Below are 71753 nucleotides of genomic sequence, written 5' to 3' on the forward strand. Positions count from 1 at the left end.
ATTCCTTGAGTTTAGTTTTTGTAATTTTACTAAACCATAAATATTAATAATTTTCTGGCATGTCTTCTTTGTGCATCAATTTTTGGGGGAAATTTCAGCAAAGCCAGTTCAGTTATTTCTAAAAGATGCATCAAGGAAGTATAATTTGGGTTTAGTAAAAAAAAAAAAAAGCCTTTCAGAAGGAAAAAGACACTCAAAGGTCAAAGGATGAAAAGGTTGGCAGGGACCTTAAAGAGCATCTAGTTCCAGCCCCCCTGCCATGGGCAGGGACACCTCCCACTAGACCAGGCTGCTCAAAGCCCCATCCAGCCTGGCCTCGAACACTTCCAGCTCAGTTTGGTAATTGATGTGCTTGAGTTATTGCAAAAAGATGATGTCTGAAAAACAAAGTTAAAAATTTATTAAGACGTTTTGGTTGCAACATTGTTGACACATCACAGAAGGTGCCTGACCTTGAATAGGATGTGTAACAAAACAACATGTTCTTTTGCAGTTGCTGACTTAGGTAGCAAAAAATATAACTTCCGGACCGAAGTTGAGCCGAAAGTGTATCCCAAACTAACCTTGGGCAATTATAATGCTAAAATACACACACCTTTGTGAATAATGAGCATGCTAATCAGGTAATCTCCCTAAATGTTTTAAACAACGAGCTTAGATGCATATGTATAGTTCGGCGGAGTGAATGAATCATGATTGACTAATCAGCTACATTTTACCATTATAAATATTGGGCGGTTTAAAACATGAGGGATGCTGGTTGTTGTTAAAAGCACCCCATTCTGCAGAACTGAAATAAAAGCAAGTCTCTCTCCCACTCTGGGCGAAGAACCCTCATTTGGGGACAACGCAGACACCCTGAAATACGAAAAAAAATAATTCCTTGGAGTAAAAATATCAACAATTTTTAAACTGTGAGGGCAGGGATGGGCAGAAGGGATCTGGGGCCCTCTCCTCCCGTCTGACGCACACGGGGCTGACGTGGTTGGCGTGGTTGTGGGGGGGGATTACAAGCCTTTTTCATAGAATCATAGGGTTGGAAGGGACCTCTGGAGATCATCTAGCCCAGCCCCCCTGCCAGAGCAGGGTCACCCAGAGCAGGTCGCACAGGAACGCGTCCAGGCGGGTTTTGAATGTCTCCAGAGTTGGAGACTCCACCACCTCTCTGGGCAGCCTGTGCCAGTGCTCTGCCACCCTCAGGGTAAAGGAAGATAACCCTTTATTTTTAAAACAAAGTCGTCGAAAGACGAGAGGCCGGGAAGGCCCCGCCTCAGTCCGCCCCGCCAGGGGGCAGCACGGCCAGTCCGGGCACGGGCGGGGCCGGCGGAGACCATAGAGTCGCCCCTCCCCTCCGCGCCGCGGGCGGTTGTCATTGAGGGAGCGGCGCGGCGCGAGCGCTTCCTGCTCCGCCCCGTCCCCTCTGGCCCCCCCGCCCCGCCCCGCCTCGGTGGTGGCGCATGCGCGCTGGCAGGGGCACCTGAGGGCGAAGGGGGCTCAGTCATGGCGGCCTCCATCATCTGCAGCCGGGTGTCGGCTGGGCTGAGGGGCAACGGCTTCCGCGCTGCGCTGGGCACCGCCACGGCGAAGGTAGCGTCCGCTTGGGACCGGGTTCGGGACGGAGCGGGTAGGGCCGGGCCAGGGCTGGGCCGGGCCGGGCCGGCTGGGGTCGGGGTCGCCTCTTGCGGAGCGACGGCGGGAGGAGCGGCCGCCTCATCCCACTCCCTCCGCCGTCCTGGCTTGCCCTGCCTTGTCGCGGCGGCGGGGCTGGCAGCTGTATGGTCGCCTTTGGCCTACGTCCCCGGGCAGCTCTCTTCTTGCTTGCGGCAGGTCTTCCCGGCGTGGTTCCCTTTTTCTTCTTTTGCAAGCCCCCCTTCCTATAACTTGCTTGCAAATCCCAGTGTTTTCATCTTTGCTGTCACCTTATTCATGCGGAGGGTCGGACTGTGCCAGTAAGCGCTTCTTCCAGCTCATATCTCCCCATTTTTTGCTCTTGTTTCCTGTGAATGCCTTTTTGGGGTATAGTCTTGTTTTTTGGCTGCAGACCCCCTGGAAAGCAGTGTAAACAGGAGAGCTGGGGAGTCTGAAGCGCGTCACTCTCCGTGCGACTTTCTTCTCCTTCCACATACGGAGGAAGGTCGCTTTGAGTTCCCCTCTCGGGTTACGCGGAGCCTCCCAGGGCCCGGCTGGTCAGTCAGCGCCAGAAGCAGCAGCCCCGGCGGTCGGCACCTCTCACTTGGGTCTCGCGCCAAGGAAGGGGCCTCCTGTTTGCAGAAGGAATCCTTTGGAGATTAAATAGGCTCTCTCGATTCGCTAGCTCGGAGTGCCTTAGTAAAGCTCTTGCGTTGTCTGCATGCTTACTTCATTTAAAATGAAACAAACCCTTAAAAATACAGTCAGTCAGAAACTGCCTAATATAGACTGGGTTTTGTGGTACTTGTGCCAATGGTATATACTGAAAAAATAAAAATAAATGCAAGATTTTGCTTGTATCTAAATTTGTTTTGTAGCCTTTTTACCCGGAATCTTTCAGTGCTAATCTATGTTCATGGATTAGCTGAATTCAGTAGGTTTGCTGTTTCATGCATGTGTAAAATTAAGGTCTTGTTCCTATACAGTGAAATATGATAAATGCAGCAAATGGTTTTTACTTTTGTTGTAAATAATTTTCTTGTTGTGAAATACAGTTACTTTACAAGGTACCCTTTGGAAACCTGTCGTCTTAAAGTCCATGAGTTGCTGTTCTTTTCAAAAAGGCAGGCATTGCTCATGTAGTACCACTTCTGATGTTTTATAATCAAAATCAGTTTCTCCCTGAATTCCTTTATACAAAATATCTATCAATACGTCACTTTTGCAGATGAAATTAAGACTCCTTCCATACTGGAACTTCCTGGATTGAATGTTAGGCATGTTATATTTTACTTGGCATTTGAAATGTTAAAGTTATTTTGCGCTTTTGGCAATCCTCTGATTCAGTGTAGATGTTTGAAATGGGTTGTAGCTAGTTTTTTCCATTCCATGATAGTCATATGAAGGCTGAATAGTCTGTTCCATAGCAAATTGAATTCACCACATCCAGCCACTGAGGGTGGTGTAACTTAGTTTCTGCTGCCTCTCCTTCCCAGGGCGTAGTTCTTAGTTTGGGAGACAGAGCAAATCTACCAGAACGTTTGAATGAATCTATTCTGTGTGCTTTTCTCTGTTCTGTTAAGCTTCCAAAATTCCTCAAGGTTGTTTTCCCTACAGATATAATCCTTAAAGTATTTGAATGCTAACTAAATACATAAGGGTGTTTTAACCCTGCTGGTCCTTGTCAGTGCTAGCAGCTTCACCAGCTCTTTCCTCTACCTCAGTAAAACCTCACAAAACCCAATACCAGACCTGATAGGAATGACTAAGGTGGAAGGGTAATGGACAACAAGTGTAGGATTAAATGTTCAGGTGTTTGCATTGGTACACTAAACTGCTTAACGTGTAGACTTTTTTTAACCTAAACAAAGAGGGCAGTTCTTCAAAACACAGTCATGTTCTTTGTTCTTTTTGTTTTCTTTTTCTTTTTTCTTTTTTTTTCTTTTCCTTCAGGTACTTGTTGGAAGTCCAGGAATATTCAATAATCATGGATTTCAGGTGCAACAACAGCAACAGAGGAGGCTGTCGCTACATGAATACTTGAGCATGGGACTGTTGCAGGAGGCTGGCATTTCTGTTCCACACGGACTAGTTGCCAGGACGCCAGACGAAGCTTACAAAATAGCAAAAGAAATAGGTATAATATTAAAGAGAACATTTACAATACAGGCATGTACACACAAGGTGTAACTACTTTTTCTGTGTTTCCTGGTAAGACATTTCTTGGAGTTCTGAATATACCTTCTCTTTAAGAGAGCCTTTCCTGTGAAGCAACTTTCTTGCAGATTTGAGTATTGACTTTGGAGCTGACATTTTCTTAATTTGAAGATTTCTAATGTGTAAGATTGCTCAGTGCACAGCACACAGTGAAATCAGTTAATTGACCTAGTTTGAACACACTCGTTTGTGTAATGAGACTTGTTTATGAAGCTGAACTGTGTCCCTGAAATTCCAATGGGGAAGGACTTGATCCTTCTTCCGTTAAAGGCTGTGAATATATATTTCAGGCACCATCATTCCCATATCCCAAATGCTGCAGATAACTTGCTCCTGTAACTTGTGAGTCTCATTTAGAAGGAGTGATTCTGGTATAAATTGTATTAGCCTAGGCTAATACAACTACCTAAACTTCTTTGAGATAAGTAGTAGACTCTGCTTTATGTAAATCCTGGATTTCTTTTTGCTCTCAAGCAAGGCTAGAGGAAATCTCGCATGAAGAGCTTTAGTGGTAGTGGCAGGTATGGTTTCTGTAGTCCAAGATCTCATATAGAACAGAAGATGCAAAGCATATTTACCTTTAGGCTGCAGAAGAGTAAAATCCTGTTCCTTTGTGAACGTGCTGTTCTGGCAGAATGCAACTACTTTATGCAGGAGGGGAGAACTTTGGCTTGTAGTTCTACGCTAAATTCTTGGCTTGTTGATGAAAAAGCATCCAATCTCCTTTGCCTGGTGCTTAAATACTTTATTTAGAGTTGAGCTTTCATTTTGGACTTGACTCTGCCTATTAATTTGCCACTTTACCTACTATGTGTCTTAGTAAAATTTTCTGGTTTAATTTGAATGTAATATAGAACTCAGCTTCTATCATTTGAGGCATTAATACTGACTTTTTTTTTTTTAGTTTAAAGATTTTTCTCCCATTGGAAAAAATGTAGTAGGTTTGTCACACAGTTTAAATGAAGGACATTGCTTGTCATATTCCACTCTTATATGCAAATGCCTAAATCTCTTTTCACCTCCAAATGGATATGTTTGTAGTAACTTCTGGGGCTATAGGTTTTGTTAGGTTTATTTCAGTTTCACGTCTAGATTTAATGCAAAAAATGAGATCTGAAAAAGAAGATTTTATTTTTTTCTAGAGCAAATTATGCTGCTTTATAATGTAGGAAGGAATTGAAAAGCTGCTTTTCCTTCAGATCTGATGTCTTAGAAATTCAGGTATTGTCTGCCTGCCGCCTTTGTCTTGTTCCCATTAGAGAGTAAATGATACAAAATTACAACTTCATTAGTACGAAAGAAAGGTGTTTAAATACTTCTGTTCTGAGGATGGTTTAAAATTCAGACCCTTGCCTTTTCTTAAGAGTGACCTTGTAGCACGATCTAAAACCTCACAAATTGGGCATACCCTTTTGCTTACATTAATATCTGTACAGACCTCTGGCTAGTGGCGAATGAGACAACCTTTGCCTATGGCTGTTTAATAGCTATCAGGGAAACTCGAAGGTCAAGATTCCTTTGTTTTGTTCCCTGTTCAGAGAGGAGTCCTGTAGCAAAGTAGGTGTGTCTGCTGGTTTATAGCTCTGCCTCATCCTTGTGACGTCACAGGTATGCCTTTTATCTGGAGTATGTGACCCTATGCAATATTTTGGGGGTCAGAAAAATGAAGTTGTGAAGTGTATGAGTTAGCATCCTTTAGTAAGCTAGAATAAAGGAATTCAGGGCTTCTGGTGGTCAGCCATATATACTTTGTTTAAGTTGGTGTATATTTGACGCTCTGGCTTTCTTTAGTACTTGAGAAGAGGAAGGGAAGGCTTTCCACTTCCCACACTGAAGGAGCTTGAGTTTTTGAGGTATTGCTCAAACGTTGTCCAGAACACATTCGGAATGGTGACAGATTCTTTTGCTCCAGTGTTTTGGATTTCTTTGTTATTGTAGCCATTTCCCCACTAGTTTTCATTTAGTATGTACTTAAAAAACAAACCAAATCTCTATCAAAATGAAAAAATCTCACTTTTTTTTTTTTGGCCACCTGCTCATTGTTTATTTTTGTTGTGTCAGAGTTGTCAGTAGATATGAGATTATCTTTTGCTTCTTTTTCTGTGTTAAATTGGTTTTTCAAATGTTTGTCTAAACCATTACAAAGATAGCTGGTAATACTGTGCTTGCTCTGTCTCCCTAGTGCTGATCCACATGCTCCTGATAACCTTTAGTCAGAAACTTGCTCTCTGTAAACTTGAGTTTGGCATGGGATTTCTTTTCTTTTGCAAATACCTTACTTCAGTTAGAAATGGCTTTTTATCCCAATGTGTAACAAACACAACTTTCTCGTTAACAGTGATTATCATAGTTTAGCTGTGGCTGTAGCTACATCAGTGTAACCCTGTAATATGAACAAAGCCAAAGCTTAACCATACTGAGGATTATTATCACTGCAGGTGACTAGTGTGTGGTAGAATCAAGCTGAGGTATACAGATGTTGCAGTTTAGTTTAGAGCCTAGTTAGAAGAGTGCACTAAATATTCTTTAAGTAACAAAAATAATGACATTTGTTAGAATTTAATTCAAAGTTATGCTTATCTTGAGGTCTGAAGTTAGATGAAATAGTCTGGAAGCCAGAAAGGTTACTTCCTTTCCATGCCTCCAGTCTTTCTTGTACTAAATACTTTTTCTGCTGAAGACCAAAGCGACCTAAAGATACCACATTGTTTACCTATATGTGAAGTAATTTTGAAAGGTATGTGAAGTAAAATGCAGTATTTGAGCTTCCATTGTTTTCTTCCCTATAACAGTTTTCTAATATTTTTAAAGGAAATTGAGATGAAATTAGGTGCTGTGAGCAACTTTTGAGAAATGATGACAGATAGCTTACGGTTTGTGTCTCAAGGAAAAAAACTTTTTTGTTTGTTTTTTTTTAAAATAATTTGATTTCTGATGCAGCTATCAGATTTCTTAAAGTGCTGTTTTCAACTCATTTCTGTTCTAGCTGGATTCTGCAAATGATTATTGTTTTGCTCCTATTTTTTTTAAAGCTTTTCTGTTGTGTCATGGGAAGATTGGCCATTGCAATTATTACAGCATTGGTTTACATATAGCTTTTTCTTTTCATATTTGAATGGCTGTTGAGAATCATCGTTTGTTACTTATCACATGCATCTTTTTCCCTATAAAGAGCTCTCCATCTCATTTCAAGTAAATTGTTATCACATCCTGGTCCGTGAAACTATTGTTCTTTTAAACTAACTACTACTGAGTAATTAAATCCCTGAGAGTAGATTTGGACCTCCTGTAAATGTCACTACTTACTTTTCCTCCAGTAGTTCACTGTCTCCATTCGAGACCTCCAGATCTCATTTGTGCCACTGAAAGAATGCATTTTACTTAGACCTGAGAGGGCTTGTGTCTCATGAGGTCTTTAAAGACTTTATTGATTTAAAAAAAAAAAAAAGTATTTTTGGCGTGGGCTTTGCAATATGTCGTTCTTCATATGTTACATGAGCGTCTCACTTAAATTTTGAAATAGCGAGCTGAGTAAATTCTGTTCCAGAGTGTTGATAAGGGGCTGCAGTACATCTTGATGATTGGCCTCTGAGTTTATGGTTTACTCTCGGCCTATGTGTAGATTCCAGCTACCACTGTGGCTGGTGCTGATTCAGAAGCTGATATGCATTTGTTATCAAGAACGTGACTAATGAACCTAAAGACTATTTCTTGAAGAACAGATGCTTTATCAGTGTGACAGCAAATAGCTGAACAGGACACGCTCTTTGAAATGTATAGTGCTGCTGTTTAAGACAGCATCTATGAAAGTGCTGTAAAAAGCTATGAATTGTTGTAACTGAAGTTTTGATGCTTCCTGACACTTTCCTCTGTTAACAGTTGTGTGGAAGGGAGTATCATATTGTATGCCTGTAGAAAAGCCTGCTTTTCTTTTATAGCATATATTTCTATTCATGATGATTTGAGAGGAAAGATTTCTGAAGTGATCAATATCTTGAAGCAGCTTTTGTATTCTGGTAGTTTTGTAGGATTCTAAGATATCGGAATCCCACAGCTTTACGCTCATGGCAGAGCGTCCAATTTTAGTAAAATAAAACCCTGTACGGAATAGGAGATGTTGAGAAAATTGAGTGCCTAACATTTCACCTTTCTATAGACACCAGAGTTCTTGAAAAGAGACTAAAAGCAATGGAATCTGCTGCTACATTTGCTGTTGCAGGTTGAGAGATCTAGTCCATCTCCTTATCAGTATCGTTTATAAGGAATGATCTTTTTTGGTATGCTTTCTACAGAATGGCTCAAGTAATTGGCTTGGCTGTATTCCTGCAGGCAGTTCCGTGATTAAGAGATGTTTCTTTTCAGACCTTTTAAGTTCTTTCCAATGTTATTATTTTATCTTTCTGTCTATTGCTTAAACATACAAGCTGTATCTGTTTAAAAAAAAAAAAAAAGTAATGCATAAACCTGGTTAGTCAGAAACCAAAGTTTAGTACAATGTGTGCAATGATTTTCTTAGGTAAAGTACTGGCTTTTTCTTTATTAGCTTTTCAAAAGAATAGGTATTCCAGGCACTGTGGCACGAAAGCTGGGATAGTTTTCTCTTTAGTGTATGCCACACCTTCCCTTGTAGTCTGTGATCAATTTCTCTCCCCCTTTGTTCTGTGTTACACTGAAAACCCACATGTGTTGTTTTTGTTCCTAATACTTTTTGGTTGTTTTGCCATATCAGGTTTCCCCGTTTTTGAATTATCTGTTTGACTATGTTAACTGATAATCTTTTAGGTTGTCTGTAGAGTCTGAAGCACCAGAGTGTTTATTCAGATGCTGTAGGACATGGATGATGATCTAAGGTGTGAAACTTGTGCAGAAATCCCCCAGGCGTTAAAAAAACCCTGCTATAATGGTCAGTGTTAAGTAGTTTTTTTCCAGTTATGTTCCTGCTTAGCTGATCAAAATCTCTAGATAACCAGCAGTGGTAGTCTAGAAACCAAACATTTACTTGAATTCTGGCAGACACTACTTTTTTGGCATCGGAAGCTTACATTTTGGTTCAACCTTTGCTTTATTCTATAACACTTCACTCCTTTGAAGTTCTAATATCAAAGCATGTTGTTGATAATAATTCACTAATTCAAATAACTCAAACCCCATCAGATTCAAATTTTGACTGCTGTATTTTAATTAACTTAAGCTATTGCTAAAAACAAACCTGTCTTGTGAGTTGATGAAAAACTTGTAGGTGATTAATGTCAGAAAGTATTTATGCAGAAAATAATATTTTGTATTAGCGAAACATCTTGTTTGCTTTCCTTACCGATATGGTCCTTTCAGTGAAAAGATGAAGATTCCTGGCACATAATTATTTCAGTAGTTGTATTTTTGATTTACATACAATAATTCTGCTAACACTCAAAAGTTTCAAATGCTGAAAAAATGTAATTTTGAAGTTAAATTCTAAATAACTATACTTATTAACAAAATGCAGACAATATAAGAGATTCTCTGTCTGCGTTGGCAGAATTAGGGTTGGCATACTCTTTATGTTGAGACTTCTGTTGATAATAATGGTTAGTTAAAAGTCCATCTTTTCCCTCACTAATTCCAGAAAATACAACTATAGTGTTTAAACTTAGAGTTTTTATTATATCCGTGCAAGAAGGAAAAATTTGTATTATAAACAGAGAGATACTCTTTCTGTACTTAAACGTTTTTAGTTCCAGAGTAACTGAAGCAAAAGTTATCGGTGTCTCTCTCTCTCCCTCCAAGGGTAAGTTTGCAGTTGAATGGTAGTTGAGAACTTGATTGGCACTTGTGTTATTAACCTGTCACTACCTTTTACTGTTGACTGTTTTGTGAGAACACATGAGGCTTGCATAATTATCATGAAGGTGTTTACAGTATGTGGAAAGCAGTACTGCTACCAGAGTCAATATTTGGCAGAAAAGTGGCAATTAAAGCGATTTGACAAAAGTAATAATGGAAACTTGTAGAGCAGAACATTTTAATAAAGTTTGTCTGCCCTAATCATCAGACTTTCTGCTTGCATAGAAAACTTCAGAGATACAATGGAACAACAAGCCTTGCCTCTTAATAAGCTTGTCAAAAGATTGCATTTTACATATATCCACATGTGATGCAAGGAAAAAAGAGACCTTTCTCCCAGTTAGAAAGATTAGATTATGGAATCAGAAGTAATTCCTTCCGATAAATAAATATCAGTAATGCTAGAAACTAAGATAGGGCAGTTTTACTTACATAGACTTTTAGTGCTAACTGCAATTAACATGGAAATGCAGCTCTTAGCAAATGTGAGTTTAGTGCCTTGGTCTGTAGCTTGCTTGCCTGAGACATTAGCTGTACTAAAGGCTTGTTTTGTTCTAGTGCCCTGTGTTAAGCTTTTACACTTTGTTACTGCTGCTGAAAGCATGTCCTGCTTTCTGTCCTGCTCACTTCAGTGTCCCTCTGCATGTGCTTCTCACACGGTGCACAGGCTTGCAAAAGTACTGTCAGTTGGATTAGCTTTTACCTTCAGCAAAAAGTCACTCTCTTTCAAGGCTTCCAGGCATGATTGTGCAAATCCTGATCTGGCACAAGAAAAGGAGACTGGAGTGAAAAGCTGAGCAGAGGAGGCAGGATAGGACTGTTGCTGTGGTGTAGCCTTGGCTGGCATAAATTGTCCTAACTTTGTATGCAGATACGTGCTGTACCCTGCTATTTTTTCATTGAAAAACTGCTATTTTTTTCATTGAAACAAAAGCCTAGCAGTATTTCAAAGCAGTGGAAGCAAAACGGAAGCTTTGAGTAGAAACCTATGTTAGCTGCCGGTTTCTGATTTTTTTTCTTGTGTTACTGTGTATCAGTAGTTCTCTGCTGTGTCAGGTTTTGTGATAGTGCTGCGGCTGTAAGGTGGCAGATGAGGTGTATGACCAAACGTTTCTGTCCTCTAGGGTCACTTTAAACAGGGGCTGTAGGTAAAAATGCTTGTTGAACAAGAAACTTTCTGCATGGGTTAAGTTAAGGTTTTCTTGGGACATGTTATCTTAAATTTTGTTTTAGGTACATCTGTGCAAGTTAATTGCTTGTAAACATAGCTTGTCCAATAACCCTTGAAGCGTTACGCATTTATGCAAACAGTTTGCTTGCAGTGCTATAGGAAAACAAATTACAAATCATTAATATCCTGCTCATTTAATGTCACAATTGTTGCATACTTTTGCATAAGTAATAGTCCAATGACAACTTTGTTATGGCCAAAACTGTTTGCGAGAAGTTTAGAGTTGTTTCTCACACACTTTTATCAGATGTCTTTATATGTTGCGAAAGTGTAATCATGCATAATAATTAAGGCCTTAAGAAATATCCTATGGGATCAGGGCAGTGGTGCATCTCGCTCGATACGCTGCCTTTCATGGTGGCAAAAAACCATGCTATTTTCTGCAATTTATATGCCTTATTTCCCCCCAGTGTTCATAATTGTTGCTTTAGGAATATCAGAGGGAACATCTCTGCCCAGTTTCCTTTGAATCTCTTACTCTTCCTTCATGTCTGCTAGCAGGCTTCACTATCTTCTGTGTAAAGAAGTGTTTTTTTTTTTTTCTTGCACCTTTTTAAAACTGACTTCCTCTGGTAGGTGGCTTTTATTTTTGGCTGGTGTAGAGCAGGAGAACTATTGTATCATGTATGTGTAGTTGTGTGTTCTTGCTCTGTCCCTCACCAGGTATGGCTAAAGACCGTAATCATGTTCTTGCTTTGTTCTTTGGTAGATTTAAATAAGCCGCAAGCTCTTCTAGCCTCTTCTTATAAGGGAAGCTCTTTATTTCAGTGATCGTCCTAGTAACCAGACTTTCCCATTGAAAATTACTTTTATGAACATGTCCAGAGCTAAACATAATGTTCCAGCTGAGATCTTACCAGAGCTCTAGTTGGCATGTGGTTCTGACTTGTTCAGATTCTGGTCTTTATTGTTAGGAGGAGTAATAGCTACAAAGAAGGTGTCTGTAGTTGAACTTCATGGCTTTCCTGAAAACTTTTCTGTAGAAGCAGCTTTTACCTTCTGGACTTAGTGTAGGAGATGAAAAGTAGGGTGGAGATACAGAACCCTCTCTTCTGAACTTCCTAGTGGACTGTGAGTTAAATCTCTTAGTCTTGATTACTAAGTATATCAGTTCTGAATCTTTGCCAGATATAAAACTTCCATAGAAAGCTCAAAACAGTAAAATAATGCTGTGAATACTTTAGCCTTGTGGAGGAGACCAGGTGGATCCTCTGTGAGCAAGGGAGCAAGTAGGTTTGTTGTGTGTGTGGTTTTTTTTTTTTCCCCCTAAATCTCTTCACAGAAAATAAAGTATCTTCCTGTTTTCCTCTCTTTTATACTAACCCTAAGAAGTCATGCTCCCCCAAATTTTGTGATTGTATGTAAAGGTAAATTACTTTCAGATGGATGGAACTTTATTTTTAAGCTCGCATGTTGGAGTATGTGGCTTCATTTATCCATGAAGCTACTATTTATAATCTTATTCATACATGAGGCTTATTGTTTCTTAAAGCAAGCTTTATACTTAAAGTAATTGCATAAAAGTTAAGTCTGTTTTGTGTGGCTTCTATAAAGCACGTTAACTTTACTTGATTGCCAGTACTTAGTAGCTACAAAAAATAGTTGTCTTCAGGAACTGGATTAAATATTAGATAATAGACTATAGTAAATCAACATATACTTGCATGTTTATAACCATTATGTTTCTTGTGCCAAAGAACTCTGTATAAGTTGTGAATTCAGAGATCTGTTGTTAGGTAGAAAGTCAAGAAATCTACAAGTAGCTAGTTGGGAATAGTAACTTGAGCATTCCCTTTGCTTATAGCCACCGTGGCTTGCGATACCATGCAAGTTTAATTTTATCTGGCTAGGCAAGATGCAGGTTAAAATAGGAATCAACACATCTTTTTTGTGCCTGCCATAATCTTCGGTATGCATAGCAGCTGGTTTTGCTGCTGTGATTTTTCTTAGGGTTTTCCATGGTTGCCTTTTCACATCCAAGAGAACAGCCAGTTCTTTCTTTGCTTGGAATGACCAGAGCGGCTTAGCTAATGGTGGCATGAGAAAAGATGGGATGTGCCGCACAAATGTGAATGGGGCAGCTGTAAACATCTTGAAGTCTAGCTGCTCTCTGCAGTGTATTCAGTGTAACTAAACATGAACAACATCTCAGGGCTTTGTTTTTCTTCCTTTATCCCCTTAAATGACTTGATGCACTTTTTTCTTTGCTTTTTGCCTGTCAATGATGCTTCAGAATATCAGTTGATTTTGATTATATTCTCATACTTCACATTTTAAACCCAAATGCATAGTCTCTCCTACCTAGAAGAATATTTTGTAAAGTTTTTTTTTTTAAACAGTTAAAGCCAACTAAAGGGTTTACTCTGTCTACCTTGGGAAAGATAGTGTATTTACTTAGGTCTCTGACTTCTGCAAAGCACTCAAACTTATGCATCAGTGCTCTGCTGAATGGAAGCCATAGTGGACCTGCAAGTTGACTTGGGTAAGTGCCATAGTTACATGTCATTGCTGAGAAGACAGTGGTTACAGATACAGAATATTTGTACTTGATTGAGGAAAATCTTGGATTATGGCATGTCAGATACTCAGTTTCATGTTGTTAATAGTCTGTGCGATACTAACGATTTCTTATGGGGTGCTTAATCATTTGCGATTCACACACATGTTAAAGATCAAACACTCAAAGTCTCAACACTTTTGGATACTAACTCACCAAGGTTTGTTCACAGAGCAGCCTAAAGCTGTAATTTGTGGATGGTTTGAGATTTTTGGAACCTGTGTGAGTTACAATACAGTCTTTGATTCACGTATTTGTGTTTTGAATCGGGGGGTGGGGGTGGAGAAGGGGGGATAAAATGAAAACAGCCTTTGTTATTCTACCTGGGACAATTTGCTTTAGTAGTCACAGATGACAAATTTTGGGTTTTCTTTCATTCTAGGTTCAAAGGATCTTGTGGTAAAAGCACAGGTTTTAGCTGGTGGTAGAGGAAAAGGAACATTTGAAGGTGGCCTCAAAGGAGGAGTGAAAATAGTTTTTTCGTAAGTTGTTTCTAAATTATCGAACCAAGTGGAAAACTTCAAAGTTTCACATTATGAATTGAACCTATTGGTTTTTTTTAAAATCAGTGTTTTTATTATTAACCCTAAAATAACAAAAATTAGATGAGATTTTTTTTAATGCTACTTCTGTTTTTCCAGCAGTTTCTTTGTCACATTCTGAGCTTCTTTTATTCTAGTCCAGAAGAAGCAAAAGATATCTCCTCCCAAATGATTGGAAAGAAGTTGTTTACCAAGCAGACAGGAGAAAAGGGCAGGATATGCAATCAAGTATTTATCTGTGAGCGCAGATATCCCAGGAGAGAATACTATTTTGCAATAACAATGGAAAGGTCTTTTCAAGTGAGTAATATTAGAAATAGAAGTAAACTAATTAACTTGTTATAGCTGAATTAAAAAAAAAAAAAATGACAACATTGTTTACTGCACTGGTCACTTGCTTTTGAAAATTAGAAATATACGTAAGCTAAATTTTGTTTCCTAGTATCTCTGACTATATGACTGCCTTAGTGTTTAAATGTTTTAAAAATGTAATGTTACAATTTAAATTTAAGGAATAATAAATGAGTATCGGTAGCGCCAACTGAAGTTCAGAGTCATTATGGCCGAAGGGGAGATGGGTGGAATGAGGGGGTTATACTCATTTTGGTTTTAGCTTGCATGTATCTACCAGAAGCCCATACTAGAGTTTAGTTTAAAAATACAGCTGTATGTGTGCATGTACATGTACACACTACTTAAGAGTGTCAGGGACAAGAGAAGTAAAAGTCTTTTGGAAGAGCCAATGGTCTTGGATAAATCAAACATCCTTTTTCTCCAGTGTGTGGAGGTTCTTGGAGGTGCACAGGTGTGTCCCTGAATTTTGAGTGTGCTGGTAGCTTTTTTTATGCCAATACTCTTTGGGAACTGGTAAGAAGATTTGGGCCTAGAGGTCTGTCTGCAGAACTTCCAGGAAGATGTAAGCCATAGTCTCTCCTGCTTGTATGTTCTGTATGTGTGGGTATGTAGTGGTTTAGGCTACAGTTCAAACCCAGTTACTGAAATGTGTCGGCGTATTTTCTGACGGGCTAGTGTTCCGTTATGCAGCATAGAGCATGCATTGCTAAATAACTTCAACAAAGTCAGGGTAAAGCAGATATTGGGACTTTATTTTCTGAAGCTCAACAAAAACTGAGTTCTGTCAATCCAGATGTTTAAGAGTTTGCAGAGGCACTGCTCTTGGTAATTAGAGGAGTATCTCTGGCATGAATATGAGCCAGCAGTGTGCCCAGGTGGCCAAGAAGGCCAACAGCATCCTAGCCTGTATCAGGAACAGTGTGGTGAGCCGGACTAGGGAAGTGATCATCCCCCTGTACTCGGCACTGGTGAGGCCCCACCTCGAGTACTGCGTTCAGTTTTGGGCCCCTCGCTACAAGAGGGACATTGAGGTGTTGGAGCGTGTCCAGAGAAGGGCTACAAAGCTGGTGAGGGGCCTGGAGGACAAACCTTATGGAGAACGACTGAGGGAGCTGGGGTTGTTTAGCCTGGAGAAGAGGAGGCTGAGGGGAGACCTTATCACCCTCTACTACTACCTGAAAGGAGGTTGTAGAGAGATGGGGGCTGACCTCTTCTCCCTGGTGACAAGTGATAGGACGAGAGGAAACAGGTTCAAGTTACGTCAGGGGAGGTTTAGATTGGATATTAGGAAACATTTTTTCACTGAAAGGGTTATTAAACATTGGAATAGGCTGCCCAGGGAGGTGGTGGATTCACCATCCCTGGAGGTGTTTAAAAAAAGGGTAGATGGGGCACTTAGGGACATGGTTTAGAAGTGGCTTTTGTCAGGGTAGGTTAAAGGTTGGACTTGATGATCTTAAAGGTCCCTTCCAACCTCAGCGATTCTGTGATTCTATGAGTGTGAAATAATTTTCTGTGAATGAGGAAACTAGTCTTACTGTTTTATATTTTTGTTGCAAAATTAGGAGTTAAATATTGTATTTGTTCCTTCCTCTGTAGTGATCTTTCTGATAAGAAAGTATCAGTTGTGTTGGGTTTTAGTACAATTATGTGACTTGGGCACCTACATTCTGTTGTACTGTATTATATAGAGCAGGGAAGATCCAAATGTTACAGCACACACCCCAAATTTGCCACAAGGTGGCATTAAAATACTGTAAATGGCTGGATTTTAGAATCTTAAAATTCTGTGAGCAATAAGCAAGCATCCTTATGGAAATAAAACTTACCGTAACTGATTTAAGTAAATTAGATAAAGAAGGGAAACATATTTTCCTGACTTGCTCTTGTATAAACAAATAAATCTTATTAGTGTACATTGAGCATAACTGTGTGGATGATTGTCTTTTGATAGGGATGTGTCTTGTTTTTACTGCTGACTTTGTAAGTCATGTTTTTAGATGTGCTTGTAATTGCTGTAACTTGTCCACGATGTTTATTATGAGGAAATGCCTTTCAAAAGAAGGAAGTGTGAGGATTGAATAGCACACAGTGTGTATTCCTGATGTTGTCACAAACCTCTTCCTTTAAAGGGGAAAAGAAGTCTGTAAAATAGTTGAAAGTGGACTTGGTGTCTCAGGTGTTATTTACCAGTAGTGGCAAGACTTCTTAGATTTTAAGTAAAACTGTTCACTTCGGTCAATTCTGTGGAACGATAAGTTATTTTTTTAATGTGTTCATAGCTTCCTGATTGCTCAGGGTATGAATATCTAGAAACGTTTGTTGTGTTGAACCTTGCTATTAGATGTAGGGTAATTCATCATCTATGTGTTTCCATTTGGAAGGATAGCGATGGGAGGGGGGTGGTGTGGTTATTAAGCATGTTCTCTGAACCAGTGTTACGCTTCCTGTATTTAATTGTCAACAGTTATAAGGCTGTTTAATGTTGAAGACCTGTGCTGATATGAAATGCTGCCTTAGTAACGCTAGCTGTCATAATCCATGCATGAGTGGTGATAAGGGAAGGTAGGTTGGGGTGATACAAGTGAATGTGTCTTTACTGTAAACTGGAGGACTGTTCCCTTGGGGAAAGATTTTTAGGTTCCATGGTAGTGAGTCCTTGATGCTTTTGTTGAGATTTAGATAGCTTCTTAAAAAAATCTGTGCTGTTATCAATTCTGGTTTCTTAATTTCTTTCATTACTGAATAATTGAGTTCTGATTTGTCAGAACTCTGTGACTTGCTTTCAGTGCTGACTATAGTTACTGAGCTTTGTGATGCTACTGAACAGGAACAGTTTGCAGTAATTTGTCACTATGTTCTGCAGACCTAGATTTGTCCTTGGAGTTGGAGTGTGGTGGAATGAATAAATGAGTGTCTGGCATTCGATGTGTGTTTGTGTAGGGTGAGTGGAGAAGGGGGAGATGAGAAGGCTGCCCTTTTTCTGGTGACAACCTAGAAGATAAAATGCATATGATTACTAAGTCGAATATTTCTATCAAAATTTAAAAGTAGTATGTCTGTGTTAATTGCTCTGTTGCTATAGTGTATGCAAAGGAAAGTTTTCCTTCTTAAAAGCAATTGGACCCAACATACACCTTAACATTTGGAAAGTATTATTAAAAGATTTTATTATAGATGTATTGAATAGATAGTAACATTCTCCTCAGAGCATATGAGTAAAATGTCCAAATAAAAAAAAGCTTCCAACTAAAACCAAGGTTTTATTGCTGTGACGTATCTTATGAGAAGAACTAAATTTCAGTTGTATGCTATAAAATTACTTATGCTTGTTTTTTTTTTTTCCCTTTTTGTTCTAGGGTCCTGTGCTGATAGGCAGTTCTCAGGGTGGTGTTAATATTGAAGATGTTGCTGCAGAGAATCCTGATGCGATAATTAAGGAACCCATTGATATAGTAGAAGGCATAAAAAAGGAGCAAGCTGTTAGGGTAATTGTTAATGTGGAAAAGTACACATTAGCGAGGATGGGAGGGTTGCTTCTAAATTTTGTAAAGCGTGCATGCATTCAACCTGCTGAGGTGTCTTAAACCCGTTTGACATTTTGAAACAGATTTGAATTAGATACGTAAGTAGTTTTAGGTGATAATGTAGATTCAACTCTGTATGGCGGTGCTTTATCTAGCTTTTATATCTTTGTAAAGACATATGATGATGACTTTTTGTTAGATCTTTTTTAGGATAAGTGCAGTGTTTTGTATTGCAAACAATATTTTCAGATTCAAGAGTTATTTCTTTTCCAGGAAGACAGGAAAGGTTCCACACCTACAAATTTCAATTGACACTGAAATAGTAGCTAAGCTGGGACGTTCCTAATTTGTAACTAAATCCTGAACATCAGTTAACAGATAACCAATCTTTTACTTTCAGCTTGCCCAAAAAATGGGATTTCCTCCTAATCTGGTGGATGAAGCAGCTGAAAATATGATCAAGTTATATAATCTCTTTCTGAAATATGATGCTACCATGATAGAAATAAATCCTATGGTGGAAGATGCGTCAGGAGTTGGTAATATTTTTTTTCATATTCTTCAACAGTCTAAGATAGTTGTTTTGCACTGCTAAAACTTCAGCTGGATACAGCAAGAGGACTTAACATTAACATGATGTGTTGAACACAAATTTAATAAAGCATATAAATTTGAGAATCTAAGCATAATAGATATCTGCTCTTAATTGTTAAAAAGGATCTTAAGTTTAAGCAGCTTCCTCTTTTAATAATTTTTTGTTTATTTAAAAAGAATATCTTCCACTCTTGAGTGTTTGGCTACCCAGCATAAGGCATTCCTGGAAAGTGGGTCTTTTCAGAATTCATGAGTTGAAACTTGAGTCATCTTGTGTATTCAAAGTTGGTACTGAAAAGGTAGCCCAAATGGTACCATGTTCTAGAAATCTCCTGCCTTTACTACTTGCACATCAGAATGACTGAGTTTAATCTTTGATGTATTGAAAGACTATAGGTGTTTAAATGGTATCCTGATATTTATCAGGTTTTTTTATATCCAGTTGCAGAATACTTGGTTAATAATCAATTACAGTCAGTTTCCCTCTCACCAAAAAAATAAATCTGTGGAGAATGTTTGTACTTGAACTCAGGTACAGAAGTTTTAAATTTAAGCTCCTTTGTCAAAGCTTACAATTACTGTACTGTTACTGGGTTTTTTTTGTTGTTGTTGTTTGTTGGTTTTTTTTCCAAACAATATTGCTTAAATGGACAGTATGGAGCAGTCTCTTCCATCTGTTTCTCTTGCCTTGTCATTTTTATATCATCTGTAGCGAGGGGTAGAAATTAAGTCTTACATTTGTGCAGACAGAAACTTAGTTCTGATGTAACGAATACTCTAGGTTTTCTACCTCACCTGCTATATCTAAGTGAAACTTACTTTTGTGTGTATTCTTCTGACACTTTTTCTTCTAACTCAGGTGTTTTTTCATTGTGATTCTGTGTGCTTACCATGCATGCACACACACTATATGTATAATCTAAAAGCAGAAAACCAAGAGGGATTATAAAAAATCCAACAGACACCTTCTGTAATGATTAATTTTATGCTAGTTACTGAAACATAATTTGCTCATATTTATCGAACAGCTGCTTGTAAGCTTCTTTGGTTTTAGGATGTCTCAAAAATACAGTTATCTTCCTTTTTTGTGCAGTTAAAGGTACTTAACTGATTGTGTGGGTAAACCAGAGAGAATCTTGTATTTGCATGCAGTGCTAAGTGTGTCTTTTCAGTAAGCTGTTTCAAGTTTGGACTGCATGAGCTAGCTGCCAAGTTTAACTTAACATACTTCAACATGTTCATGTAGCAGTTGAGCTATTATTCTAGTATTAAGTGATGGTTTGGGTTTGTTTTCCCTGCAGTGATGTGTATGGATGCAAAGATAAACTTTGACAGTAATTCAGCCTATCGTCAGAAGAAGATCTTTGATATGCAGGATTGGACACAGGAAGATCAGAGAGACAGGGATGCTGCAAAAGCAGATCTCAACTATATAGGATTGGATGGAAACATAGGCTGTTTAGGTATGTTGTATTTAATGAATTTCAAATGATCTAACGGATTTATAAACTCAATTCCTAAATGTTATCTTTATTCTCATGTAGTCAATGGTGCTGGTTTAGCTATGGCCACAATGGATATAATAAAACTTCACGGCGGAACTCCAGCAAACTTCCTTGATGTTGGTGGTGGTGCTACAGTGCAGCAAGTGACAGAAGCCTTTAAGCTTATTACCTCTGATAAAAAGGTGAGGGAAGAGTTGGCATATCAAGGTCTGCACAGTGGTAAAACAGGCTATGATTTGAAAGACAATGCTTAGTGCATGCTCTGCAGAAAACATGTGTTTATAAGCATAGAATTAAAAAAGGAAGAAAGTGGAGATGTTAGCTTAGTCTTGGTGCAAATGAAGAAGGCCTGAAAACCTGTTGATTTTTTTTTTTTCTTTTTTAAAAATAGGTTGTTTGGCTGTGTACTGAGTAGGCAGTTTTCTGTCCTCCAGTTGAAGTTACAGCTGTATTTGAATCTTTCCAGAAATCCTTTGAGTCAGAAACTCCCCCCCGCGCCTGCTGTTTAAACAGAAACCAGTGTTCAGATAGATTTCCTTCCCCTCCCACCCCCCCTCCCCACTTTTGGGCCTGTTTTGCATTTGGGTCTGTTTTGTGCGTAGAGTTGTAGGGATTCATATTCACTGTGCTGTGCACAAACAAGTTTCTCGGGTACTTATTATATGTAACGTAAGAGAAAATAACTTTGTAATGGGCTTGGAAGGGCATTAATGATTTATCCTATCGAAAATTTATCAGAAGTGTTTGAATATTATTAAATTAATAAATTGGTTGAAAGTAGAGGAAGAGCTTTACCATCCCAGAAGGATGATGCAAGGACTGGATTGATGGCCTGCATAGAGGTGCTTGTCCCAGTGGGAACTCATGACAGTTCGGGACTTCTTAAAAAGAAAGGAAAATATGAAAAAGAGGTAACTAAAAAAGGTAAAAAGGTGGGAGTGACTTGCAGGACCTGGTAATGGTATGCTACTTTTGCACCAGAATTTCATGCACCACTTGCTCATCTTTGGAAAGGGCCAGAAACAAATAGTGAATGATTTTATAGGGGAGCTTGGTCTCTTCCCTGTTGGAAAGATTTCTGTTAACAAATAGGGTCTGACATACTCTCCAAGAGTGTTGTAGAATCATAGAATCATTTAGGTTAGAAAAGACCTTTAAGATCATCAAGTCCAAATGTAAACCTAACGCTGCCAAGTCCACCACTAAACCATGTCCCTAAGTACCACGTCTACATGTCTTTTAAATACTTCTGGGGATGGTGACTCCACCACTTCCCTAGGCAACCTGTTCCAGTGCTTGATGACCCTTTAGGTGAAGAAATTTTCCCAATATCCAATCTACGCCTCCCCTGGCACAACCTGAGACCATTTCTTCTTGTCCTGTCACTTGTTACTTGGGAAAAGAGACTGACACCCACCTGGCTACAACCTCCTTTCAGGTAGTTGTAGAGAGCTATAAGGTCTCCCCTCAGCCTCCTTTTCTCCAGGCTAAACAGCCCCAGTTCCCTCAGCTGCTCCTCATAAGACTTGTTCATTCTTTCAGCAAATTGAAGGAAAAGTGAGGGATACAGGCACAAAACACCTAAATGACAGAGAGAAGAAACAAGGAAGAAGCTGGGGGTTGTTATCTGGGACAAGTTCTTTCAATGCCAGTTCTCTGCTGATGCATGGACAGAGGGTGTCCAAACAGACTCCTTAATATATCTTTCCCTTTGTGCCTTCCTTCAGCTGCTCACTATTTTATCAAAAAAGGATGACTGTACCTGGGATTCCTGGTGCTGAAAGTCAAACAGCAGTACATCTCATTGGTGTCACGGACTGCACTCGGGCTGACACTCTGGGTTCAGTTTGGGTATTGTTTAGAACAGCCTTCTGGGGTGCCAGTCTAACTTACTTCTGCCTGTTAGTAGCAGGAACGAGAACAGATGAGCTAGTCTGATTGCAAGATAATGAGAACTAAGCTACTGTTTATCAACCAGTTGCACATTAAGTTTTAAGTTTATTCTGTCCTTCAAGGCTGTCTACCAGTTTATCCTCCTACTTTATTCCATCTTTCACCACTGACTGCGATCTTTTTACCCCTCCTTTCCATCACTTGAGTAGGAAAAGACTTTCCCTTAACTTCAGGCTTAGTCCTCCTGAATAAAACATATTTCAGATAGCTTACTTCCAAGCATGCAAGCTTTTAAGTAAGCTGTACAAACAGTATGTTGTGTTTGAGTTTTGTAAATTTTCTGTGTTCTTTAGCATGCCTTCTTCAGTATGTGGAGTTACTAGTGTGGGAGGTACCTCTGCTGGAGTAATGTTAGAAATGGAAAGATAAACAGTTGACAAATGAAGTTGTTACATGACTTTACTGAAGTTTCATCTGTTTGATTTGCTTGAAGAAAATCAAACAGCTCTCTTTATTAATCATGCTCAGAATATTCCGATGTACAGTGTTGGGTTTATACAGAAAATGGGTGTGTGTCTTTTCAAGTAGTTGTACGGAATACACACTGAGTAAGAGAAATGGCTATTGCCTGCAACTCATGCTGGATTGAAGGACAATGTGGAATTTTCCCAGGACAGGCATTTTTGCAGTAGGGTTTTCCTGAAGTAACTGTTCTGTTGCATGTGACTTTAGAGAACATCAGCAACAAAAGTAGTTCTATAAAATGGAAATGTTCCCCGTCTTTCACAGAGTTCCTTATTACGCTTATGGAACTTGAATTTTCCTTAGGCTGAAAGGCTGAGTGGTACTTTTATCTGATGTGCTTCTGGCCATTTTTAACATGAATATTGTCTTGATTCTGCAGGTACTGGCTATTCTGGTAAATATTTTTGGTGGCATTATGCGATGTGATGTGATAGCCCAAGGCATTGTTATGGCAGTAAAGGATTTGGACCTAAAAATACCTATTGTGGTACGGTTGCAAGGTGAGTGAGCTTCAGTACATGTTAATTTGTCAATATTTTTCTTGAGTTTAACATATTATGTTACGAGTTGCCTGTAAGATGAAAACTGTGGGAAAATAAGGCAAACCTTGAGGTTAGATGGTGAGGATTGGCAAGTTAATAAAAAGAGATTGCCTGTTTTTATAACTACTAAAGCTGTTGTCTTCTAGATTTATTTGCTAACTTACTTTTGGAACAGGCTTCCTGGAAAATATGAGAATACTCTGGTCATAGTAATCTCCTGTTGAATAACAGTGGCATTTTACCTGTTTCTTAAGGTACACGAGTTGATGATGCCAAAGCTTTAATAACAGCTAGTGGCCTCAAAATCCTTGCATGTGATGACTTGGATGAAGCTGCAAAAATGGTAAGATAGCTGGTTACGAATATGCTTTTCAGAACATAGCATCTGTTGCAGAATACTGAAAAGTTGAAACTCCATTTAGTCAACTAAAGGTAGTTTAGGATAAATCACAGGGCCAGTTATTATCAGGATCTGAAGCAGATGTTTTACAAATTAGTAATTACATATTTTGTAAGTAGAAGAACTAATAAGCTATTATACCCCAGAAATTTCTGTTTGGGACTTTTTTCTTTTTCCCTCCCTGAAAAGCAGGTTAAAAATAGGTTTAAAAAAAAACCCCAAAGCTAACATGTAAATGGCCGTATTAGTCACGCCCCTTGGTAGGGGAATGGGTAAGAGCTTACCTTTATTAATTGAAAGAAAATACTTAAATTGAAGTAGCTGAAAAATGCAATGTAACGCTTCCTTTGATAGACCACTATATTTCAGTGTGTGTGTGATTAAAAAACAAACATAGTTGAACATCCTGTTGCCTCATAAGGTAATTAGATACTCAGACAATCAGACAGGTTGGTTGTGATTTTTTTTGTTGTGTGTGTTTTGTTTTGCTTTGTTTCCTGGGGTTGAAGCTCTGGATTGCTTGGAGGAAGAACTTGCTTAGCTTGACAGTATGGCCCTCTGTTTTAAGGAATAGTATGAAATCCTACTAGGCTGATCAAGCTTTGGTTAGGTCACTGGAAATCTTCCCTGGCAGTAAGTGTGGATCTTTAAGCTATACTGCATCTATGTAATGCATCTTCTAAAGCTGCTGCTGAATCTAAAGTTCTCAGCTGAATCATGGAGCCATGCAAATGGCATTAAAATTAGTTTTGTAATCTTAAAATATCTGTGTCTTTAGAAGCACTTTTTTAAAAGGTTATAGTTGGTTTTGTATATTGCCCATAGGTAATTCCTTAAACAGATTTATGTAAGATAATGCCATGAGTGGGATAAGCAAATGGGTGAAGATAGATCAGAGTAATAAGCTGAGCATTCAAAGCAGTGATTATAATCAGTGATGCTAAGAGTATTTTTTTTTCCTACCCATAAATTAACAGATGTCCGTAAATTGTTCTAGCTAACTAGCATTTTAGGTGCTTTTGAAGTTACATAATGTGGACAAGAAAAACAAATGTGTAGCAACAGTGAAGATGAAAATGTTTGGTCTGCAAAAAATTAGAGGGCATCTGGTAGATTTTTCTGTCATGGGCAATCTTAGAGTTCTGAAGCTTTTTTTTTTTTCATAAAGAACCACTTAGTTATAATGTTAACATTCTCCTCTCCCTCTCCCCCCCTTAAGATTTTGCTGATGATTCTCTGCCATTACTTTGTTTAAAAAGATTGGTCCAGCTCACTCAAGTTAAGATTGTTTTGATATTAAGTGTTTATTTTCTTTTTTTCAGGTGGTGAAACTCTCTGAAATAGTAAGCTTAGCCAAACAAGCTCAGGTGGATGTTAAATTTCAGTTGCCAATTTGATCTGAGAAATGTCATGCCAATGTCTAACATGTTCTCTGAAATACTGTGTTCTGTGGGATATTTTTCATTTTTTTTTTTTTTGTGTGGAGGTTTTGATTGTTTGACAGGCGCACAAACTGAAGTACCTGGTCTTTAATGTTAACATTCGGAATGGTCAGAGTTCTTGTAAAAGCGTGTATTGCTGATCTTTAGTCCTTCTTAGTTGTTCTCAAGCCTCCAGCTTCTGCTGCAGAATGTCACTTGCAATATACTTCTGCGTTGTCCAAAGCAAAGCTTCTGGTTGAAAAATAATTATTCTGAATAAATTCTGAAGTTACTTTACTTGTAAATTTGTATTAGCCTTGGTTAAAAGTAAATATGACTAGATTATCTAGTTGTCCATGTAGAGAAATGTATTGAAACGGTATTTTATATTGGAGGCAGTTGTACTTAGCAGTATAATGGACATGAGCAAACGAATCATTATTTATGAACAGGTGCATTTGAACTTGATCAGAAACATTTTTATAGAAGTGCTTCACTGAAGTGGCTGGTAACTCTTCTGGACAATGTGTTTAATCACTACAAAATATACTGTAGCACTTACATTTTCACGATTTCCAGTCCTTACAAAAAAAGCATTGTGTAGTTTTATATATGAACATGCATTTACCAAACTTCAAGGAGACAGAATACATAAAGAATTAAAATATCTATTGTACATCGCTAATAAAATTGTACATTAATAAAATGTCTCCCAAAAATTCTACTGTCTTTTTCTTTATATGTCACCATTTTGAAACATTGCGTGTACTCATGGATTAAACCATAATTTAAGATAGCAAACTAAAAGCTTTTTAGGAGTAAATTTACAATACACGTATGTTAATTTTTTTGCTCCTTGAATTGCATTGCGTGATTGAAAATATGTGAACTCATGCTGCGTTGAAAAGCTTGGACAGATATCATACATATAACGTCTTATTAAGGTGGCCATAACTGATCTCTGCACAAACAAATATGCAGGAAAATGTTGCTTTTTGGGGAACCGTTGCTTCTACTAACAAATCTAGTATTAACCATTAATTTGTGTCACCTTACAATACTGTTGATTTTGGCATAACATAGAACTTTGAACTTAGGTGGTGATCCATTTACCACTTAGTAATTGAACATAATTTGGAAACTATAACTCGGGTTTTGTTTGTATTTTGTAGTCTTTTTGTGTAAATGCTATTTTCTTGGCTAATGATAGTGTAGTTTTATGAGGACATAATGAAGGCTTGTCTACACTGGCATTTTAAAATGGGAAATCATATAATCATGAAGTAAGGACTTAAAAGGATTATATGAAATAACGGGGAAACTTAGTCAATCGTATGTGGTTTTAAGGTAGGTAGAGTGATACACGAAGAAATTTTAAAATAGCGTGGTGTGTTTTAAGTAGTTTTTTGGCAGCACTAAAGAAAATTGTCAGAAATTAAATTCACTCTGAATTTAAACTGGATTATTTTCAATCCTAGTTGGTCTCTCACAACTGACTACTACGAGCTGTTGGTGCAGTGTGCTAAATTGGGCTTGTGGGTATGCTTGGAATTGCTTTTGTTCAATGGCCTTGAATGGTTTTGCAGAGATAACTAGTTTGAATAGATTTGTTAAGCATTGAATAATTTAGAAAATATAACTAATTTCTAGAATGTGGATTTGCTTCTAGACTTGTTTTTTTACTTTTAAAATCTGTGTGGAATGATGATGTTCCAGGTTCATAAGGAGGTGGTTTGTTTTTTTTTTTTTTAAACATACTAGCCTAATTCTTTCTAAATCAGAGGGAGGAACAATAAGACAGAAGTGACCTGACGTTGCCGAAAATGACAAATGGAAATGGTCATTTGGTAAACATACAGGACTAGGATGGAGGCAAAACTAGGTCCTGCTGTTAGTCCAGTATTTCCTTATTCCCTATTTGAACTGTTAAATGTAGTTGAGTATGGGAAAGGCAGCCAAGGCAAAGTCATTTCCATCTTTGAGAAGAACATAAAATACTGACATTCTCAGTAATGCATTCACAAGTAACAGACCTGACACAAAGCAGTGTTTTGCCATTAGGGTAATTCTAAAGCCCATAGTATTCCTTTAACCAAGAATGAATAATAGGTGTGGGATAGGAAGGTGGCTGCACACAATTTCCTGACCAGAGTTTTCAGAATCACTCTGAATGCTAAAATAACCATCTGTTGTGCGGAAGATAGTTGCATTAAGTTATTTCAGCAATGCTCATGGCTTTGTAATCTGAATACTTCCTAACTGGGAAAAATTGAATTTCCCTTTGAAAACAGCAGTGTGTAAGGAGTTGAATATGGTGTCACAGATAGAGTGGGAGGCATCGGGGGAGTGTGAGGAATAGAAGGACTGTGACCAGGATGGCCTGTATAGGTGGGGTACGTAGGTGGCAGGCATGCCTTTTTCCAAAGTTAGGGGTCTGGAAATATTATTTCTTGTTATTTCACTTGATGGAGAAACAGAATTAATGATCGACTGATTTGTGTTAAGTATCTTGAAACTAAGTAGGCATATGGAGATTGCTTTAATTAATAGGGTACTAGAGTGCTGTGGGATCTTTTAATTATGTGTATGTTTTAATTGTTCTTCAGACTGTTTTGCCTAGATCAAAGTATGTTGCAACCAAGGAATGTTCACAGAATCATAGAACCTTCATGGTTGGAAAGGACCTTTGAGATCGAGTCCAACCATACACCATGTTAATCCATTTGGTGTGTAGTTGATAATTTAAAGGCCCAAAGCTGATGTAGCAACTATCTGAATCTACTTAAAGCCTTAAAAACAGCCTCCTTACCCATAGTGTATTGCAGTATTAATAATCAAAGATGTGTAAGAATGGAAACTTACTAAAATTAGTCTATACAACCAAAAGCAAAATTTCTAACAAAGTAAACAAAACATGAAAAATGTCTAAACATCTTCTTACAGATAAGAGCTTCAAAGGAGCCTGATTTTTAATGGCAGTAAAAGGAGTTTGTATTAGATGACTTGCTGCCTTTTGATGCAGCTGTTACCAATGCCGAGTTTTGTAATTGTTTTGAGATCTCATAAAAGCAAATGCCTTTTGTAAGAATAGTGTAACCACTGCCAACCTTCAAATTCAGAAATTAGCTGTTCTTGTGTTCCACAGCTACCTCAAGTGTTAGACTTCTGGCACGTTGTGGCCAATGTGCTTGAAGACAGCTCTGGTCGACATTGAGAGTGAATCTTATTCCAGAAGTACTCAGAAAGATTAAGTCTCATATTTTTTTATTTTTTTTAATGTGTTATCTACTGAACCACTTTAATGTAATAAACCACTTTCTACTGTGATACTTAAGTGAAATAATTGACCTTCATGGAAAAAAAAGACAATAGGATTCTGAGTAGTATTAATATAGATACTGTCGGTGGATGTATTCAGATATGGTTGGAACAATTCTTCTGCTGGAATGTTGAACAACTTGAAAGCAAAGTAAAAAATGAAGCTCTGAAGGAGCTGGGGATAAAACAATTTCAAATTACTAGTAGGTCTAATGCATTTAATGTGGGGAAGGCCTGTATAGTAACCACTTGAAGAATTCTCCGCAGCAAGGACAAAAACTCCGGTTTCATGAAGGTGAAGCTGCTAAACTTCAATTAGCTTCTTACTTTGTGCAGATGAAAGAGTAGCCCTGGTTTTGATGGAAGCTTAATTGCAAGTTAGTAGTACTATTTTAAAAGAAATATTTAACATCAAATATCAACCTGATGTGAACAAAAGAGAAGGTGTACGTAGGATATGCATGAAGCAATAGCTCCTCTTTGAGCGGTGCAGGGACTGTAGGCTGAAGGTAGTGAACTGCCACTGTTTTGTAGTGGGGAACCCGTGCCTTGGTGTACCAAGGCTTGCTTCTAAATCATCATGTCAGTCTGCCTGATTAACTTCTTGGCCTGACAGACACTATCACCGCAGGTGGTATCTTTAATATCTGCTATATCCCAATCATGGGAAGCTGGAACAGGCTGTGTGGTGGAGTCTCCTTCTCTGGAGACATTCAAAACCCACCTGGACGCGTTCCTGTGCAGCCTGCTCCGGGTGACCCTGCTCTGGCAGGGGGGTTGGGCTAGATGATCTCCAGAGGTCCCTTCCAGCCCCTACCATTCTGTGATTCTGTGAAGCTGCAGTGTAAGAAAATTTCTGTACTGACTGGTTTTTCATGAAAGATGTGTCGTAAGGTTTTCATCTTGTGAGAAGAGGTAGGGAAGAGAAAACAGCGCAGCTCGACCTCCCTAGTGAACAGAGACTGGGGCTAAGGGAAAGGAGGAGACATCAACTATCTGTTCTTCCCAGCAAGTTACCTGGCAATCAGTTGAAGAAGGAAGAAACAGGAGAAGAGTTTATTACTAGGTTTAATTTGAAGCTTTGCTGTTCTAGCCAGTCTGGATAGACATTGGCAGCCCTGGTGTGTATTTGCTGCAAAACTTTTGATATGAACTGTAAATGGCGCTGAAATTCAGTTACTGCTGTTCTGCATGACAGGGACTGACTGCGTGGGTCAGGTAAAACGCACCTAGTAGGGGATATCTGGGGAAGGTATTAGATCTGGATAAACAATAATGGTGCCTCACAAATATACTCTCCCGGTCAGCAGTGATTTGGGATTTGGAGTATTGTGAGTCAGAGGTAGACACAACTGAGGCAGAACTATTCAAAACTGGCAGTGGCTGCGCCCTGGAGTTCCTGTGCCGCAGGTGAGCTTTAGCACATCAAGTGCATTTAGTATCATTTGAAGTAAATAGCTGAAACACCCTGCAAACTAAACTACATTTTTTTTTTTTTAGTCAATTGAAATAATTAGTTTTATAAGATGGTATGTCATAATTAAGCAATCCTTGAAATTTAATGAAAGATTTTCCTCAAGTATGTGTTAAAGTGCAAGAAACCTGATGAAGGGCTTATGCACACAGGTGTTCGGCTGCTTGGTTTGTGGTCTTTTTTCCTCTCCCATTTACAACCAGTGACAATCTACTCCATAAGCAGGGAATGATGAGGCAGTCAGGTGTTTCCCCCCCCCCCCCCCGCCCGCCCCGAACAGGGAACAGAGGAATAAAGTCACTCAGGTGTTGTGAACAATATGAGACCAGTAAACATTTCTGCTCAGAAAAATAAAATCTAAAAGACAGCCCTTACTGAGAATTGATTTCTTGACAAAGAGGGTTTTTTTGGTTTTTGTCTTTGTTGTTTTTTTGTGTTTTTTTTTTTTTTTTTAACCTGACTCCAAATTTCATGTGTTAAAATACAAGAACCTCTAGAGATGCCTACAGAGAGAGAGGGAATGGTGTGTGATGGGGGTAGTTTATTCCTAACACAAAGTTGTGGTCGTTTGTGTCCGCAGGGCAGATAATTTCTGGAATGCTGTCTTTGGTTTCACAGGCAGTAATTAGCTCCCCGGTTCTAGGAAAGCAGAAGCCCAAAGTGCAGGAACAGAGCCTGAGGTGTTGTGTATTAGACTTCCCAGCATTTCTGGTAATTCAGTTTCCTTAAGGGAAATTCAGTAAGGTGGGGTTTTGTTTAGTTGGGTTTTTTTTTTTTCACCCCTCACTTTCTTCTGAACTTTTATCATGCTCTGGTCTCCATCTGCAGTGAAGTTCAAAAAACACTGTGAGGGGCCTTGTCTGTGTTCTTGTTTCCTGCAGTTTCTGTCTCCTGCTGTAGCTTCTGCTGCCGCCTGAACTCTTCAGCAGCCTGTCCTTTCCTTCGCAATGATGGCTGATTCCTGCCAGTGTCGAGGGGCAACACCTGGAGGGAAATGAGAAGGGATCTGAGTGGGTACGGCCTGAACAAAAGACTTCACTGCAAATAATGCGAAACTACTATTTATTGTTTTTATACTTCACCCAGATTCTGAGAGGCCGAGCATGCCGGTGGTCTTGTATGTATAGCTGTGTGTATATACGTGCATGTGTGTCTATGCAGGTGTATGTATAAACATATTGAGAGTGAGATTAATATATATGAGTTTGGGAACAGTGTTTATCAGTTTGCTGCGGTACAAAGTACACTGTATTAATGGTAAGCGTTCTCATTATTCATGGACCATTTAAGCAGAAAAGCTGTATTGGTTGGGGGAAGGGGCCAGTATTGCTGCTTGTTTTGAGCATCTCCTAAGGGAGGGGGAAGGTGATGTACTGTTGCACTAAGCATCTCTCTGCTACTGCTAATTTTGTTACCCGTTTAAGCGCTGCTCGCAGAAGGTCTGTGTCACCAGAGCTGTTGGTAGCTTTGGGCCTGAGCCACGCACTCAGCACCTGGGAAGTTCAGGCTGCGGAGAGAATGGAGTTGTGTTCATTGGAAAGTAGCACCATACCTGAGGGGACACGACCAGGACTTGGGGGTCCTCAGTTCTATGAGCTATCAGTGAGAAAGCTCTTTTCTCTTCTTTTTCCACGCTTTTTTCGTTTCTTCCACTAGGCAACTTCATATCTGCCCACTGAAAAGAGCCGTACGATGTATTGGATGTGAGCTGGTCTTGTGGCTTGTCTGGGTTTAATTGCTGCAGCTGAGCAGGTGAACAGCATTCGTGGTCCTCGCAAAGTTGGCTGATGGTAAAAAGCCCAAAGCTGCTTCCTAGCCAGCAATCTTCTGCAGCAGTTTTCAGTCTTTACTGGCTACTTTTGCCTTTTCTCTGAACTAATGATCTAGCTTGTTCAATAGCAAGTTGAATAGCATGAGAACAGCAAGTACGCTTCTAATGTTTTCCTTATATTCACTATATTTCCTTATATTCACTTTTAATTTACCATGATCCCAAAGGCAAGCAAGCTGCAGTGTTCCTATTTGTGATCCTAAACAGCTTGCGGTGTTGTCCTCACACTACAAAGGACAAAAAAAGAAGAGAAGAGGGCAAATGTAGTGAAAATTGCATCTGTGGGGTACTGGATGGTGTCCTCATTGCTGCCACAAGACTGATGTACCCTTCACGCTCCTGATCTCCCCAGCACGTCCTCAACCTGTCCTTGCCATGGCAGGTCTACTTGTGTCTGCAGTGATCAGACATGATTACCTCCGACACCTGCTGTTTCTTTTCCTCTGGGAGCAGTTGTGGCCATGGCCTCTTATCGGATCGGGTCCTTCGAATGCCAAATCACTTGGAGCAAATCCATTTCAAAGAAAATGGAAGTAAAGCAGCTCCTGTGCTTGGTGCTCTTGGAAAGAAACTAATGCCAGTACAGCACAGTTCTGTCAGACACTCTTCCTGACATCTTGATGCTACCCTTTAAAGAAAACTAAGGAAAGCCTCCCTATTCCCCCCTGTTCCATTAAAAAACCAGACTTTTTCACTACGTAGTACTGTTTTCTGGTGTTTGTTCCTTGCATCTAGAGCACCTTAGCTGCATGTTCTGTGTGTTTTAAGCCAACTTACTCCTTTTCTTGTCCTTTAACTTCCCTGCTGCTTCTTGTGAGCTTGCTTATACACATCCGCCGTGTTGCTTTGCTGGTTGATTGTTTCCCCCCCGACAACTGTCTGTCAAGCAATGTTTTCATACACCGAGTCTACTACAAGTAATGCTATAATCCCACTTCCCTAATCAACGTATCATTTGCCATTTAAGGAAGCCTCGTGTACATATTCTTAGGTAGTACCTAACTTACTGTTGTCTTGTGCAATGGGTTTTTTAATCTAAAATTCCCAGCTCTCAAGATATGCTGGTTCTGGCTGGGATGGAGTTAACTTTCTTCAAAGTAGCCCATATAATGCTGTGCTTTGGATTTGTGAATAATCCATTCTCCATGTTTGTGGCAGGTAGGATGAGGAGCGCTAGGCTTAAACAGTAACCTCTTTGGTTGTGCGTAGATGCTAGGAAGAGCTTTTAATGGTAAGGACCACAAAGCGCTGGGACGCTGCTGGGTCTTCCTTGCAGAGGCCTTTAGGAACAGGGTAGAGGGGAAGTGGGTTAGACCTCACCAAATTCCCTTCAGCCCTGTTTTTCTGTTTAACCACAGTAAGGAACTGCTTCTTTGCTGGTGGTGGTGACGCAATCCCATACCGTTCCTTAGCTCCCTTCTTTATAGGACGTCAGGAATGTTCTTAGCTGTTGGGGTAGATTTGTCCCCATCCTTAAGCTTCTAGCACAAGAGGGTGAGGGGGCACCTTACCGCTCTCTACAACTACCTAAAAGGAGGTTGTAGTAAGGTGGGTGTCAGTCTCTTTTCCCAAGGAACAAGCAATAGGATGAGAGGAAACAGCCTCAAGTTGCACCAGGGGATGTTTAAATTTGATATTAGGAAAAAATTCTTCACTGGAAGGGTTGTCAAGCACTGGAACTGGCTCCTCAGGGAAGTGGTTGAGCCGACATCCCTGAATGTATTTAAGAGACATGTAGATGTGGTGCTTAGGGACATGGTTTAGTGGTGGATTTGGCAGTGTTAGCTTTACGTTTGGACTCGATGATCTTAAGGGTCTTTTCCAACCTAAATGATTCTATGATTCGTGCTCCTGGGACTGAGAGGCTACTGAGAAGCCTCCTGATGAAACTGCATTTGTTGCCTCCTGGACTAGCTTTGTTTTCCTGGACTGGCATCTCTGAAGACAGCTTGATCTCCATGGTTATGTCTATGCTCGTAATTAAAAGCTAGGGATAGGTTTGCATTGACCCTTCCTTGGGCTACCGTCCTCCAGGGCAGATATGTCTTGGAGAAAGTTGGTTGGAGCAGTCCAAAACAGAAAGGCAGTGATCTAAAAAGTAATTATGGTGGGCAGTGAGGGGTCCTCAGCCTGACTTGGTTTAGCAGAGCAGATGTACGTTAGATCTCACTTCTCTCCTGAAGCACATCCCTCCTTGTTCGAGAATGCTTCCTTGCTCCTTCCCCTACCTGGCAGGGAAGCCCATTGCCTCCCTCAAATTTTCAGACACTTTGACAGCCGAAATTAAATTCCTTCAAGTCCCCTGAGACTGCTGGTCTCAAAAACACAGTCTGCAGTCTAATTACAGAGGATTTAAAGGGAGAGAGAACCATTTTGATGTAAAAAGAAAATAATGCAGAAAGAATGGAGGAGATCGAGCTTGAACTAGAGCTGCATAACCCTTGGGTTTCGCTGCATCATATTTGGGTTGCGTTATCCAAATGTTTCACTGTAGTCTTTCCTGCTTTCCCAGCTCACGTTGCTCTGCTGTCCTTCACTGTGGGAAGCTGTGACCTTGGCCAGAGGGTTGGTGGCTCTGCCTGAGCCCTCTGCCCCTCCTGCCAGCTCCCTCTGCCCAGATAACCCCAGCCAGCATGGCTGCTGGGCTCAGGTTTCCCTCGTTCAAGTAGTGTGTCTGGCAGCAGAGCGTGGGCATGTTGCATGTGAGCAAGAGCAGGGAGAACACAACGTCGTTTTCTATCAGCTAACAGTCCACACGCCGAGAGGTTTGCCTCCCCTTTTATGCGGTCTGCATTGCATTGCCCTGTGTTATGCATTTGCTGTCTCATTGATTTGCGTACTTCACACAGACAACATGTCTACCCCTTTACATTGCTCCGAAAAGTGCAAGTCTGTTGGAAGTATTCTGGTTTTGCTAGCCCCTGCTTGTAATTACACAACTTCGTCACTGTTAGCACACCTTTTCATACCAGATCTCTAGTTTTCTACATTTAAGGATTCTCACTGGTTGACATCCACACTGAAGGAGTTAAATCAGCCCAAATTTGCTGGATCGCTGTGACTGTGTGCTTAACGTTCAGAAGTACCTCATCATTACCTCGCCCATTAGATTAATACGCAGACATAACTTTATTTGAGGCTCTTGTCTATTTTCATAGTTCATTTTCTTCTGCCTTCAACACGTTTTCGTGTCCTGTTTTAATTTGGACAAGTCCAAAAAAAGTAAAGGAGGAACTTCTTTACTTTGAGGGTGGCAGAGCACTGGAACAGGCTGCCCAGAGAGGTGGTGGAGTCTCCAACTCTGGAGACATTCAAAACCCGCCTGGACGCGTTCCTGTGCAACCTGCTGTAGGTGACCCTGCTCTGGCAGGGGGGTTGGGCTAGATGATCTCCAGAGGTCCCTTCCAGCCCTATGATTCTATGAAGTCTGTATGTCACCATTCAGAGGAATTTTACCCATTTCAAGAGTGGGCAGGGGATGCAGGGCTTGGTGGTGGCTGGTTGGGAGGGAGTCAACCAAGTCTGGAGCTTTCTAGTGGCTTCAGGTGATACCTCCTGCCTCAAGCATGAGCTGACACCAAGTGTATGACAATGATTCCTCGGAGTAAGTGGAGCCGCCTTGTTTTTCATCTGGATACAGCCTGGAAAGTTAACTGAGTTGACAGATGGAGAAGAGTTTTGACAGTCTCACTCTGCACCATGTAGGAGGTCTGTGCTGTTGACCCACATCTTTTTCCAGCACCGGCCTTCCAGAAAGGTGGCCATCCTGCAGGTCCTGTGTGCCAGGGTCCCACACCTCCTGCACATGAAGGTCCCGCATGCCCTACACGCTAGGGTGAAGCTGCCAAGCAGCATTGTGGCTGTGTGCTGCTCTCCTGGGCACCTGCAGGAACTGGGAGTTCATCCTGAAGGAATGGAGTAGGTTGCGAAGGGGGAGTCTCTGGCCCCAGGACTAGAGTTGAGATGAGATGATGCCCAGTGACTCAAACCAGAGCACAGCCCAGATGAATTTTTAATCTGTTAGCAAATATAAGTGTTCAAACTGATAAAGGCCAGAAGCAGTAAAGTTTTGACACTTGCTGCCTTCTTTGCATCTTTTTGCCTTGTTCAAATATCTAAAACCCTGATGATTCAAGACAGCTTCTGGTCAAATTCCGAAGTCAGATTTTTGTCAGCAACTGCCTTTTCTTGTTATTATAAATTTGTCTTATGCATAGACGTATGCATATGCTGAGCAAATGGACCATCTTTGGGAGTGATAATGAAAATAAACCAAATGCCCGAAGTTCACGCCACTGCTAGGCAGCAATTGAACTAGTAGAGATGTATCTTGTTCCCTTGTTTGCGGTATCTGAACAGCACCCAAGGGCAGCACACAGCTATGCCCCCTCCAGGAAAACTCCCCTACAGCACACCTAAACCCCTGTGGCCGTGTACACACCAATGAAACGTGCATGCAACCTCTCTCCAGCTCTGAGGCTGACTGCCGTGGGGTGGCCTGTGCCCATGCTCTTTGACCCTCTTCCCCTCCACAATGGAGGGGACATGGTCAAGATCGTGCCTTCTGCAATGACGTGATGAAATTACTAGCTCAGAGTGGAGAGCAGTGTGCGTTGTTTATCTCAACTTTAGCAAGGCTTTCAACGTTGTCTCCCATAACATACTCATAGAGAAAGGGTTGAAGTGCTGGCTAGGTAAATGAGCAGTGAGATGGATCCAAAACTGGCTGAACAGCTGAGCATAAGGGATTGTGATCAGTGGCACAAAGTCCAGCTGGAGGACAGTCACTAGCAGTGTACCCCAGGGGTCCACATGGGGGCCAACACTGTTTAACACCCTTGTTAATGACCTGGATGACAGAGTGCACCCTTAGCGAGTTTGCTGAAGACAAAGCTGGGAGGAGCAGTTGATAGGCCAGATGGTTGTGCTGTCAACCAGAGGAACCTCAACAGGCTGAAGAAATGGGCGGACAGGAACCTCGTGAAGTTGAGTGGTGGGGAATGTGAGGAACACCCCCATTCACCAGTACACACTGGGGGATGACTGACTGGAAAGCAGCTCTGCAGAAAAGGCTCTGGGTCTCCTGTCGGACAACAAACTGGCCATGAGCCAGCACCGTGCCCATGTGGCAAAGACCAACAGCCTTTTGGGCTGCATTAGGCAGAGGCTCACCAGCAGGTCAAGGGAACTGATCCTTCCCCTCCATTCAGCCCTGGTGAGGCACATCTGGAGTGCTGGGTCCAGTGCTGGGCTCCCCAGTACAAGAGAGACATGGGCTCATTGTAGTGAGTCCAGTGCAGACCCACAAAGATGATGAAGGGACTGGAGCATCCCTCATTTAAGGAGAGGCTTAGAGAGCTGGGACTGTTCGTCCTGGAGTGAGAGAAGGCTCAGGGGATCTTACCCATGTGGATGAACGGGAGGAGTAAAGAAGATGGAGCCAGGCTCTTCTCCTTGGTGCCTAGGGACAGGACAAGAGGCAACGGGAACAAACTAAACCACAGCAAATTCCACTTAAACATAGGACTTTTTTAATGTGGGAGTGGTCAAAGACTGGCAGAGGTTGCCCAGAGAAGTTGTGGAGTCTCCAGTCTTGGAGGTATTCAAAACCTCCAAGCAACCTCTAGGGTTGTTGGGTGAAAGAAGTCTTTGTTAGGAAGGAAGAAAGAGAGTTATTGACATGCTGGTAAATTCAGCTTGAAATTAAGAATGGCTTTTTTTTTTTTTTAAGTGTTATTTATTGTTTGTCATATCTCTCTTACCGGTATTTCCTACGGGACCAAGAAAGGTTAGCTTGAAGTGTGGGATTCTCACACCACTGATGTCTTTAATGTCACTTTTCACAGAATGAAAACTTTTAAAATGAGACGCAGAAAAATCACTTGCAATGAAACAATTATTTTAAACATATTCTTAGGGAGGTTTTGCCTACCTAGAGGCCTACTCTCCTTGTCCAAACTTCCAGATTTTTGGATGAGCATTTTCCCCATTTTTATTGCACTTAAGCAGGAGGGAGGGAAAGGCTGCAGCGTGGATGGTAATTGCTCTCCTGGGCTATGTTTTTGATTCATGTTCCAGCTGCTGGGTCATAAGGAGCAGTTTGAATTGCAGAAGAGACAGAGGGATTCCCAAGGGAGGTGCCAGCTCTACTTTTCCCTCAGATGAGGGACTGAATGGGGCACTTGAGGGAGCTATTCACCTTCCCATGGAAGCGGTGAGGAGAGGGAATATCCATCAGCCTCTAGAAAAAGGAATTAAATGAAATGAATAAAGATTAAAAGAAGTGGGAATCATTTGTTTTAAGGAAAACCAGTGCTATTATAACTCTGCAAATAGAATCATTTGAAATACATAGAGCAAAGCTGTGCAATGGGGTAGATCTTCTCTTGCTTATGCTGGAATTAATACAGTGAGCCTAAATGTTATTGTGTTAAAATACATTCATTATAGATTTTGAAAGTCTCCTTCCAAGATGTGAGGGCTTTTTGCACACAACTGTAGTACATATGTTGTTGACTGCCAGCTGAATATGAGCCAGCAGTGTGCCCAGGTGGCCAAGAAGGCCAACAACATCCTGGCCTGTATCAGGAATAGCGTGGCCAGACCAGGGAAGTGATTGTCCCCCTGGACTCGGCACTGGTGAGGCCTCACCTCGAGTCCTGTGTCCAGTTTTTGCCCCTCACCACAAAAAAGACATTGAGGTGCTGGAGCGGGTTCAGAGAAGGGCAACGAAGCTGGTGAGGGGTCTGGAGAACAAGTCTTATGAGGAGCGGCTGAGGGAACTGGGGCTGTTTAGCCTGGAGAAAAGGAGGCTGAGGGGAGACCTTATCGCTCTCTACAGCTACCTGAAAGGAGGTTGTAGCCAGGTGGGGGTCGGTCTCTTCTCCCAAGTAACAAGTGATAGGACAAGAGGAAACAGTCTCAAGTTGTGCCAGGGGAGGTTTAGACTGGATAATAGGAAAAATTTCTTCACTGAAAGGGTCATCAAACATTGGCACAGGCTGCCCAGGGAAGTGGTTGAATCACCATCCCTGGAGATATTTAAAAGATGGGTAGATGTGGTGCTTAGAGATACGGTTTAGTGATGGTTTTGTTAGTGTTAGGTTGATGGTTGGACTAGATGATCTGAAAGGTCCCTTCCAACCCAGGCAATTCTGGGATTCTATATAGCTGCATATACCTAAAAGTAGATGCTGCACTGGGAGGAGGAAGAGATAAAAGCTAATTTCAGTGGCAGAAGGCCAGTATCTGGTTCTCTTGATAATCAGAGGGGAAAATTGAACTTGATCGAGGGGAGCAGCAGCCTCACGCCAGGTTTTCCAAAGATGCCTGAAATCTCCCAAGTCAGGCCACCATCCTAAGTCAGCGCTTAAGAGAATCCTGTCTCTATTGATGATAGGAGAGACTGTCAGCATTAGGCTTCGCGGACGCCTTTCTTTGGTTTCAGAACTTACCAGTGCCTGGCAGCTTATTTGGGTAGCCAAGTATCTTTAACAGGCAGGCCATTTGCTCTTTCTTAGTTTTGCTGTGAATGCCACCCAGTAACTGAAGAAATATCTGGTACTTACTGGCAGTGGGGAACACCAAATACCGGGAGCAGAAGTAAGCCCCGCAGATCGTCTAGCCAGGTGGAGATGTAACGTGGTGCCCTTGGATGCTTGGGAGAGACCCCAGGATCTTTGCATGAACACCCTTAAAATGCCAGTCCCTCCACTGGTGGAAACTGAATGAAATCCCCCCAAAGTCAAGCCAGGTTCTAGTTAAAGCAAATAAAAGGAGCTAGTTAATGGACCTAAACGAGAGAAGTCTGTCATACAGGTTTATAAAGATAAGTTAGGAAAGCAAAAGAAAACTACGTTTTGCTGATTTATTCTAAGATCATGTCTCCTTCTTACTCTGCACTTGGCCATGCTTATTTGCCCGGCTCACACTTTGCATTCTGAGACTGATGAAAGATGATAGTATTTAAACCCTTCTTTGAGCTCTTCATGGCATGCCCTTTGGATTTAAATCTTACCCAGGTCTCTCTCTCACCTCCACTTCTGATGGATCTTTAACCCATGGTGAAGGTCATGCCTTCTCCGCATAGGAAGCACCCATACTCCTGTGGCAGATCAGGTGTCCTCTCAGGTTCTCAATCAGATCATGAATAAATCATTAATCCAGCAAGAGCTGAAAGGTTCTTCTGTGCCCGAGAAGGCAAGGTGGAAATAGCAAAGTGAAATGTCTCTATGCTCTCACCTAGAGACCAAGTCATCTGAGGAGAGGCTGAGGGAGCTGGGCATGTTTAGCTTGGAGAAGAGGAGGCTGAGGGGAGACCTCATTGCCCTCTACAACTACCTGAAAGGGGGTTGGAGAGAGGTGGGTGTTGGCCTCTTCTCCCAGGTGAATAATGACAGGACCAGAGGAAATGGTCTGAAGTTGTGGCAGGGGAGGTTTAGATTAGATATTAGGAAGAATTACTTTACTGAAAGAGTGGTCAGGCACTGGAACAGCCTGCCCGGGGCGGTGGTTGAGTCACCATCCCTAGAGGTGTTTAAGAAACGTCTAGATTTGGCACTTCAGGGCATGCTCTAGTGGCAGAGATTGTAGGGATTTTTTTTGGTGTGTGTATGGTGGGACTCGATGATCTCAAAGATCCCTTCCAACCATGAAGATTCTATGATTCTATGAACTTTATGTTTCCTATTACTATACAAGGTGACAGTCATACCTGATACAAGAAATTAAAGCAAGTGGCTTATTACTAGTTTCTGGCTGAGACCAGGCATGTTGGTACCCTCTTGCTTTATGGAAGTAGCAACCAGCTGGAGGTAAGTGACTTCTTGCCAGGCCATCTCTGTCTCAGAGGGATATATACCGCGCCAGAGGGGAACAGAGAGAGGATTGTGACGGCTCTTCTCCTTCACAGTGCAGCCCTAGTCTCGGGAGCATTCAGGAGACAGGGACCCACCATCTGACTGCAGATGGGGACCAAGCATCTTTGTTGTGGTACTGGCAGGATGAAGGCTGGGAATCAAAACACACTGAGGCAGATGTGCAGGAGGATGCTGGAATGCTCCACTGGCCTGGAAAACCAGGGCAAAAAGGTTGGATCCTAAAAGAGTCAAATATGCTGTTTTCTAGACAAAAGTAATTTCTTGGCTGTCAGTGACAGCTCCTATTTAGGAGGATCCTATTTTGTAGCTGCAAATGAAAAGAGCCGCTTGGCAGCTGGCCAGCAGCACAGCTACTTAATTTACCAATGAAAACTTGGAGGAAATGGGGAAAGTTTGCTAGAAAGCAGGTCTGCAGTACAGCACAGACCGTGTTTCTCCTTCATGCAACAGAAAATCCAAGAAAAAAATGGAGGGATCACAGAAATACATTTTCTGTACCCAGATTTGCTGAACCGTATGGGATCTAGCTGCTAGAGACACTACAGCACGCAGAGTAACTCTGCATTTACTTTGGTCCCCTCCTATCCTGAGTGCCTTTGCCCATGACTGACAGCCCTTGGACCACCTTGGACCTCCTTGGCTTTAAGGCAGTCAGGCTTTTGCGCTTTGCGTACGGGTAAACTGGTTCTAGCCCACTATACCTGGAGCCCTGCCAAATAAATATATAGATAAAAGGTAATTTCCTGAATGTCTCCTCCTGGGATGCATCTCGCTGCCTGGAGAGCAAGTGAAAAATCTTCCCTACAGCAGATCTTTAGTGGCTGGATGTAAGTACACAAAGACACCAGTGCCAGCTGCAGGATGGTGATTGCAGCCCTGTGGGCAAATTGTCTGGGAGATAAAACCTGTCAAATCATGGGGTTGCTGTCAGGTCAGAGGCCACATCAGCGGGACACTCACATCCAAGCAACGGGGAAGAGACCGTTTTATTAATGATGGCCCTTGCTGCTTTTGTTTTGGAGATTCTCCTCATAAAAAAACGCCCTTCATGCTGCCTGCTGACACCTGTCAGCCTTATGGACTTTGCGATGAGTCAGCCATTGAACTGGGCTCAGAAATGTAAATTTTAATTGGAACAATAATCATTACGTGCCTCTGATGACATACACCTCAGTCGGCAACCTTCCTTAAGCACAGGCTCATGGGGAGCTCCATATCCTCCCAATCTACCTCAGTTTACCCCAGCTGATGGAAGAAATAAATTATGCAGGGATCCCCCACCCCCACCCCCTTCCATCATTAGCCTTGCATGTTATAGAATCTTAGAATCATAGAAGGGTTTGGGTTGGAAGGAACTTTAAAGATCATCCAGTTCCAACCCCCCTGCCATGGGCAGGGACACCTCCCACTAGCCCAGGCTGCTCAAAGCCCCATCCAGCCTGGCCTTGAACACTTCCAGGGATGGGGCATCCACAGCTTCTCTGGGCAACCTGTTCCAGTGCCTCACCACCCTCACAGTAAAGAATTTCTTCCTAATAGCCAATCTAAATCTACCCTCTTCCAGTTTAAAACCATTACCCTGTGTCCTATCATTACACTCCCTGATAAAGAGTCCCTCCCCATTTCTGCTATAGGCCCCCGTCAGGTACTGGAAGGGCGCTATAAGGTCTCCTTGGAGCCTTCTCTTCTCCAGGCTGAACAACCCCAACTCTCTCAGCCTGTCCTCACAGGAGAGGTGCTCCAGCCCTCTGATCATCTTCGTGGCCCTCCTCTGGACCCGCTCCAACAGGTCCATGTCCTTCTTGTGCTGAGGGCTCCAGAGCTGGATGCAGTGCTCCAGGTGGGGTCTCACCAGAACAGAGTACTGCTGATTTTGAAGATCCAGACGACCAAAGGTTGCACGCCACTCTCCTGCACAGTCACCCATGCCTTACATCCCCAACAACTCCAGCAGTCGCACTTTCACCAGCTCCAATACCCAGTGATTTCTCTCAAACTTCTGTAATGCCCTTTGGCATTTCTCGCCCGTGATTCTGCAGCAGAAGGAAAATTAAAATTTAGGGCAGCATTAAGTTAATTAAACTTACCATCAAATTAATATCACAAGGAATACTGTGCAGACTGCATTATTCATTTTCATGTTTTATTCAGCAAAACCTCAATTTTTAATGCACTTAGTGTTACTGGAGGATTTCTACCCTGCTCTGCTAGAGTTTCATGGAAGCCTTTGGCACACAGGGTTTCTGAGGTCCTGTACATAAAGTCAATGTAATTTTTGCTCAAGTGGTGAAAGATTTACAATTAATAAAAGAAATTAGAAATCTGTCATTTGTGGGAAAGAAAAAAATAGTTGAACATGGGGGATCAAATTCCTATATGGCTAAACGGATTAATTTTAATCCATCACTTTTCCTGTTTTCTCATTTCCTAGAACTCCTACTATTCTCCCCACCAGCAGTTTTGTCCATCGACAAAGTGCCAGTTCATCTTTTAAAGGTTTTTCTAAAGATCTCAGCGCTGAAGCCTTGCTGCACCATTGTGGCACATTGTACGGCTCCGCTCCTGACCACACTGCAGGAGGCCGTTATTTATGAATAATGCAATTAAATATTACACGGTATGAAGACAGGACTTCAAGGCCGTGCGCTCCTTCAGGTTGATTTTTTCTTTCAGTGCAGCCAAGCAACAGCTGAATAACCAGGTTCAAAGAGCTACGGCTCTTCCATTCCGAGGGGACTGTGGATTATGGTCCGAAAGATCTAGCGCAAAATGAAATTATGGGCACAATAACCCAATGCAGGCTCTGGAAAGAAGCAGGGGGAATGTAACTTCCCTTGGAGAAAGGAAGGAAATTAATGAAAACTGAAACCGTGGCACAGAGACAGCATTAGTAAGGGGGAAGGCACAAGGAAGGAATCATCAGGAAATGTGCAGCCGTTGCAACAGAGCACAAGGGAGGAAGAGAGATCAAACGAGCATATTATGTGCTTCCTTGCTTAATCACTACATTTATTAAGGGTTATTGTTGATACAGGAATAGGCAGACCTTCAAGGAAAAGCTGCTGCTGGATGACAACGTTGAGGTTCAAACTTAGTGCCTTGCCTGGTGCGATGTGCAGATATGCAACCAAACCAGCGCAGCTGCCTTCTTTCTAAATCCCTCTGCTCAGAGGAAGAAGGGGTCCAGGTGGCTCAGTCTCTGTGGAGACGCACCCACCCAAACTCCGCAGGATTGCTGCGTCTGCCCATGAGCCTTGAGAATTTCTTGTATGCAAACCTTCCTCCACTCATCTGAGGTTTTCTAGGTTTGACAGCAGGAGGAAAAAAAAAAAAATCACTCATTTAATAGTGTTAGAAATATTCCGATGCCTTACTATTAAAAGAGAAGTATTACGAAAGACAGCATGTACATCCAGCATGCTGAGTCTCTGGATCAGTGCTGGACCTGCTGGGGAAGAGGTGGCTGTGGGGGGAGATCCCTGGCATCTGTGGTGGGTGAGGCTGGAAAAGGAGGAGGAACGCTGCAGTTGCTGTGGTCGGCTTCCTCCCACCCAGCTGCCTGGGCATCTGGGAAGCTGCGACTGGTGTCCGTGCAGCTGAGGAACTGTTATGACAGCCAAGGAGCCTCGGGCACAGTGGCTTCCCTGCACCCTGTTCAAGCTGCCAAATGAAGAGGGGCTCTTGCAACACTGTTCTGCCTTCGTTCTACTCATCCCACGGGGACTAGAGCTCCCAGATTATGGGCCATTTTGTTTGTGGAGAAGGCGAAGGTGCTGCGGACAGTCCAGCAGGGTTGGATGGTTTTAGGGGTGAGACTGCATCAGATGTTGGGTTTGCCAGAGCTGGAGAAGGTCTTTTTCCTGCAATACATGTCCATGTGAGCGTTTATGCATGGAGCCTTCTGGATCCAGGACAAGAAGACATCATGTTTACCTCTACTCTTCATCTTTTTCTCCCTTTCTTCTCTCCTCTACCTCTTTTTCCCACCTGCCCCCCATTCATGTTCACTAAAGTCTTTGCATTTACAAACATTATTGGAAATAATGTTTAAAGTCTCACTTAAAAAAAAATGCAACATGAACTCACCCACACGGGATTGTTAAGGGATTGCTTCTAGACCGGATTTTTTATTTCCTTCTAAAGCAGAGTCTTTTCTAGTTCTCAGCCACTTCATGAATTTTTATCTTCTCTACTGGCATCCCTGTAGCATGAAGGTTGATAGACCTTGCCAACATGCCTCAAGCCAGAAGCCCGGGGAGCATCTTTAGCATCAAAAATAAAACTCTGTTCCTGTGGCTGTTTGAAGAAAGGTGCAAAAAGCGGACTTTCGTAGTGTGATATTCAAGTCCTGCAGTGCCCAGAACAGAGCTGCTCTCTCCGGGAAGGGAATTCACAAGGCTGAGTGACACCTAACCAGCGAAGGAGGGAGAGATGGGTGCCTCAAAGCAGGATTAGCATCCTTTATCAGTCTGAGTGGAGAAATGAGAAAGAACAAAGGGTATTCCTGAAATAACTGTCTATTTGCTACCCTGGTATTTATACCTGCTCCTTGATATGCATCAGTTGGGGCCTTCTCCTCTTCTATTTAGAAAAGAGGGTGTGAGAAAAGATTGAATTCTTTTTAGTATCTTATTAGGAAATAAAACACTTGATTTCTAAGTCGTCTTTAATGTGAAAAGGCTTGTACTTATGTTTTCCTTTCTCATTTTTGCTAAAACTTGCAGACAACAATAATTATAATAATAAAAAAATCCACTTGAGGCTAGCCATTTACCCCACAGAAAAGGCTGGTTCCAAAGGCTGCATTATGATAATGTCGCAACTATAAAGAGGTTTCAGGAGACGGAAACCGTGATAGCAGAAGACAGACCCAGCAAGGGAGGAGGTGCCTTCAAGAGATCTCCCTCCTTCTGTGTTCTCAGACAAGTTCAGACTTTCCTCAACATCTACCTCCATCAGGATGTTTAATCCAAAACCTGAGGGTTCTCAGTCCTCAGCGTGCAGGACAGGATGACTAAGCCACAGAATATGGTACAAGGTACAGTGCTGGAATGAGGGTTTCGCTCAGGAGCTGCTGGGGGTCTGAGCAGGAGCTGTTGCCTTGCATGATTGCAAGCTGGACCCTTGCACAGAAGGAAGATACTGCTGGCAGCTGCTTGGAGGCATTGACCCTGACGCAGGTACCTGCTGGGGTCAGGAAGGAGCAGGAACTGGGAGGTTCTACATTTGCAGCTCCTGTGCCCTTTGCTGGTTGCTCAGGCTGCCATGTATGGTCCAATTCTCGTCTTCCCCAAGTACTGAGATCCCTCTGAGCGGGGAGCACCAGCCAACATCCTGTGGTGAGAATATTTGCCCGAAAAGCAACACCCTGGCTGTGGGTAATGCGAGGAAGTGGTGGCACAGCATGTGGCTATACGCCGGCCTGCTTTAAGCACTTACACAGACAGAAAATTTGCCATTGAAAGGTAAGATGAATGTAGCTAATGACATACTGATGCAGTGCCCAGGGCTTCTCAGCCTCTTGTGCTGAGAATTTTCATGACCATGCCTTCAAAACAGAGACATATTACACAATGACAGCTCAAAAGGGTTATAAAACCATGTTTAGTTTACAGCCCGCTGTGTGGGTTCACTGACGAGTTCCTCAGAGTGATATTTTTCATTTACTGCCCATGTGGCATGGCTGGATTTACAACGTGCAGCTTCCGATAGCAACCCTGCCAAAGAACGCAATCAGTGTGGAGTGGTCAGAAAAGTCACATTGTAAGGCTAGGAGGCAGGTCTTTTTCTTTGGACAGAGGGCCCAGGGGTGCAGGTGGCTCATTGAAGGGCCTGAGCACTCTCAGCTTCTGCATGTTGGTTCCTCAGCATGATTTTCTTGGGGGGTGAGGGAGACCTGCACCTTCTGCATCCAGCCTGGAGATGAGGCTCTCGCAACAGCAACTGCTTTGCCTTTTGCACTGTTGTCCGAGTAGTGTCCTCGGGAGAAAATTCCAAATGGAGACAGCTCGTGGTCGTGAATTATACCATTCCCTGCTTTCACATTAGGACTCTGCACCGGCCATGGAAATCCAAGGCTGACGGTTCCAAGCAACTCTCTTGTGTCTCTTCTGTTGCAAACGTGGGAAGAGAGGCAATGTTATGTACTCCAGCAGGCTGTCGAACTGAATAAATAGATGCTTTTAGATGCAAAGTTCATACAATGGCATTTGAGGATGTTATTTAGTAACTAATTCTGTGAATAATAAGGCATCGCTGAAAGCATTCAGAAGGCTGCATAGCAGCTCTGGATGAGGGCTTTGAGGGAGACTTGCAGCAATAATCATAAATGTCAGCACTGTTTTGGGGAGGCGGGTAGTGGATGATTGCCCATTTATAAGCTCTGGTTTAGTTTTTGTAATGTTTACCTTGTTCGTTTGGGTTGCCAGGCTGAAATTCAAGAATCAATCAGCAGGCTATAATGGCGATATTTTCATTATGGCACAAGGAGCCTCAAGTGTCTTTCACTCATGTATTATTCACACAAATGGAGTGATCTACTACAGCATGCAAATCCCAGGATATCTGCACAACTTAAAAATACACCGAGGTCCAGGCAAAGCCTCCCCTGGCCACTAGGCAAAGCTAAAATTTTGGATTATTGGAGAAGTGTAACCACTTGCCATGTTCCTTTTAACTCAAGTGCTGGGAGACTGCTAGACACAGAGGTGCCAAACATCTGTGTGCTGAGAGCCCTTTGAAGTGTCTTCAGGAGGGACATTAAGATCCTTTCGATCTCTAAACAGCCCAGGGAACGTGGTGTCACTCTAAGGACTGAGCAAGTCACCACTGAAAGAGAGAAGATGTTTATATTTGTGTGCCCAAGAGAAGAAACACAGGTGCTATGCCAAAACTGTCTGTTTGTATAACAGTGGTCTTGAGGCTAATGATATATGAGGAAGAATAACCCAGGAGGAATTATTCCCAATTATTCACACGTTTTCCTAATATTATGAGAGGTGTTTCCCAATTTATGTTTTTAAATGTTTCATCTGCCAGGGAGCTATATATTCCCACTCACGGAAAGTCAGTTGGGAATGATTTTTAAATATTTTCTAGGATTTAATGTGTAAGGGCTTGAAGGTGAGTTCTCTGCAGTACTTTCTGGAAAGCCGGCAAAGACAGGACTGTAAACTGCGTTTTGTGGGAGAAGTTAGCTGGTGTGCAATGGGCAAATCAGGGAGCTGCAGGAAGAGCCCCAGGGCCTCCTTGGAGAGCTGGATCCTCGCCCTGCCTCTGCCATAGATGTGACGCATGAATGTTTCTCAGTCGAGCATTTCCCTGCTCGCATGCTCCTTATTTTCGGGATGGCTGAACTGTGACTCAGAGCCTGCATGCTGGAACTCTGGTTGGTGGCAGATGTCTTTTTTTGGACCGTGCATGTAAAGTGCTATTTAATACCAACTATTCAAAGATCCGACTCTGGGTCTCCCAGCCTGAGGGCTTGGGATTTGCGGATTGTCCCTCGGCATCTTGTCTTGTCACTTCTCCTCCCACCTGTGAAATGGGAAAATGCTGCCTTGACACAAAGGGGCTTCGTGTGAAGAAATCAATGTGATAACGGTGGGTCCATACAAACATTTTGGTGGCCAGAGCAAGGCTTAAATACCACACTACGCGTCAACGGGTGAACTAGAGCAATGAGAAGAGAACAGCATGTTGACTTGCTGCTCATGAGCTGAGTGCTGTCTAGGGTGTGCAGTGAATCAGGCGAGTGTCCTAAGGCAAAAAAAAAAAAAAAAATCATCCATAAAATTATGTGATTAAATACTAGCACGATCCAGGTAAACAGAAGGGGTAAAATGGAGCCCGCACAGGACTGCCTTTCATGTGTTATTTGCCACAACTTTCCCAGGACGCTGCTGCATGTTCCCAGGCTGTTCTGCTTCAGGGCAGCAACAGGCACTTGAGGAAATGAAGTGTATCCTGAAAATTACTTTCTGGGTTTATTTACTTTGTGTTGACTTCTTCTGTGTTCTTATGGCAACAAGCAGACTGGCATCTGACTGTACACGTGTCCTTGGTTTTTTTGGACCCATCCACATCTGTAAGTTTCTTTCCCTTAACACTGTTTAGAGGTTTGTGTGGTGTTTTTGTTTTGTTTTGGTTTTTTTTTTTTGTTTTTAAACACTGGATTTCTTCATGTTGGTGACTTTTGTTACTCTTGCCTTTTCCCAGTGACCATGATAGCACAAGACTAAATCTTACTGAATTATTGTTTTCTTTGTTTTACAGCAAGATTCTTGACTCTCCAAATAAGGAGATGAAAAGGGAAAAGAGCTGATGGTTTCCGTCTGTGGTAAAACAACTTCTCACTAAAATTGCTGCCTTATAAAGCTGCACCGTGCTACAACTTGCTCTGAAACGCTGCTTAAGAGAGGTGGAGGAAACGGGCTACTTTTACATAATGTCTTTAAAGAAAAAGGAAATAAAAGAGACATATATGACTGCAGCCAGATGTAAAGATTTCACCCTGATTAAGGCTGGGGCGGAAGAGTCCACAAGGTCCTATGCCCCAGCCCTTGAAGACTGCTGTCATTTTGAAATTGTTGCTCTGCAGTAGGTGCTGACGTAGTTTGACTACTTTAGAAATTACAAGTTGTCTTTCTATTTTTAAGGCTTTTTTAAGGTTACCAGAGTAGCATGGTGAATACTAATAAAAAAAAGGGAACATTTTAAGAATATGTTTCATTTTGTTCCGGGAAAGAAACAACGTGGCTTTTAGCCATCATGCTTCGCGGACAAGTGGAGGGCTGAGAACTGGAGTTGTCCCTCGACATCACCAGCAAATCGGGACACGTCACTACTGCTGCCTGACAAGGCAGACCCACACTGGAATCCCAGGTGGTGTTCTGGAATCAGCATCTTTTCAAAAAGGTGCTGGAAAAAGATATCAGAAAAGAGTCTTCTCATGGGTGTCCACTTCACCAGCAGCCAGTGAACTCTGATTGCCACCAGACAAATTCAAGGGCATATTGGACAGTCTAGGCAACCCACACCTGAAATGGACTTTTTCTAACATAAATCTAACAATAATCCAGAAAAACAACAAGCAAGGTAGCTAAGAAAATATAAGGCCTACGTTCATTTCCAGCTTTCTGTCTGTTGCTTGTGGTGAGTAAGCATAGTGGTTGATGCATCCATTGCTACTTCTAAGTATGCATCCAAAGGAGTTTGATAGTCTAAACTAGTATTCCTCAAACTTTTTGCAAGCCTAACATCCTTTTCACTGCAGCTGTCTTCTTGAGCTAACCCTTTACACTTTGGGTTGTTGGCAGCAGCTCAGTTCCTCAAGGTGGGGTAGGGGAGACAGCTGCAGAGGTGCACACTTGTGCCCTGCTCTGGAGCAATACAGCCACTACTGGTAATCGGTCATCATAGTTTGCTTTCCCTGACTTTCTCCTCAAGGTTTTAATGACATAAGGAAAAATAATACTTTAATAACCGATATGCATAAATTTTGATAGACATCTCAGAAATTTTTCTTAAGATTTTTCTACTCTTTCATGATTCCCTTTGAACTTCTTTTGTGGAAGCCTTCAGGATTGCAAATGGGTGCTTTGCTTTGCACACACAATGCACCTGCATTGCTTGGTGGGCACCTGCCTCAGATGTTTGTTTCCATCTTTCCTGAAACCTGCTCATGTGTCCTTCCTGCATTCTCTGGCATAGCAGAGCAGGGGGCATCCATCTCTTATAGCTAAAGCACGGACAGATTTAGTAAAATAAGAGAAATCATTCAAGGTTTGATTTTTTTTTAAAACTATTCTGGCTGCTCCAAAAGACCTCTGTAGAAATATTTCCAAGAAAAGACTACTGCAGTTTTCCTCAGGCCACCTGTGACATACATGAGCCAGACCAGCTAGTTTATTTTCAGTTATTTAATTTTGAAAGGTTCCTCACCAGCAGTATTCACAGAGGTGTTCATCCTTCTCAGATTGCCTGAAACCAATTCAGAAGCTACTTTGTTGTTTAAGAATAATTATTTAATTTCCATCTCACTTAAAACACATATTTTCTCTCCAGTGGATCAAACTTAAACAAGTATAATGCAGCTCGAAGTAAAAAAGCAGCATGAAGCCCCCAGTAAAGCCATACCAATTTTGTGGAATCATCTTTTTTTTTGGTTCAGGGAGGTGGTTTGTGTTCAAATAAGGGCATCTGTATTATTTTCTCTTTTAAAAGCTGGTTCTTATTGAAATGCAATTCACTCTTCTTTTCCAGAAGGTCAGTACTGCAGATCCCTAAGCAGTGCCATATTATGACAAAGCACTTGCCTTTCACAGGGAAACATAGAGGTGGGTGTCAACCAGTGTCAGAGTTTGAAGCACTGTCTAGGGCAGTCTCCCTCTTTCCCCTGACCCTTTCATCAGTCAGGGGACTCATGCTGCAAGTTGACCTAAACCTTGGAGATATGTTCCAACTGCTGAGAGCTCCAGGTCCTCTCCCTTAGCCTGGCTTAATTAGCCTCACCCATTTCCCTCCACTTCTCCGTTTGCACAGGAGAAGTGCACCAGCAAACCCTGTGTCTAGCAAAAGTTGCTGCTCTGAGCTGATTTGAGGTGAATTTCCTTCATCCTGTGCCTTGCGAGTTGAGCAGAGGTATCACTAGGAACTATGCACAGGACCTTAGAGGATGCAGGCTGGTGTTTAGTCCAACCTCCTTCTCAAAGCATGGCCAACATTGGTTTAGTATCAGACACAATTTAGCTCATTCTTCATCTTTTCCTTCACTGATTACTCTTCAAAAGAATCCCTTGTTGAGACCGGTCAGGTTTCCTACCTGTGACCTGCTGGAGAGGCTGACTTTTAAAGCAAAATGTTCACACCAGAGCTGTAAGAAATGTCTCAAGTTGGCCACAAAGGACTGAGACAGCTGTGATAATTATTGCTTTTGAAAATTTTGCACATCTCTACAATAAAACCCTTATCCTCCGAGCTACTAGAAAAAAAATGCTGCAGGTTGTGTCAGGTCTTCTATTTGTTTTACTCCCACACAGGGTGTTCAGAGGTGGATGGTAAATGGAGAGATAACTATGTCTTACTGGGTACAGGTATAGATGGTAACTGTTTTGAGAACAGGTAGCTGATTTGATTTGGGATCCCGAATGCTTTGCAAACCGTACGTCTGAAGTGAAGGTTTCTTGCAAACCTGGTGGGAAGAAGCAGCTTTGATTATATACAGTCATGAACAGTGCCCAGGAAAAAAAGCAGTGTTGATGTATTATGTTGTTTTCTATCAGGCAATCTATCTCTTATCATAACCCTGAGACATCTATGTAATGAGGTCGTCTTCGAGTATATGACCCTGTCAATCCTGCAAATAACTGACAAAATCCTGTGCACACTTCTGCTGTATCTCGCTCAACAGGGAGTGTTCCTGGTTTGATTAACCTAAAAGGTAAGCACTATTATCTCTAGGACTATTATGCTGTAGTTTGTTAGAGATTTTTCATTTCATTTCGTAGTAGATAATTTTAAAAAATAGACATTCTAAGCAAAAGAGAAGAGTTTTCTTTCTTCCTCTTCCCCTGTAACTTTTTCAGAGAGCAGAGTTATATCCCAAGATAGCTGTTGCCACAGGATGTTGCTTTTAGAACAAAAAAGAATGCAAGAGACTCCACATAAGACAATTCCACATTTTTTTGATCTATCAGCTTTAAAAAAGAAAACCTTCTAACGTGCAGTTCACCCTTTTCTCATCACAGCTGCCAAAGTTCAATAATTAAAGTGACTCAAATGAAGATGCTTTATCTTTTTTGATTCAGAACCGGCTCCATTTCGAGTGCTCATATGCCCCTTCTCATGGTATCTTGTTGGGTTTTCACTGACATTGATCACCTACCAAATTATACCAGAGGACAAATACAGTGATTTTGCGAGTAGGTGGGTAAATCCTCTCTCAAGCTGACTGCAGCCGTTGGGGCTGAATTTCACCCTATGAGTTCACCTTCATGTGCAGAAAAGCTCTTCTGGGTTTGCATTTAACTGATGCCCTGTTGTGATGGCCAAGTCCTTTCTGCTTCTGGAAAGATGACACGTCAAAACAACAGTCCTGTAGCAAAGCCATGGTAGTCTTATGGCACTTTTTGAAACACTGGAAATAGCAATCGAGGTGTTTTGGGCAAAGCCACATAGGTATCAGTTCCCACTGTGATCCCAGGCAGGCGCAATATATCTTGTAACTCTAGTTAAGTATTGCTTCTGCATGTTTGTATGCTACGGAGAGATTTTAGAAAGCCACTCTTCAGGATGTATACATAAATACCAATTAGTCTTTTTTCATGGCTGCACTTTGTACCTGTTTTTATGCTAGTAGATAGGGGGCCATGTTTTGCCTCCCAGCCATTTGTCCCAGGCACCATATAGCAGCTCAAATATCCCTTGTTCTGCCATCTCTGACCATTTGAGAACTCTCCCCATTTTCTGCTTGTTGCACAACCACCTCACCTTTTCCACAAGAGCCCTTCACCAATTTTCCCTGAGGAATTCCGCAGGTTCTTTTACTGGTTCCTTACCTTTTCTGCTTTGGAATATGTCTGGTGCCTCTGCTCACCTGTGCGTCCTCCCTGGCTTGATGTCTGAAGGACAAGTCACAAACCCTCCTCTCTCAGGTGCCCACAGGGAAGTCCCCATGCTCCTCCTGGGGACGCTCCAGCAGGATCCAAGCCTTCCCTGAGAAACCTCCAGCCTGTCCCTGCCTAGTCAGAGCTCAAAACGTGTTCTACATATGCATTACTCTCAGTTGTTCTCTTTCATTTCACTGAAGACATATGCAATGCTAATGAGGTCTCATTGCATTAGGTACTGGAACAGCCTGCCCAGGGAGGTGGTTGAGTCACCATCCCTAGAGGTATTTAAGAAATGTCTAGATTTGGCATTTCAGGGCATGCTCTAGTGGCAGAAATTGTAGGGTTTTTTGTGTGTGTATGGTTGGACTTGATGACCTCAAAGGTCCTTTCCAGCCATGAAGATTCTATGATTCTATGATTCATTACTGATGCTTTGTGGTACGCAGTTGAGAGAATAAGGGCAAAGAATAGCAGAAGGGTCTTGCTGTCAGACCAGTTAGTCCTGGGGTCAGGGAGGTGAGAGCAGTGCTGAGGGGATGCGGTTGATTTATTGCTTACCAATCAGAGAAAGGGGAAAAGCCAAAAGCAAGAGGGAGTAGGGACAGCCCTGGTTAACTTGCTAGCTGGGTGCTGGCTGGGCTCCTGTGCTCTACCTCAAAGGAGCCAAACATAATTAACAGTAGCGGTGCGACCTTGTAGCATTATATGCATCAAACACACTTATAATGTCTTTATCCAATAAATTCATGAGAGAAAAGGCATTGCTTGCTTTTCTCTTTGGACAAGAGCATATGGTTAGCACTATTGAGAGCAAACATTTTTATATATATGAAATTCTTCAGGAGGAAACTTCCTGCACAAATTCACAATATTGCAATGGCTGGAGAAAGAGATAGAGTGTTTCAGAGCTCATCTGCATTGCTAACAAGTGACCTTCTTTGTTAGCTGGTTTAATAAGACTGACACACAACAAGATTTTATGCAACTTCCCTACTGATAAATGCATGGGAAAAATGTCAGTGGTTGATGTGTTATAGCAAAATGTATTCATCTTCTTCCTAAGCCTTGAGCTGCCAGTCTTTTTCACGCGCAGCTTGCAAGAACAGATTTGATTAAGTAAGTGATCCAAAAGGCTTGAGCCACTATATTAGTTTCTTTGTCATGAACTTTACTGAAGTCCCCCTGCTCAGGAATAAATAAAAATAGTCAAACTGCCTTTTGAAAGGCATGAATGGCCAGGGCCAACCGAGTGATGTCACACTACACGAATAAAAAAAAAGTATGAAAAGATGCAATTTATCACACACATTGTAGCCAGCCTCCTTGGATAGGCTCTCTTCAGCTTTCATTGTGAATATCTTTATTCTAACAAGTGACTGTCATTTTTCTACATTTAGGTTCCTTTTTTCCCCTTTTTTTCCCCTGAGAACAGAACACACAGAAAGCACATTTATTTTCTATTTACAGTTTTTGCATGTTTCTGCTGGTGGGAATCTGTTAAAAGTGAACTGAAGACTCCTGTGAAAGTTCAGGTTCAGGACTTCATCACTTGCCTTATGTGGATGTCCCCGTAGGATTCCTGGCTCCATTACACAAGGTGCTATGTAAAATTGAAGGAGGACACAGTAGTCTTCCTAGTCTACAAAATAAAAACCTATGGGCAGCTTGTGAAGCAGTCTGGGTACCTTGTGGATGTATTGACTTAGTTGTAATTACATTTCTCTAAACAGGCGCCTTCCTCTCCCCTCCCCACGGGTAACTTCTGGATGTTTCACAGTATCTCAAGGTAGACAGAGCAATGGAGGCAGCAATAGCCTTTTCAGGCAGGCCACTTCTGCAGAGACACTCTGCTGTCTGTACGCCAAGCAGAGATTATACCAAAGTGCTCTTGCAAAGGGATTGGAAAAGCCCCAAAGGTCAAGCAATATTTTAATTTGAGGATCTCCAGAGGGATATTACCTCTGCCTGATACCAGTGCTGGAGAAGACAGACGTGGACAGGCAGACTCCTCTTCCTCTGAAGGCCTTTGAGGGCACCTGCCTCATACTCTGTGCTCTAGGTGGGGAGTTCTGGCACTTATTTTAGGGGGCTAGTTCAGGCACCTAAGATCGGGATGTGAAATGGATCCCTCCACTGCTTTTGTATTTATAGCCAAGGGCAGTAAGAACCAACCAGCTGAGTCATATCCCAGCAATTTGAACTCTGCTTCTACCTGGCAGGCTGTCTCTTTGCTATTTTGAAGCAGGTCAGATCCTCCTGGAAGCATTTATACGGCACCGATCATTACGCAATTCTGCAAGCGAAGGCTCACAGAAAGCACTGTGGTATTTCAAATACTGTGGGGGATTTCATCTCATGTCAAATATAAAATATACAGCTATTTAAACAAGCTGATAGTTTCTCAATCTAATATGTGACTAATTTTTGTAAATCGTGTGTTATACAAGATTGTGCTTTGATTTAATTCCCATGCCTCATTAAGGATTTCAGACTTCAGTCCTAATAACTGTTTGTTATTCTTTGAAATGACGTAAGAAAATATTCATCTCTTGCTGAGGAATTAGGAAAGAAAATAAACCATTTTCCTCTTTTCCTAGTTTGAATAGATATTTAATTAAAGTGACATGCCTTGGGCAAAACCTAATTAATACACCATCTCTCTATAACTAAAATTAATGGAAGGCTTATGACCGCTGAACTGCAGAAGGGACTGAAAAGTTCTTTCCTGTCTTCTTACCCATTTTTCATCTGGCCATCCGTCATTATTTTCTCATTGGAAGAGGGAAGCTTTTTTCCTGATCATTCAATTTTAATGTGTACTGATGGATAATTCCCTCCTAGCTCCTCTGCTCTGCCAACTTTTCCGTTTTGATCGTTTCCATTATGACTTGTAGCCTGAGCAGACGCTGTGGTAAGTGGAGGTAGTGGGGAAAGGCCCAGTTCAGCCAATGCATCCTCAGACTAATAGTTTTCCTTGTGGAAGGCTTCACCTGTGGGTGGGACGTACTGCCTCCTGCCCTCTTCCAAGATGGGATAAATTTGCTTTCTGCTGATGTGGTTTCTTGGGGTAGGGAGTTTCCTGAGGAGTGCAGGGCAGGAAGCTGCTGGGGACTGCAGGATCTCTCAGTGAGTTCATGGACATCGTCAGGAGAGGTGTTACGCCTTCTCCCTGGGATGGGCTTGTAATAAGCTGAGAGGGCAGGGAGAAGTGTAGGTCCTTCTGGCAAACACAGTGGCTATCTCGTGGTGAGGCGAACGAACATGGACTTCTTTAGCCACCCCTCCCCTCCCAAGTCACAAGCCCTTGTCTCTTCCCTCTGTGGCACTGGAAGCAGTAACACCTGGTTGGTAATTCCGATGAAAGAAGGTGTCACACCTTCACCACTTTGTGTGAGGTAATGCAGTAACTATTAACACTTAGAGCCATATGGGACATGGTGATGTTGTGGATGAACCCTTTTTCCTGTGCGATAAACCTGGTCTGGACTTGCCCTTCCTTGCCCACCTTCTTGAAAGGAACAGTTTTGAGAGCTTCACTGTCAGCATGCCTGTCTCTATCTTCTCCATCCTCTTCCTGTCCCTCATAACTCCTGTCCATTGCTGCCATTGCTATGTCCGGCCTTTCCACCATTCTTCCTTTGTTTCTATGTGGAGGGAGCTCATCTGTTTACAACTGTGAGAGCACTTTCTTGTCTCGGCTCCTTTGGTGTGATCTACTGCCATCAGGATGCCTGTGTGTCTCAAAACCTACTTATTTATTGAACTGACATATGTTGTCTTCCGCAGCATTGCTGCTCTGTCCCTCAGGTGCTTTGTTTCAGCTTCTACTCCTTGAAATGGCCTGCAAACTCCTCAGGCTGATGATCTTTTCTGTCTGATTCAATTTTTGCAGGCTGTAGAGAAACAGGAGCTGAAGGCTCCCAGAGGTGGAGTCTCCAACTCTGGAGACATTCAAAACCCCCCTGGACGCGTTCCTGTGCAACCTGCTCTAGGTGACACTGCTCTTCAGGGGGGTTGGACGAGATGATTGCCGGAGGTTCCTTCCAACCCTATGACTCTATGATTCTATGATTCTATGAATGTATTGACACAAGTCCAAGGCCTGCCAGGATGAGACTGTCCCCACAGAGCGGTCAGAAGTTAACAATGTATTGATGTATTTGATGTATTGTTGATGTGTTGTTGAAACATATTTGTTGTGTGCTGGTGCTCTGTAAGGCTCCTGCATAAATGCATGTCTGTAATGCCACGGCAGGAAGTCTTTGTGTGAGATGGAATTACAGGAAGATGAGAAAAACAGGAAGTGAATGAGAGAAAAATGGAGAAGCTGACTTGTCTGAAGAGGTCATGCTTGAGGGTGAATGGTAGTGAGTGGAGAGGACACCAGCCCCTATTGCTGTGCATTAGGAGAGCTTCTGGTTTCAGCGGGATGGCAGGAGTGTGAGGGGAAGTCCTAAGAGGCTTGTCCCCAACCTATGACTTCATGGGATGACAGAAAAAGACAAATTTCTCTAAACTTCTTTTGATAGTCCCAATGGAGGCGCCTTATTCCTTTTGTACATGAAAAACACTGTTGTAGAGATGAGTTCTGGGATTTCTGGGCATCAGGGGCAAAGGCCGTGGAGAAACTTTCCCCACCTCTCAGCATTGCATTCTGAACCTCTACCTGTAATTCATGTTCCTTCTCCAGCTGTGTGCTTTATGGAAGGGGGATGTGTATTCCGAAGTGCACATGCCCAGAAATTGCTCCAAAAAGCCTTGTTCACAACAAAGAGGGGTGTTTGGGCCGAGACCCTCGGCTTTCACAGCAAAAGAAAGGATGGGAGGAGGGAGGCAAGTCTGATAACATAGGAAATTGGAGAGGCATCTGGTGACAGAAATAAATGAGTGTCAGAAAGGAAGGGAGGGAAAAGGGGGAGGGAAAGAAGGCAGGAGAACTTATAATAAAAAACAGAATCAGAAACAGAACGTAGGGATATAAAAAATATTAAACGTAAATACGCTGAGGGCTATTGTAGCTTTTCATATTATTACATTTCTATTTCATGCTGACAACAATGCTTTGTAGTCAATTTGTTGGATCATTTCCAGACAATAGTTCCTAATCTGTCGGCAAAGTTTTTATGAAACCTTGTGCTGTTTCTGCAATTCGCTCCAGTGAAGATCTGGATTGTCCTCTAAAGAACCCAATGCCTTTCCATTAGCCTCCTAATTAAGGAGACTTAAGCTAGCTAGAATGAATTTAACTGTAGTGATGCTTCTCATTAAAGGAGGAAAATAAGGTTGAAGTTGGTAAATTCCCTGATTTAGGATTTAGGATGTTTTATAACTGGAACGAAGCATCACTGATGGATTTCTCTAAAGCATCAGGTTGAGTGTTCCAGGCAGTTTTAGTCACTGGATGTTGTAAACCATCATTACATTCTCCTCCTGGAAGTGGTGTAATTTGCAATTAAATTTAGCTTTGCTGCCCTGTAGGGCGATCAGAGTACCTTGTGTAATGTGGGACTTCGAAATGTTTAATATTAGTTTCACATTTCCTTCCTGGCTCCCACGGCCGTCAAAGCAGGGCACTCTTGTGCTCTGGCTTCTGTGGCACACCAACTTTTTTGGGGGAAAATTTTAGATATGTGTAACATTTCTTAGTTCCTGGATCCCAGAATGGGTGTGAAACATTCAGCATATGGAGAAGCAGAATTATTAGCACAGTGAAAGTGAGAGAAAGGTTTGTTACTCTTGGAAGCTTGCAGGATTAGGCAACGGCTGAAGTGAATACTGATCAACTCCAGGGCTGGGTTTCTGCGATCCAGAAGGCTGTAGACATATGGATGGGGTTGCAGGCACAGCAATTGTCTTTGCTGCCGCTCTCATCCTTCTTCCAGGATCACAGATGTGCTATCCTAACCCATCTCAGAGTGGCATGAGGTACTTCACACCCACAGTAATACGTGGATATAGCTTCAGAAAGTGCTAAGGAAGAGCCTAACTATTTCTTCCTACAGGTGTGACCAGGCAGAAAACTCGAAATGGTCTAAGAAAAGCCAGCAGCAGTGAGATGGAGAAGGAGTGGTGAGCGCAGCGTGAGAAATGTGAGTGGGAGCACGTGGAGAGCCAGAGCAGGGAGAAGAGGGAAATGGTGTCTTCAGCATCCCAGGGAGGAGGGATTTCCCTGGCCCTGCAAGCTGCACGCAGAGAGGCAAGGGGGAATTTGGCGTCCCACAGAGCGAGCTGTACTGCACTGGGCTGCAGCACCGAGCTCCCTGTGGATATGGCTATGTGGATCTGGCTTCAACATGGGCCCCTTGGTTTATTTAGCAGCCTTTAGCAGGAGCAGTAGGTCAGGACGCTGAAAATGACCTTTTTTCCAAAGATAATGTTCAAGTTGCGTTTTCCAATGTTCATAACTGTATTTCTGCTACAGCATCAAACTTTTCCCCTCCCTGACCCACCAGACAGCACGAACAGGGATTTCTCAGTTTGCAGCAGTTTGAGCTGTGTCCCTCAGTATACAGCTAGCAATATGTAACGTGCCAGGAAGAGGGAAACGTACAACTACTTTAAAAAGAAGGTGCTGCCATTCACAGCAGACTCTGTCCGGGATACTGTTATGAATCGCAGCATAAACTATTGCTGGAACAGCACAGCTTTTTCAGGTAGGTGCAGTATTGAAAATGGAGACGCATCTGGCACATGGCCCCATAGTCCCTTACTGAACCAACGCGCCTGAGTCAAGAGGCACCAGTGAACGTTACCAAAGCTCTTTACACTGCGTTCTTTCAAGTCTGCTTGGGATGGGGCATAAGGTGCTTCTCAGCGCTGCAGCTGCAAATAAGCCTTCGTGCCACCACGTGTGACCATCACCATGGCTATGGTCAGACTGAGGTACCCTGACTTCTGCAAGTTGTGAAGTTTCCTGACGTTCAGGAAAGAGTTAATGACCAATGAAGACGGGATTCAGCTCACCTAGCTTTACTTAAGAGTCAGGCATTTGCATTACACTGGTTCTCTCATCTTCCTCCATAATCCGTGGCAGAGGTAAGTAGTTCCAGAGAGGGGTCATCCTACCTACCTTGGGACACGAGATGAGGAACTGCTGTCTACATAAATGCGGAAGATTTGTGTAGACTGAACACCTGCTTTCCAGATGGATAAAGATATGGGGAAATGATCTCCCCTGACTTTACTTTCATATTTGCTGACTGTCCATAGCTGGACTGACCTTTATAAACACCTTGATCAGTGTTCAGATTTTTTTCCAGTTTCCCTGAAAAGATTTCAGACTGTAATGGTTAGCAAAACCTTGCTTCTTTGGAAGACTCCTTGCAGGCTTTCTACTTATACCATGTTTCGACTTGCTGAATTCATTAGTACATAAACAAGTCGAGCAGATGTGAAAACAAGCATTGCTTCAGATGTATCAGCCGAAATGAACCCCGTTAAATTACTGGGCAAGTTTGTGCCAGCGACTGTGTGACTTTCTTATCCAAAACAAATGCAACCTGCTGCACAGCTATATGGCCTGGGACTGCCCTGCGGGTGAGCGCAACCCTCAGGGTGCCGGGGTCTCGGCATGAGGGCAGTTGGTACCTGGATGAGTGCAGCTGATGCTGCAGCTGGGAGGATGAACGCTGCTGTGGTGCTGTGCTCTGTCTCTGTGGGACTCAGTCGTCACTCTGCTTGAGACGGCTCTTCCTTGACAGGCAGGAGGAAGCCGGAGCCACTGGCACATTTTCTCCTCTGAATCCTGCCGGCTGCAGTCAGTGTGGTGGAAAACTTCCTTAGTCGTTCAAGGCGCTGCGTGATCCCAAAGGGCTGGGGCAGGTGATCCCTTAGATTCAAATGCACAAGCATGAGTTCCTCAGCGAAATTAAACAAATAAAGGTGAGCTTGGCAGAGTTTTGGTGATCTTGTTCCCCACTTCCCAGCCTTGTCTGCGCTGCAGACAGTCATGGTGCTAGAACCAAATACTGTGAAACCAGCTGGTTCCCAGTCCCAGGTATCCAGGCACTGGTAATGCATTTCCACAATCAATTGGAAAGGGAAGGGAAGGGAAGGGAAGGGAAGGGAAGGGAAGGGAAGGGAAGGGAAGGGAAGGGAGGGGAAGGGAAGGGAAGGGAAGGGAAGGGAAGGGAAGGGAAGGGAAGGGAAGGGAAGGGAAGGGAAGGGAAGGGAAGGAAAGGAAAGGAAAGGAAAGGAAAGGAAAGGAAAGGAAAGGAAAGGAAAGGAAAGGAAAGGAAAGGAAAGGAAAGAAGAGAAGAGAAGAGAAGAGAAGAGAAGAGAAGAGAAGAGAAGAGAAGAGAAGAGAAGAGAAGAGAAGAGAAGAGAAGAGAAGAGAAGAGAAGGAAAAGAAAAGAGAAGAAAAGAGAAGAAAAGAGAAGAAAAGAGAAGAAAAGAAAAGAGAAGAAAAGAAAAGAAGAAAAGAAAAGAAAAGAAAAGAAAAGAAAAGAAAAGAAAAGAAAAGAAAAGAAAAGAAAAGAAAAGAAAAGAAAAGAAAAGAAAAGAAAAGAAAAGAAAAGAAAAGAAAAGAAAAGAAAAGAAAAGAAAAGAAAAGAAAAGAAAAGATTTCTAGAAGGGGCTTTCTGGGAGGCTCTGCCACTTGAAGCACACATCAGGACTTCCAACCAGGAAAGGATTTCTCAGTTTTTCATGGCAGTTGCCGAGGGAAGGACTCCTTCTTGCCTAGCTGTGCTATATTGTAGGAAACAAGCCATTTCACTTTGTACTTTCTATCAGAGGGATTTGACTTTATTCCTGATATTGAGTCAATAACAAATCTTTGTATTTAATGATCACAGCATGGAAAGAACACGAAGTACAGCTGGCTTCAGCCATGTAGGTTTTGAGCTCTACGTGCCCGAAGGCTCCTGCAGTTCAGAAGCCCAGCATTCATGCACGGGGTGAAGTCGTCTGACAGACTTCACAAAGGAGAGAACCTTTTCCATCACCCTTTGGCTCAGTGCTCGCAGGAATTTTTTTGATCAGCAGGTTGTTCCCTTCCGTACTCTCAGAGAAATGAGCACTTGGATATAGCAGAGGGGTTGCTGCACATCCACACAAAAAGGAAGCTTTCAAGATCTTTTTGGCATATGAATCATCCAGTGACTTTTCTGTTCAGATTGTCACCAGTCACAGTTTAGCAGGTGTACCGCAGGCTGTGCTGTGAAGAGGAATGGGCACTAATGCTTCCTCGTGCTTATAGATGTGCAAAGACGTCCCCTTCCTCCCCCTCCCTGACTTCCAGCTTCTCTGGAAAGTCAGTGATATGAAAGGACGAAAGATCACTTATGAAGGCAAGAGGCAAACAAAACTGAAGGCACTCCAAGCAGTTTTTAAGGCATTTGGCTTAGATTCCGCCCCCATACATTAATAACCGGTGCTGGAGAGCTGGCTCAGCCAACGCTCTGTTGGGAAAGGAAATGTCTGGCACCGGTGCGCTGAAATACTAGGAAAACCCCTAACTAGCCCAAACAGACAGTGCCGGAGGAAGAGGGCTATAACAGCAGAGGCACTCTGTTTACGATGTCATATTATTTCATAGACTACCTAATCTCATTTGTTTATGGTACCATAAACATGGTACCACCCATCAGCAAGGCTTCAGATTTTTCCCAGCCCTGGGTCTGAGCTACCTGTGGAAATGACTACTGGATGGTAGGTAACTGGGTATTTTGGCAGCATCTCTGCTACCTCATACTAGATTAGTATTCTGGAGGAACACATCACAGTCTTGAACATCTCCTCTGCAAACTGATATTTAGCGGAATTATTATGTTCTGTACCCACGCACAGCAACCCCTCCACTCGTGTAACGAGAGACACCGTGTTCGAGGCTGAGCCGTAACAGAGTGGGCTGCATTTCCATGGGCTGAAATGTCTAGAAGAAGCTCTTATTCTGCTTTCGTACTGCTGAGAAGATGGGGGAAAGTGATACAAAGCCTTCTCCCTTTCAGACACAGGCTTGGTACTTGCTGCTGCACAAACACTCCTAGGTTTGTCCAGGGGTGAAGCACCGAGTGATTACACCTCCAGGGTGGTGGTTTCATACCTTTCCAGAGAAACTTGCACCCTGGTGAAGCGCAGCTGACATAACATCTGGCTGGAAGTTACACGCCTGAGCACCCGGAATTTGTCTCTGCTTTCATTTGGACACAAAGCAGGGTCTGATCCCGAGAGCCGCATTCCCCAGCCAGGGAACTGCGTATGGCTGGAAGCAGCGTTGTGGCTGTACGGAGTCACTGGGCCTGGGATATGTTCCCATGGTTGTTTGCAGCCTGATGCTGGTTTTCATTGCTGACAGTTTACTTTTTAAATTAAAACCACCTTTTGCTGATGACCCCTCATTCCTGAAAGTGTGTCTGTATTGCTCCAGAACTCCTAATAGAGAAATTCTTTCCTGGCTAAGTGTAGTGAATGTCAGTAATTACTTTCTTGCAGCTTACCACAGTTCTCAGGATTAAGATTAATAAAACACTGACTCTCAGCAAAGACGCTTAAATAAAGGATGGGTACTTCGAGTTCAGCCTGCTATATTGATTAGATAGCTCCATTTATTTCCCTCTGTTCACCGAAATAGTTTGGGGCTGCTGCATAGCACAGGCAGCTAATGCCAGCTGTGCTTGAGATGAAGGGTTTTTGACTCAAATGCCATTGAGAATAAATTTAAAGTGTTGTTATCTAGACATCACAGAAGGAAATAAAATCTAGAGTGTAAACCCTAAAGTGATAGAGACAGATAGCTGCCAGACACGGAGGAAAGAAGGAGGTCTGGCTCTCTAATAAAGCACATCCGACTTGTGTTCAGCCTGGCCCAGTGCCGCCATAGACTGGAGCGAGTCAGTTTGAAAGCAGGAGGAAAATGCAGATTGCTAAATCACCAGAAGTCAGAAGCAAATCCTGATGCCAAGGTGAACACGGCAGAGCCTCTGACTCGAAGAAAGGAACGGGTCCTGCAAAGCAATTAGAAGCTCATAAGGAGCAAATAAGGAGGACGGGACAGCGGAGAAGATGACCCAGCAATATACGGTGTTAGAAATAGCACAAGGATCTGACCCCCCATTAAGTGACACTTTTTTTTATTGGCACAAACTGAGACTTTTCCTGACTGTTTCTCCTCATGTATAATTTTCAGCAGTAACGGAAAATGTGTTTTTACCACCTTACCCATTTCTGTCTCAGGTATTAGGGAGCAGCTGAAGTTGTCCCTCTGCTTCTCTGACCTTTTCTGACTTTCACGGTTTTATTTAAAGATGTTGTCTATTTTCCAGATCTCAGTAGCATCCACATTCAGCAGACATCAAATGCACACCATGCAAGATTTATATACATGCTCTCTATTATCAACTCTATTATCGTCATCAACTCACGAGTGAAACGGCTTAGGCGAAAGCGTGCAGATACAAAGCATGACTTTGCTCAGAGTAACTGTTAAAATGTCCCTTGCTCTACGGTGTAGTTCAAAGCAATTGTTAAAAACCTTGCACGGAAAGGTTTGCTGACATTTCTGTAAAAGACCATTCTGTGGACTGTCAGGTAGATAGCATTTTATTCCAAGTTTACTCACCCAATAGATAGTACAAATTACGCTGTCCTGCCAAGGGTTCATTCCCCAACCTCAGCCTCTCAGCATGGGGGAAGCGCAGAGCATGGGGTGCTGCTGGAGATGATGCTCAAAGGAATGAGGGAAAGGTTTTGGTTCCCCCGAAGTCATTAGTTACCCTCCACTGAACTGCTTTTGCATCACAAAATAATTTGTGAGTCTCCTAATCAGAAGAAATCCCGAGCCGTCGGGGTTAGGAGCAGGTGTGACGGCTGCGTCTCACGCAGAGTTTGTTTGGTGACACAAAAGGTGGTGGCTGCTGTCAATCCGCTCTCCCCTCTTCCCTCTACCTGCAGCGGGAAAGCGATTTACTGGCTCACTTCCCATTGGATGTTTTGACAGAGCCACAGGATAAAAAAGAAGCAGCATTCCACTAGAAACTTTTTGCTTTTTAAAATCCCGGCTGCCTCTGCAAGCGTTTGCAGTCAAGGGCATAGCTGAAGGCAGGGAGGGGAGAGGGACTGATGAACTTTCCCTTTCTCCGTGTCATATCTAGGGGCTTCCCCACACATTTTTAGTTTAAGTGAGAGATTAAAAGAAGTCAGGCGCATTAGGAAAGAAACAGCGTGCACAAAAGACTTTTCAAAAGCTGCCAGTCCGCTATTTTAAAGGTCCATGGAGCTCCTGGTCACAGAAGTGGGAAAATTCCCAAGGGGAAAGGGCTGAAAGAAGAAGCCATCAGGTGCACGCTCTTGCTAACACGTGCAGCCCGCCAGCTCTCTTTCTGCCTTCCAGCTACTGCTGGAGCTTTTTCTAGCTGAATGACAGATGATGTCTGAGAGGAGGAGGATGAGCTGTGTCACATTTCTTTCTCGGTGCTGCCTGCACACATAACTAAACGCCTCTCTCTTTGCCATACGACAGTTGTGCCAAAGTGTGCTGGGCATCGCGCTGGCTGAAGATTTAGAGCAGGGATAAAAGCGGAGAGACAGAGAAGACGAAGAAGATGAGGGAATAGTATTAGTTTAACAGGAGGGTCTGGGCCTGGGAACTGAGTGTAAATCACCAGCTGGCAGGATGGTGCTTTCTGCCATAACCCGCGCATCCCAGCAAAGAGTTATTAAAAATGGCTGAGACCAGACACAGGGGACATATATCGTGTTATTTCCCATCTCATTAAATGCTGCAGCATCTGTATTGTTATATGATTGTGAAAAATTTGAGAGGAAAGTGCTTTGCTTCCTCACAAAGTTTATGTCTGAGCTTGGTCTCTAATTTTTTCTGAAGACAGAAGAGCACAGCAAGAAAGCACTGTGGATGAAATGTAACTGTGCTATAATAAAAAGAATTTAAACCAGAGGCTAACTGGGTTTGAAAAGATTTCATAACAGTCCCACTTTGCACTTAGAATCATAGAATCATAGAATTGTCAGGGCTGGAAGGGACCTTAAAAATCATCTAGTTCCAACCCCCCTGCCATGGGCAGGGATATCTCTCACTAGACCAGGCTGCTCAAAGCCCCATCCAGCCTGGCCTTGAACACTTCCAGGGATGGGGCATCCACCACCTCTCTGACTTAGAATGTTATCCTTCTTGAGATTGGTCTGGCACAAATAGTTGCAAGCTGCTGCAGTTGTTCAACGTTGTCTTTGTCCCAGCTCTTCATAGTGGAGACCTGTTTAGAATAAGCACCTCTTTTCATCTGTCTGATCCACCAAAAAAAGGCATATTTGAAATACAGGTGCAATCCTGTCAGTGGCTCCAGCAAGACCAGCACTAACCCAAAGCTCTGACGTGGCCAGTCCATAAACTGGACAGATGTTTGCTCCCCAGCTCTGTACAACGTCCCAAAGCTCATCCATACTTATTGCATTACTGAGGAAGTACATGTTCTGGTTTGGATTTCAGCAGTGCCGTTGAACTGTTTTCTTGTGCTCCAAGGTATATATGTTTTGGCTATAAAGGTCAAAGCAGAAATTAGCCTTCACCTATTTTCCTGTTCCAATTTGCTTTCTCTTATATTGAAATCTCATAGAAAGCATTTAGAAGCGCCCCTTACCTATGGCTTTGGGGAGAAGAAGGGACTGTGTCTTAGTAGACACAGAAAAGCCTGAAGTATCACAGCATCCTGCCTCTCAGACAAAACTTGGAAGTGTGCTTAACCCACAAGCAGGCTGACATTGTCAAGACCTGTGTTGAGATGAATGAAGAAATACCAATTTTGACTAAATTTGACTTCTCTAAGGAGTGAAGATATCACAAAGGCACTTTCTGTACATGCTGAGGAAAAGACATCTGTGGGTTCCCTATGTGTGTGGATGAAGAAATAGTGAGCAGAAAACACCAGACCAAAGTGAGGTAGTGCACGAAAGTCTGCCACTAATTCTGCTGCAAAAATCAAACTTTCAATTTCGTGTAAAATAGCATCAGTTTATGCAAAGGGGTCTTTTTTTTCAAACTCATGTTGATTGACAATAAATCGATTGTCTTCATTTTTTTTCCTGTATTATTTGAATTTATTACCAACTTTTCCCAGTAATTATTTTGCTCAAGACCAATGGCTATCTAAAAAGCCTGGACTGTCTGATTTTCTTTTTTAGATTCCCTGGCACAGAACAAAACCCTCTATTAACCATATCTGCCTTTTCTGCATTATTATTGACAGCGTTATCACTTCATCTACCAACATGTCAACAGTTCTATTGGGGCTTTTAAGATTCCAGACATTTCACTCTTCCCTTCCATTGCCAGTATTATGGAGTAGGTCACATTTATGCCCATGAAGAGGCAAACCCAATTTCTCAAAAGTATGAACCATAACATTAGTGTTGTTCAAACTTTCAGCTTTTCTTTAATACCTTGTGTCTTCATGAATGGTTTCAAAATCTTGGCTTTGTACTTGGCAAGTGCTTTTTGGACCCACTCTTCCTGCTGTTTGTAAGAATTCGGTGTCTACAGGACAACTCCAGCGAGCTTGCCCTGCAGAAGACCCTTTTAACAAAAGAGTCTCAGAGTGGGTGGTAACTGTATACTTTGGGCATCATTCCCTGTTCTGCAAATCATTGCATTCAGGGCTGCACATTAAAGACAGAGTTCAAACGAATAGAGCTGCAGAATAATTCAAGCTGGAAGGCACCTTGGGAGGGATCTAGTTCAACCTGCTGCTCAAAGGAGAGCTAGCTTCAAAGCTAGATCAGAAACAAAATGCTAGTTACATTAAAAATAACACATTGCAGGTTTCAGTTAGGCAGCGATGAATGTAATTCTTAGTGGAGGCTGTGTTCATAAATTTTCAAAGGAAAAAAAGGAGGAGGAAGCACTTTAGAAAATAACAGCTGTATTTGTCTCTTTCTTCATTCGAATTTATTTTCCTAAGCCTGGTAAAGCACCAGGCCTTGCCTTACCTAGGGATCTGCAGGCAGCCTGGACTTTAAGAATGAGAAGATCAGGATAAACCAGATGAACAGCCTGAAAGACAGGATAGCTGACTTGTTTCTTTGTAGACGGGGGGAAAGAAAACAATGGAAAAGGACTTGGAGGCAGGGCATTCAAAAACCCAGCTCAATGCAATGACATAATTTCAGTAATAGGCGAGGAGAGCAGCCTCCTCTCTCCAAAGAAGGGTTCAGCAGACGTCTTAAGCAACCTTGCAGAGGGGGAAAGCAAAGGTAATAACACAACCGATTTTTTTTCTTTATGGTAGGATGTGTGTGTCTTATAAAGTCCTTGATAATTTTGTTCTGTGATAGGCTCCTTCAAAGTATGCTTTGGGGAAGCACCCTCTTTAAGGAGAAGTGTGATTCACCCAGCCCTCAGTTAGCAGATAAAGTGCTATAATGATTTATAACTCGGTAATTTGATATAGAAAGCAGTCAAGTGTGACTACAAGCAGCGTGAGGTAGCCAACAGGGCTGACTTTAACAGAGTCATCTGTATGCGAAGGAAACTGTCTTTTTTGTTGCTGCAATATAGACCACAACAGGGAGAGTCATGGGTAATAGCGGCTTGGTCTGAGCTCAGATCACGAGGAACAGCAATTCTCACTCGTCGCTGGAAAATTGCCGCTAGTAGTAGAAATGTAATCTGGGCAAAAAGAGGCCAAATTCACAGGCTTTTAGTTTTGAACTGCACTGATTTTTATTTTTATTTTAAATGCTCTGGTTGCTGAACAGGTGTTTACTTTATTACTTAATGGTTAACAAAATATTAATCATCCTTTTTATAGAATAACACTTCAAGCCACAATAAAATGCAGTGCCTCTTCATCCCATTGAAATACGTAATTTTCTATTTCTACATACACGTATATTTTACATAAATGCAGCTAACTTTTAAAAATATATCCTATTTTAAAAAGATACTTAGAAAAGCGTACACCAGCATTTTCTATACCTGTACTGGTATAGCGCTGGTTCTTAAATGCACAGCCAGCAGCCACCTCCACGCTCCTTGTCAAAGTAAAGTAGCTTCCAGCTTTTGGAGATGAGTTTTGCTTCACAATTCGTCAGTTCACTGCCAGAGCCCAGATAATCTATCACTGTGATGGCAAAAGTGGAAAATAGGGCTGTGGCAAGACTTTAGGTGTGGGTTAAACTTCAAGTACGTTCCTGAACAACATTGATTTCAGCTCCTAGTTAGTTACATGGCTGAATCAAGGCTTCAGCATGCGCTCAAGCGCTTTCCGGAATTGAAGCCTCAATGTGAAGTCAGCAGAGATCATTCTAGACCACTTAATATATATACATACTTTTGGAAAGCTCTGTGTATTCATAGCTAGCATATGTCACTGTGTATACAGTATTATAGGTTGTCTTCCCAAAATGGAGTCTGGAGATGCCCAAGTCTCTCGACGGGAACGCACCTGAATCTCAAAACTCCAGCTGTGGCTGATTCATCAGCGTAGCTCTAAATGCCAACTCTTTCCTGTTTTTTTTTTTTTAAAATATACCTGATTATTTTCTAGTAAAAAAAGGATTACTTTTTATTGCAAAATTAGGGTAGTTAAATGATACAGTAAGCAATTATTTTGAGTTTATTATAGCTTCTAAAGAAGAAATGTAGTACTTTCATATGCTTCAGGAATACAATTAAAGCAAAAAACTTTCTCTTCCCTTGCTCCCCTAGATTTTAATTACCGGTAAAACCTGATTGCTTGAACACAAGAAGGTGTAGCGCAATAAAGGATGTTAGAGGAAGAAGCAAGCCGTCGGAGTGGCGTGTGAGTTGTAAATGCATTTGCCTTTCTCTTTGCTGACAGGCACTGGACCTAAATTTTATCAAGAGTCTGGTCATTTTCTGAGCAATTTGTAGCAATTCCCAGCTGCTGCTCCGCTTTGGGTAATGGAGCAGTTTTACGTGCAGCTGTCCGGGTGAATTGTTTTAATGTCTTATTGGAATTACTACCTTTCACTTCACTGAACCAAGGGATATAATTACACACTTCATAACTAGCTGCGTAGCAAGTGCAAATTACAGTAAACATTTGAATATTTTAAGTGATGTTGTCAAGAGTTAGGCCAATTCCAGGTTCGTTCCCTACTTTTTGTACCTAGGAGATGCTGTAACTTTATCCAAGGCAAACAAGAAAGCTGACAAGGGTGTTGATTACAATTTTAGATGTGGCCTTTGTTTACAGTTTCAGACAGAATTTCCAGGTGAAAACGTTTCCAAAGTAGGTCACTTTTCCAGCTACAGCTACACCGACAGCATTCACTGAACTACAAGCAATTAATATTCTATATCTATAATCTAATTCTATATCTATTAATATTCTATATCTTAACTCCAGCTTTTTTTTTCCTTTATGTTTGGATCCTGGTCAGCTTGCTGAAGTAGTTTTCCGAGCCCACTTCTTTTTCCTATGAATTTTAAAGCACAACTAAAGTAAAAAGTTTGCCTTTCATAGGTTTTGTATTTGCGTATGTCGTTCATGCTCCGCAGTGGGTCTGTGTGTTGCAACCACTACGCAAATCGTATTGTGTACCAAAAAGATGCCAACTGCTTTTGAAATTTGCACACCTCAAGGGTTTTTTTACATTTCTTTGTCTTCAATGTCTAATTACTTTAACGAGGGAAATATTCAGGGGGGTGCTAATGCAGCAAAGCAATTTTCTATCTCTGTAATTTCCCCAGCCTGCTTTTTGGCAATGCATGTTGTTTCAAATGCCTTGCAAGATAAACAACTTTTCATAGTAAAACACTGCTAGGTACTGTAGAGGGCTTTAGAGCCGGGAATGCAAGGGCTTCTATGAAGAGTTACAACTGTTCTATGAACGGTTCCAATAAAGGGCCTCCTCCCTACTTCTTCTTGTTATTGATTAAATGAAATTGCACCGTTGCCAGCAGTGTCTGCATGCTTTATGGGTTTCTTCTGACCCAGCTAAGCCACGGTTGCATTTCCTGTTTAATCGCAAATATTGGTTTTAATCGCTTCCTGTCATTTGTTGATGGAAAGGGCTGATACTAATAACTCCACATGGTAGAGAATGACAGGTGTCTATTAATTACACCATGATTATTTCTATCTATCTGCCCTTTCTCTTTGTTAGAAACAAGCAGGACTCTGTGCGTCCACACCTCGGTACGGGCGGTGTTGCCAGGCTACTGCTGTGCCGGTTGGCACACGCGGGCAGCATCGTTCAGCTGTGGGCATCGACAGTACCTGAGCCGTCAGCGCACGTGGCCATCTCCTTCGTGTACGTGGCTGAGGTGACATCACACCTGGGGCTCAGGACGACGCAAAAGGGATGGAAGGGTAAGAACAGCAAAAGACAAAATTAGGTACCGCTGTTAACAAAGAAGCAGGCTCTGTGTATTGCCCTGTCCTGTGTCCCCACAGACAAAGTGCTTAGACTACAATAATTAGTGAACGATCCCTCTTCCCAGCACTGGGAAAAGCTGACCAAACAGCAGGTGAAAGACCGTGCCTCTTCACCCCGTCACCAAACCTCCAAAGCACAAAAGCCACTGAAGATCTCAGACACTCCAACTGGGACCTGGGCAACATTTTCATTCCTGGATCCAACCCCCGTGTCCCCCGTGCCCAGACTGCAGCAGCCCTTTGCTGATGGTGTCTGTGGGTACTGCTGAGGCTCTCCGGTAGCCCTTGAGCCCATGGGATGGGCTGTGTGTGGTACTGGTTGGCACCCAAACCAGACACAACCTGGCATGGAGCTGCTCATCCACTGTAGGAAATACAGAGAAATCTCCCTCCCACCCAGGTAAGCCACCCCAACCTCTCTCCTGGAGCTGTAAGTGCAATAAACACCCCCCAAAACCACAGCAGACCTTGCACAGAGCTACTCTAGCTGGATACATCATTTAAATACTACTTCAGTGCTGGAA

The 71753-nt window shown here is 42.3% G+C and overlaps 1 protein-coding gene across 1 annotated transcript; it reads left to right on the plus strand.

Annotated features, from left to right (window-relative positions):
* Nucleotides 1-1429: 1429 nt before the first annotated feature.
* Nucleotides 1430-25053, plus strand: SUCLA2 (succinate-CoA ligase ADP-forming subunit beta). The gene is made up of 11 exons (XM_063334310.1): nucleotides 1430-1587; nucleotides 3583-3766; nucleotides 13840-13939; nucleotides 14137-14299; nucleotides 17713-17841; nucleotides 18281-18419; nucleotides 19776-19937; nucleotides 20019-20161; nucleotides 22777-22897; nucleotides 23194-23282; nucleotides 24662-25053. Exons 1-11 carry the CDS (start codon nucleotides 1501-1503, stop codon nucleotides 24734-24736), a joined length of 1392 nt encoding a protein of 463 aa, XP_063190380.1. The 5' UTR covers nucleotides 1430-1500; the 3' UTR covers nucleotides 24737-25053.
* Nucleotides 25054-71753: the final 46700 nt, after the last annotated feature.

The sequence above is a fragment of the Chroicocephalus ridibundus genome, chromosome 1 (assembly GCF_963924245.1).
Source record: "Chroicocephalus ridibundus chromosome 1, bChrRid1.1, whole genome shotgun sequence".
Lineage (NCBI taxonomy): Eukaryota > Metazoa > Chordata > Aves > Charadriiformes > Laridae > Chroicocephalus > Chroicocephalus ridibundus.

Coding starts and splice junctions, on each gene's coding strand:
- SUCLA2 (XM_063334310.1), top strand. CDS start 1,501: ATGGCGGCCTCCATCATCTGCAGCCGGGTGTCGGCTGGGCTGAGGGGC. Junction 1,588..3,582: donor TGGGCACCGCCACGGCGAAG/GTAGCGTCCGCT, acceptor CTTTTCCTTCAG/GTACTTGTTGGAAGTCCAGG. Junction 17,842..18,280: donor AAAAGGAGCAAGCTGTTAGG/GTAATTGTTAAT, acceptor TTTTACTTTCAG/CTTGCCCAAAAAATGGGATT.